Raw genomic sequence first — 72089 nt, forward strand, 5'->3', positions numbered from 1 at the left:
TTCTCAGTGTTGTCGACAGTGGGGTTTGAATCACAGCAGGAGTCATGGAGTTTTCAAATTTAGTTGAAAGCCCCTATTTTTGTACTTACATTTTAGAGGATTCCAAATAACTTGTACAAACTGGGAATTGTATGACCCTACGGGCTTCCATGATCCTTCTATTTAATCACACTTGCTTCTTCGATGAATTTTCTGCGTACAGGATGTACAGTGTAAGGCAGTGATTGGAGTTCTCAAACTCGCTGAGAGACAGGCTGAGCAGCTCAGGCGGTAGAGCGCTGGCCTTCTGAGCGCATCTTGGCTCAGTCCGATGGTATTTGAAGGTGCTCAAATATACGTCAGCCTCGTGTCGGTAGTTTTACTGGCACGTAACAGAACTCCTACGGGAAAACTGTCGGCATCTCGGCTTCTCCGAAAACCATAAAAATGTAGTTAGTGGGACGTAACGCTAACAGCATGATGATGATAATGGTGATGATTATTATTTTTAATCGTTTATTTAAGTTATTTATTTATTTATTATTTACATCGATACAGGCAGCTATATACTACGGTTGCACAAACTACCTGCCTCTCTTTCTCAGGCTTAAACCTTTTTTGTTTACACTGTAACCAAAGGTTTTTCAACCTCACGCTCCTGTTCCGCCGAGATGTTCCGCAGTTTAGCAGGTTCTTTCCCTTGATCATCCCACAACCCCGCAACTTCCTGAAGATGGTCCTCTCCATTATACCCTCTGGTCTTATATCATTTACCCGCATGTCTTTCTGCACCTCCTTCAGTCAGCGGGGATGAGATTTCCATTTTTTTCTGCAAAATGAACAATTTTCTGCGCCAATCTCTCCGCGTGCATTCTCTTCAGGTCACCGTAAAAGGTTAACCTTCGTTTCTTCATAACGGTGCTGATGTTTTCGACTCTCGCATACAGTCCTTTGATTGACATCAGGTGGAATTATTATTATTATTATTATTATTATTATTATTATTATTATTATTATTATTATTATTATTATTATTATTATTATTATTATTATTATTATTATTATTATTATTTTGCTAGTTGCTTTACGTCGCACCGACACAGAAAGTTCTTATGGCGACGATGGGACAGGAAAGGGCTAGGAGTGGGAAGGAAGCGGCCGTGGCCTTAATTAAGGTACAGCCCCAGCATTTGCCTGATGTGAAAATGGGAAACCACGGAAAACCATTTTCAGGGCTGCCGACGGTGGGGTTCGAACCCACTATCTCCCGAATACTGGATACTGGCCGCACTTAAGCGACTGCAGCTATCGAGCTCGGTATTATTATTATTATTATTATTATTATTATTATTATTATTATTATTATTATTATTATTATTATTACTACTATTTGTTCGTATTGATCTTTGCCCAGTGCTCCCTCATTCGTTACCGGCTTTGCTCTTTTCTTTCCTCCGTCCACGTCTTTCCCGTCTTCAACTTTGGCCTTTCTTGAAAATCCTGGTGGACTTTGAGTTTCCTTTTGAGTGGATTGTGTTCTTGTATATCTTCATAAGTAATCCCTATCTCCTGTAGGTCCCTTTCCACCTCCTTCTTATCTTTAAAATAGGTAAAGATCTGGTTCGATAATCGTGTGGGTTTCAATCTTAGCAAATGGCCATAAAATGCAATTCTCCTTCTCCTCATGACATCAGAGATCTTTTGGACCAGAGTATACAGCTCATAGTTATGCCGACGACTATATTCTCTTTTTCTTTAATTGGGCCAAGAAGAAAGAAAGAAATGGCGTATGGCTTTTAGTGCTGGGAGTGTCCGATGACAAGTTCGGCTCGTCAGATGCAGGTTTTTTGATTTGACACCCGTAGGCGACCTGCGCGTCGTGATGGGGATGAAATGATGATGAAGATGACACACACACCCAGCCCCTGTGCTAGCGAAATTAACCAATTAAGGTTAAAATTCCCGACCCTGCCGGGAATCGAACCCGCGACCCCTGTGACCAAAGGCCAGCACGCTAACCATTTAGCCATGGAGCCGGACATTGCGCCAATAATTTTCCAGTACAATAATTAAGGCCACGGCCGCTTCCTTCCCACTCCTAGCCATTTCCCGTCGCATCGTCGCCATAAGACCTATCTGTGTCGGTACGACGTAAAGCAACTAGTAAAAAAAAAAAAAATCAATTTTATTTATGCGTAACGCGAAAGCTACTTTTTCCTATATGTTTGGTTCTATTATTATTATTATTATTATTATTATTATTATTATTATTATTATTATTATTATTATTATTATTATTATTATTAAGCCACCGGAGAGTCACGTGTTGCCAATGAAACTAATCACTTCGAATGGCGTAAATGTTCCAGAGCCCTTTTTCAACTTCCACCCTACGTGCAATAATTTCCTTATTAAAATTATTCACTGATATGTGAAATGTATGTAGTTCATAACATGGAATGTACAATTTAAAGCCCCCTTCCTCGAATTAACTTGCACCTTACTCCAGTAGCACGAATAACGGGTGGTGTTTTGTTCGAAGCCATCCACTCAGCTAGTTTTCAGACTTAACCTCGATCTTGTTGTACATCCCCAGGTTAATACGAGGGCTGTTTTTTTCAACCTCCGATCATGCATGTAAGTAAATAGGAGATATGTGCATCATGCAATCACGGAACATCCCCTCCGCAGCCTCTGCCATTGTCGGCTTCAATGCGCCAGTCTAGCCAAGCTACGGGCAATTGAACATGGCCGCTAAGATTGATACTCCCGTCAAGGGTGAGCTGCGAACTGTGATGTGTTTTCTCCAAGAAGAAGGATGTAGCATTGCCGAAATCCATCACAGATTGAGTGTAGTGTTATGGTATGGTGAAAACTGTATGAGTGGTGGTGCACGGGAATGGTGTCGGAAAGTTAAAGAAGGGCGAACAGACATCCATGACGAAGGTGGGCAAGGACGCAATATTCAAACATAACATGAACTTCTTACAGACGTAAACGACCACTTTGTTTCGTCCATGGCACAAATAAAGCCAATACGTAGAACATAATAGTGGATACAGTAACATCGTCTCTATCCAATGCGGTACAAGGGAACACAATACAGTACAGTAGGTAGGCTACACTGGATTGCCCATTATGCTACGAACAATAATTCCATAGTGTACTTGTGACGTCCAGTCTTATCTTCACAGAGCCGATACGTACACTTACGAGCAACGTTCACTTCACAGCAGATGCTCAAAGCGACCACCTTGCATTTGCAAACACTTCGCCACTCGCTGGAGCATACTTTACCCGAACCTACGCAACACACCTGCATCCACCACTGCCGATGCAGCATGCTCGCGAGCTACTAGGTCTTGTACATCCATGGGTGTAGTACTATAAACATGTTCCTTTAAGTGTCCCCACAAACAAAAATCTAGTGGATTAAGGTCCGGGGAACGTGGAGGCCAGAACATTCGACCTCCACGACCAATCCATTTCCCTGGAAACGCTTCACTTAACCAGTTACGCACAGTCATTCCTGTGTGTGGCGGTGCACCATCATGCTGAAATCATAGCTGTCACCGAACACCAAGTGGAACGTTTTCTAAAGCGTCAGGCAAAGTATTGCCCAGAAACGTACGATAGCGGGGCGCATTCAACTTATCCGGCAATAGGTAAGGGCCTAAAAGCACTCCTCCCACGATTCCAGCCCACAGACTTATGCCAAAGCGTGCCTGAAAGCCACGTTCATGGGTCACATGTGGGTTGTGGTCAGACCAATTATGGATGTAGTGATGGTTGAAAATACCTTCCCCAGTGAAGGTACATTCGTCACTCCATATCACATTCTTTATAAAATGTTCGTTATTTTCAACTTGTTGCAAAAGCCATTCATATAACTGTACTCGTTGAATGCGATTTTCTGGCCGCTGGTGTTGAGTTAATGTGTAATGATATGGATGCAGTTTTTCGTCGTGCAACACGTCAACAACCACTGTTTGAGATACCTGGAACTGCCTTGCAATATCACGGGTACTTCGCCGAGGTGATTGGTGAACGGCTTCAAGAATGTCGTCCTCTGTTTGTGGAGTACGTCTAGTCCTTGGACGACCTCTGTCCACTACTTGTGGACGAAGATTAGCGGTTTCCCACACGCGTTGCTCAAGGCGACGAAAAACATTCTTATCGGGATGGCGCCTTTGAGAGTACCGTGCTGCATACTCAAGAGCAGCAACAGAAGCTTGGTTATCGGACGCGCCCAACACTAAAAGCATATCGACGTATTCGCCGTTTGTATACTCCATCTGGAAGCCGCCCTACATGCACTTGACAGGACCAGTTATGGTTGTGCACTGCGTGGTTAGTCGACTCATGCATTCAGTTGAATGAATCACACTGTCATGTGTTCGACTATTGTCATGTGCTGACAACAGGATGTCATGCTTACAAACGCAGTTAAACGATGGGAACTAGGGACCTGACGTCACACACACAAAAGAAAAAAACAACCATTCGTAGATTCGAGCCGTAGCCCCGTGGTGCATGTGGGTTTGACAACATAGCAGTCTAGCTGCGACGGCGGGTATGGTAGAGCGGGATGATGCACGTTTCTCTATTACATTCCGATGCGCTGCAGGATGTGACAGTGTTGCCAGCTTCTCGTTTTCGACTTGTTTTCCAACAGCACCAAATCCGATTTGGCTATAGAAACTCTTGTCGTGCAATGGGATGAGGAATCACATGCCGACCTCCAAGTGCGGCATTTTTTGTGCACCCTGTGTAGTCACTAGTAGAAAAGAAGGTGCATAGACATTTACTGATAAGCTGAATTTGTGTAGCACAGAACTGGAAAATATATATACCGGGCGAGTTGGCCGTGCGCGTAGAGGCGCGCGGCTGTGAGCTTGCATCCGGGAGATAGTAGGTTCGAATCCCACTATCGGCAGCCCTGAAAATGGTTTTCCGTGGTTTCCCATTTTCACACCAGGCAAATGCTGGGGCTGTACCTTAATTAAGGCCACGGCCGCTTCCTTCCAACTCCTAGGCCTTTCCTATCCCATCGTCGCCATAAGACCTATCTGTGTCGGTGCGACGTAAAGCCCTTAGCAAAAATATATATATATATATATAGATTACAGCGCTCTTCATGGAAATTTACAATTTGTTTTACGTCACACCGACACGGATAGGTTTTGTGGTGACGATGGGATAGGCCTAGGAGTGCGAAGGAAGCGGCCAATGCCATTATTAAGGTACACTCCTGCATTTGTCTGCTGTGAAAATGGGAAACCATGGAAATCCATCTTCAGGCCTGCTGATAGTGGTGTTCGAACCCACTCTCTCCCGGATGCAAGATCACAGCTGCACCCCCCTTCCCGCACGGCCAACTCGTCCGGTCACAGAATTTATTGTGGACTTTCGGTAACATGATTGCATAACTGCAAACCCATATTATATACATACATCTTCGTCATGAACAGTTACACTTTTCAGCGTTTGGTTCTGCAATTCTCTGCGAATCAACTGACCATCTCCACAATCCTACAAAGTGCGACCAGCTCTGTTGCCTCTTAAATTTGAATACCAAATTTGGAGAAATTCCTTTGAACCATTTTCCTTGATGTAACAACATATATGCACACAGACAAAATCAGGACAAAATAATTTTCTACTCTTCTGTCCGTAATCCGAGAAAAAGAAACGAGATGACAGGCACAAATTTAAAGTGTACAGCTGAGGTTATATTTTATTTGTAAAGATAATAACACTAATTGCGCTTATTTTCTCAGGAATCAGTAAAAATATAATTTCAACCCTCGGTCAATGATATCTTGTGGAAACTGGAGAGAGGTGAGAAGGTGGGTGGTAGAGGAATGGCTTCAAAGGGACACGACCCTACTGAAGCCCATTTACTGGCGCCGCCGGTGAGGTTCACTAATTCATTCCTTCTTTGCGCTGTCTTACAAAAGCCCTCTGCAGCCATAAGTCACATAAATGAAGAGCGAAGAGAATTGAAAAAATTCGTATGTGTGCGGGCGATTTGTTCTTCAGAACGATTATAGGTGATAAATTAAACCTTTTAAACAGATGCTATTTTCTATTTACTTTACGTTAAATAACAGTGAACATAATTATTTTAAAATGTTAAGGATTTACCATTCGAGAGATGGACAATGCTGAGCATAATCCTACACTACAAAGCATACCTCTCCCAACTATATTTGTACCCACATAATTCTTCTTTATCTGTTTACCCTCCAGAGTCGGTTTATCCCTCTGACTCAGCGAGGGATCCCACCTCTACCGCCTCAAGGGCAGTGTCCTGGAGCTTCAGACTCTGGGTCGGAAGATACAACTGGGGAGGATGATCAGAACCTCGCCTAGGCGGTCTCACCTGGCATGCTGAACAGGGACCTTGCGGGGGCATAGAAGGATTGGAAGGGTTAAACAAGGAAGAGGGAAGGAAGCGGCCGTGACCATAAGTTAGGTACCATCCCAGCATTTGCCTGGAGGAGAGGTGGGAAACCACGGAAAACCATTTCCAGGATGGCTGAGGTGGGAATCGAACCCACCTCTACTCAGTTGACCTCCCGAGGCTGAGTGGACCCCGTTCCAGCTCTCGTACCACTTTTCAAATTTCATGGCAGAGCCGGGAGTCGAACCCGGGCCTCCCGGGTGGCAGCTAATCACACTAAACACTACACCACAGAGACGGACCCATTCCTCAGTCCTGAATTAAAATATTTGAACTGGACGGTAATAGAACATGGAACCTCCGGTTTACAGGCAGGCATACTCCCCGAATGCCACGGGCCTGACATATGATCTTAGAACTTACGTATCTATTCAGAGTCCGATTCCTCAACTGAGTGGTCAGTGTTGTGGTTTTCGGTTCAGAGAGTACTGAGTTCGACTTCCTGGTAGACTGGCGATTTTAGCTGAGTCTGATTAATTCCTTTCGCTTGGAAACTTGGTGTTTGGCTTAATACACATCTCTTCATTTTCACAAAACATACTACAGGAACGCCTACCATAATAGTTGGATATATTCTTTCACCTAGGGTTCACGTCAGGAAGGGCAGCCGGCATAAAACTCAGCCATGTCTATATGTGTGACACCTGCTGCTCCCGCGAAGGTGTTGTCAAAATGTCAGAAGGATACATTTGTATTTTGTAAAGATACAATTTTTAAAACCGAACCAGTAGACCAATATTTGCTTGTCATTCTCTGTTTTCAGGTCGATGATGTACGGAAGTGAAAGCTTAGTTTCCGCACGTATAATATGAGGCCAACAGACATGGAGGTTGTGGGAATGATTTATGCCATGCGCAGGTAGTATCGACGGCAGATGGTTCTTCGTAATGAGATTAAAAAAGACTGAGGGCTGAACACGCTGCATAAAGCTGTTTGTTATCTTTTTAGCAATTAAAATGACCACATTTTTCAGTTGTCCGCCAGATCTATGTGTGAAGTCATCTTGTTAAAGAACACACACGTAGAACTTCCACTCGTTCAGCAAGTTAAGTCTTAAATGTGAGAGGCCAGATCCTATATAGCCTATTTGCTGATTTAAACGGAATATCCACGGTCTGTAATTCAGTTGAACTAGTCTCTATAGGGCCTATGCACCACGAGATAAACTACACGAGAGAAAAAATTTGACTGATAATTTGAAAGCAAGGTAGCTTTCGTGGTGAAAAGATGAAATGTTCGTGAAGTGTTCGCTGTGAAATGAGATTCAATGATCTTCAAGGTTGCAAATGTGGTGAAGTTCGTATTAAATTACACAATTCAGTCATGTACCGTAATGAATGTAATAATACTGTGTCTGGCTGTTTAGCTGAAAGGTCAGCATTGAGGCCTTCTGTTCAGACGACCCTGGCGGGGTTGGGGTTTTAATTGCGTCTGGTTTATTCTTCGGCCTCAGGGACTGGGTATTTGTGTTTGTCCCTTTACCATCAGTCGTATGGCTTTTAGTGCCGGGTGCCAGGAACAGGTCCTTCTATTTGACACCCGTAGGTGACCTGCGTGTCGTGATGAGGATGAAATGATGATGAGGACAGCTCATACACCCAGCCCCCGTGCCAGTTTCCCTTGTTCACGTTACTTTTCGGTGACTAAGCTTTTTCGATTTTCTAAATTTTTTACCTTGCACTTCAGTTAGTAAATTTCTTTCCCATCTTAGTCACCAACGTAGTATGTCTTATCCTCTGTGTTACAGGGTCTTCTGCCTCATTAGGTTTTTATGGCAAGCCATGCTTCGGGTTTGCTTGACTTGGTTCAGCATCCCATTCTATTTTGTTTTCGGCCTTTTCTATTTACTTTTATTCATGCCATCTCTATGATCTATAAGATGTGTTGTTGCTACCCTCTGAATTAAGGGCAGCGAGTATCACGAGATGTAAAAGCTGATAAGCTTTTAGTGTACTAAGAGGTACCTGAAAATGAATTCTAGGCCCCTTCACCCACTGTAGGTTGAAGTTGACGGTTCGATATCTCTCTGTATGTTAACTTTTTTTAACTCAAGCTTCTTGAATGTATAAAATACCAAAAACTCTTTTACCAAATATGTGCAAAGACTAGCAAGTCTTGTGAAATGCCAGCTCCTTCTCCCCTCTTATTTGTTAAGGTCTGGAGTTTATTACTGTAATATTTCCTTCTAATGTTTATTCTGGTTGTTAGTCCTTGTTATTCATCAGAATTTTTTGTGTTATCATTGAAAAGAAGCAGAAAAGAAAGAAAAGATCATTTAGGAAATATATTCAAAAAGTAATATTTTGGTGTGATCATTTTTCCAGTAGCCTAGTCTCTGCCGTTCTTTCCACTTTACTGCCCTTGTATCTCATAACAGCGGCGTTTAATTGTGTTCCTATCTTAGCTTGTCCTATGCAGACCGGAAATACGACCCTTGGGAAATCACGGAAGGAATAGTTCTAATTCTGCTTCCTGGTTTAGCTGCTAAACGAGGTAACATGGTTAAAACTTTATGAACAGTACTAAAGCAAATTATATTGTAACATATGCAAGCTATTGAAATTATTAAATGAATAAATGGTGACTAAAGTAAGTATAAATAACAGGAATGGGCGCCACCTGCAAAATAATTGCAGGAATAATTAATTCTGTAGAGCCATGAGCAACTCCCTCTCCCAAGGCGACGGTCATCAGGCTGACGAAGCTCCAGACTTACTTTACAACCTTACCTGTTGCTGTTTACCCCTGAAATTAAATTTGGGTAGCATGCCAGGTTCATCCTCACTCCACCAATAAAATATTTACCATGAGTTTCACTACAACAGTTTACTCCCAAAACAACATTAAAGCAAAACATAAACCAACAGTTCTCATCACGTGATGAAACCAGTATAAACCTATACAAACTACACCACAACTGTACATAATTCTGAAGGCCAAGCTTCAAACTGATTATCCTACTGGTGTGAAGATTGTCCCTTCCTAACCTTAAATATTAGTACAACGGCATCATCAACGTGGACTCTTACCACATGTTATAACTGTACAAAATAACAAACCCAGCCACCTCACTATACTCTGTTACCAAGCCATAAACATCCACAATGTAAAATGTCTGCTGCGGGATTAATAAATAACGACAAGCATGTCGTATTATTCAAGGAATGAGCATTAAACACTTCGACTATCTCGTAATTAGTTCTGTGCACAACATATTGCCGCTAAATTACACATATAACAGCCTGCGCACAATGTGCATTTCCTCGGCAAGGAATCCATAGCCTTTCTCACAAAAGAACACCATGTAGCATCTTCCACCAACCGCTCACCGGGAATGTGAATTAACGAGTACTGCACTCGTCATGACTCGGTAATAGTGCAGTATTGTCCGACTCGTTGGCTGAATGGTCAGCGTACTGGCCTTCGGTTCAGAGGGTCCCGTGTTCGATTCCCGGCCGGGTCGGGGATTTTAACCTTAATTGGTTAATTCCAATGGCACGGGGGCTGAGTGTATCATCATTTCATCCTCATCACGACGCGCAGGTCGGCTACGGGAGTCAAATAGAAAGACCTGCACCTGACGAGCTGAACCCGTCCTGGGATATCCCGGCACTAAAAACCATACGACATTTCATTTCAGTGCAGTATTGCACCCGTGAAGAACTCGCACAGCAAAGACTTCGCCGTGGCAATCGTCTTCAACTGTAACCTCAGTATCAGTGATCAATAACCTCAAACTCGTGCACATTAAACAATAAACTCGTAGCACGCACGCACAATATGTTTCGTTCATCATTCCATTACAAGCAAGCTCTGAGAAACTCGTTGCACGCGCACTCATACATAGGCTCGTTCCATGTGGCGTAGCGTCTACTAAAATCCACAGGGAACAACACTACCACTGCCACATCTTCAAGCGTCTCTTGGTCAATGCAACCTCGTTCGAAATCGGAGCTTTCAGATTGGTTACCAAGTTGCCGATCCGCAAATGGCGAACTTGCACGTTTGTCCACATTGATGAATTTGCATCTTCAGCATCCACTTCCCGGCCTAAGCTCGGGTTTCTAAACCACATGTTGTAACACTTCTAACTGACTTCAACCGTCTTTCCCGATATAGTCACTGTTTTCCGTGTTGCACAATTCTTGAGCTACCTACACTGCCATGCCATGTGCAGACACTTACACAAATTAAAAGTTAAACAAATACAAAATTCCCTACTACAAATTCTTCTTATAATAATATGTTTTTACATACAAATGAACAAAATTACATGATTTTCATGACTTCAATATTACGAATTATCTCAGGAAAATTTCTTAACCTAAAATTGTGGGGATCGTACATTCGTACGGTTACAATATATATATATATATATATATATATCAGAATCATTTATAACTAACAATTACTTAAAGTATAACAAAAATTAAACAAAGCTACTGTATCTGGAGCGTGTATGTGGATGTAAACTAACTTTGTTTTGCAGGTTTTCCTTTTTGTTTACATTTACGCATTGCTTTTTCTAAAAGATAAAATAGATGCCGATGCACACCATGAAGATGTTACTACAGCAACTTCCATACTTTTCATATATTCTCCAATATATCCTCGTCGTTTCTGGTAGCAACTGGAGAATGACGACCTTGGAGCAGCCATGAATCCATACATCTGCTAGTGTTGAAGTGAATGAGAGGAGGTCCTGCTATCGTGATCAACATCAGTGCAGAAGTTGTCCGCACAATTACAGATGACCGAATGAAGTTATCGTAAGGTTCACTTGACTTGGCAGGTTCAATCCTGGCTCAGTCCGGTGGTATTTGAACGTGCTCAAATACGTCAGACTCCTGTCGGTAGATTTACTGGCCAGTAAAATAACCACTGCGGGACCAAATTCACGCACCTCAGCGTCTCCGAAAACCGTCAAAATGTATTAGTGGGACGTATATACAACATTTAATCATTTTTAAGGAAGATTCGTTTGAGAGAAATCCCTTTCACAATCACTGGAAGATATTGCAAATGTTCCGAAAGTGTGATTTAGAGGAGGAAAGGATATAGAACTGCAAAACATACAACCTGTGTCTGAAAAGTTCGTTGAATGGTCTCATGAAATAAAAACAACTCAAGTTACACACAAAACTCCTTTACTGACCTTCAAAGTAATCTCCGTTAGCTACAACACACTTTTGACATCAACTGTAAAGCTACTTAAACCTGGCAGCAAACGCTTTTTTTTTTTTGCAATCTTCCGGAGAACCCTTATCACGCATTGTTGGTTACCTGCTACACTGTCGAGCCCGTGGCATTTCAGGTCTAATTTAAGACGGGGGAACAAAAAAATCTGCCGGCGCCAACACCAGAGAATACGGAGGGTGTGGACGAACAGTCACCTGGCGTTCAGCGAGAAACTGGATCACGCGGATCGTGGTGTGTGGACGGGCATTATCGTGGAGCAGCTTCCACTGTCCACTCCGGTACAGTTCAGCCCGAACCCGTCTGATGCGTTGCAGTAGCCGTTTCAAAATTCCCTCGTCGAATTCCGCGTTGACATGTGTACCCTGGGGTACAAATTCATGATGAATGACTCCATTGCTGTCGGAAAAGGCGATCAGCATTGTCTTAATCTTGAACTTTGTGCGCCGACTTTTCTTGGGAGGCAGAGAAGACGCTGAACACCACGCCATTGACTGTCTCTTGGTCTCGGGATAATACTGGTAGTACCACGACTCGTCTCCTGTAATGATGGTTTTCAACATCTCCGGATTTTGGTCACAAACGTCAATGAAATCTCCCGACGTTTCCATCCGAGTCTGCTTCTGCTCGTCTGTCTGGTTGTGCGGTACAAACCGGGTACAAATCCTCCGCTTTTTCAAATGCTCGTGAACAATGGTCCTTACACTGTCCTTGCCTACACCCACTTCATCAGCTATCATTCGTAAGGACAGTCGCCGATCATTCGCAAGTATCTGTCGCACTCGTTCGATGTTGTCTGGAGATGTGCTTGTGGTTTTTAATGATTTTACAGTAAAGGAAGAATTTGTCAAGCTATTGCCACTTCATGGACGTACTAAAGAGAGTAACTTACCACTTACCACTGTCAAAGCTTGTCGCTATAACAACAGATGGGGCACCGTCTATGACTGATAGAAATAATGGATTTCTTTCTCTTTGCGCTAAGGATGAATCATTTCCAAAATTTCTTTCTTAGTATTTTATTATTCACCAAGAAGCTTCGTGCGCAAAGGTTTTAAAGTTCGATCATGTCAGAAAAATTGTGACTCATGTCATGAATTATATAAGATCGTCATCTACTCGTCATCGATTGTTCAGAAATATTTTAAGTATGTCAGATTCGGAGTATGGTGACGTCATCCTTCATGCAGACGTAAGGTGGGAAAACACTCAAACGGTTTTTCTGCCTGTTGGATGAGATACGAGACATATGAAATCATCTCCTGGGAAATATTATCACGAACTTGATGATATATCTTAGCTAATCGAATTAGCATTCTTGGCAGACATCACCTCAAAATTAAATGAGTTCAATCTCGAATTGCAAGGAAAATAATATTTCAGGTATGATAAGTATTGTAAATGCATTTGAAAAGAAATGCCCTTTTACATTTTCCAAATTTAAAATCTATGGCAGATACAGTAAATGGCGGCAAGCGTGATTATTCATCTCTTGCTAAACATCTTGAAACTCTTGGGTCCGAATTTGGTAGCAGATTTAGCCAGTTTTCAATGCTTGAACCAGTGATCATGTTTGTCTATAATCCCTTCGTTCTGTTGAAGTTTGTGAGCTTGGATGGAGGGTGTGTGAAATATTCGAAAATTAAAATCCTGAAGAATTAGAAATGGCAATTCTAAGCCTTCAGTCAGACATTTCTTTGAAATCCTCCTACGCAACATGTGGCAATTTCTGGACTCTGGTGAATGGTAAAAATTATCCCATTACCCGCAGTGTTGCTCTGAAGATGCAATCTTGTTTTGGTTCAACTTATCTTTGTGAAGTCGCGTTTTTTACTATGAACATAATGAAAAACAAATACCGATCCTGCCTGACAAACTCACACCTGGATGACGCGTTAAGAGCAGCCTGTTCCAGTTACATACCAGACTTTCCTCAACTTGCAGCGAGCATGCAGTGCCACATTTCACATTATGTGAGTAAATATATTTTCACATAATTTTTTAATTCTAGATTTATTATTATTATTATTATTATTATTATTATTATTATTATTATTATTATTATTATTATTATTATATAGTCGTTGTAGTGCCGATAAAAGTAGTCGAATTAGTGGAATCGTATCTGGCGCCCGCATACCCTTAGTTATCATGTGAATGTGCTCGCGTAGAAACGAACGTTGGACAGCCCTGGTTTACACCATATTATGTGCTCAACTGTAGACTAAATATATTTAAATGTGCAATTTAGAAAGTAAAGAAGGTAGGTTTGACAAATATCATTGCCTACAGAACGTGCAAAGACATCTACTTCCTATCATTTGGCATCGTAATACAAAAAAAATGTACAATTACTGCAAAATAAAATAAAACACAAACAATGTTAAAATTAATGATCGTATTTCTAACATTGATAAGATAACTGGGGAAAATAACGGACTAGGGATACCTGCCTTTAAGTTTTAAAGTTCCCCTTAGTTTTTTTTTCCCTCTAATATTTGAACCCCTGGTGTGGGATGATTTGAGCACACTACATGAACTGAAGCCTTACATTTTTGGGTCAGAGAGCTTTGTTCTCAGCCGAGGCTTCGCAGGTTTCATTGAGAACATTTTCGCGTGCGAGAGTTAAGGCAACAAACAAGCTTGAGTGCAGGACAGTAGACAACTACTAGCGAGTTGAGTGGTGGGGACGTGAGCTCGGATCAGCAGGGAACAGCATCAACAAACTCTTTTTCTCCCCAAGCCACGATTTTTACATCTCTACCCTGCAGCAATATAATGCACCCTGTCACACCGCACACGTATATCGAAAACAGCAACATTTCACAGCCTTATTCATGCCACCAAATTCACCGGACCTTAACCCGGTTGGCCATTAAGTTAAATTGAAATCCCGAGTTGATTCTCACCTGTATCATCGTAACAGACAACAATAGTGGCCCAAAATCTTCGTAGATTCACTAAGAAATTGAAGTTCACGACTGTTGGGCTGAGAAAGTTTCTAACTCCATGTTATGGATGAACACTGTTTGAAGAAAGTAGAGTTAATGTTTGATTGATCAGTGTGTATACAAGCACAAATTCTTGAAACGACAATATTCTCAACGAACAGTCATTAATTAAATCATGCGAATTTCTGTATGTGGTCACACTGAAACTAACCTTCATGCCTGACCCCAACGTGGACAGTGACAAACACAAATGTTTTCGATATCTTGTGCCGGAAGTCCGTTTCTGACAACATCCTTCCTGGTAGTTAGTAGTGTTCCAAAGTAACTATTTTTATATACGAAAAGTGGAGAACAGAGCGATTTTGGCCGCACGGTTAGGGATGTGTAGCTGCAAGCTTGCATTCTGGAAGTAGTGGGATCGAATCTCCCTGTCAACTGCCCTGAAGATGGTTTTTCGTATTTTCCCATTTTCGCATCAAAATTTAGGCCACGGCCGGTACCTTCCAAATGCTAGACCTTTCTCAAACTTGGCTGCCAAAAACATTCGACGTGTCAGTGCGACGCTAAACCACTAGCAAAATAATAATAATAATAATAATAATAAGAAGAAGAAGAAGAAGAAATGGTGTATGGCTTTTAGTGCCGGGAGTGTCCGAGGACAAGTTCGCCTCGCCAGCTGCAGGTCTCTTGATTTGACGCTGTAACGGACTCGTCACTTCACCGGCATCTACTGCAACGAAATTCCCCATGTAGTTCTAATATGGACTCACCTTCATTTGATAACACGCCGTAATTCATTCTGCACCTGGGACTTAAATACTTCAGTGAACATTTATTTGGACATCACACACTCTGCACGGACTTCAGCTCTATCCATCTCTACTTCTGCTATCAACTGACTACCTTCTTGCCTGCCGACGTCATACGACACTCTTTGGTTTGTTGCGCATGCTCCCGTAACATCTGGAATCTTCCAGACGTATTTCTCCTCATTATTTCCCCTCTACTCTACCGTGTATAAACCTGGCCTTTCTCCGGATTATTTGAGATGGACTTTAGCCTGTGTGGAGGGTGGAATACCAAACGTCGTCTCCGTCCTTGGGGAATAGTGCCCATGAGTGTCCTTTTTGTGGCAGTACTACGAATATCAAGATGAGGTATGATAAACTATTAATTTATTTTCTGTAAAATTTCGAGCTTCACCAGGAACTATTTTCCTTTCAAATTTTAATAGGGAGCATGACATTTCCAGACCAAGATTCCATCCACTTTCAAACTATTTAATGTTTTCATTGAAGAACTTAGTTGCAATTCTCTTTCGAGCTGTGCGTGTGCGGTATCTGGAACTCCGCGAGTCCTATACGTGCTCATGCGTCAACAGTGCTTCGCCATTCATGTTTACTGTTGGTTAGCTGTGAATGTGACTGTCTTGGAACAGCTTTATCGAATAATATTGTGATTTCGGCCTGCATAATAAGTTGTGCGGTGACTGACTGGTAAGTGATGGTAACTGATGCAGTTCTGATTTATATATTTGGACTTTACTTCGAAGATTTTTTGCTGTAGTATCCTGATCTTGTAATTGTGTATATCTTTTTCTTTATATTTCTTGTTACTCCTGGTTTGTCAACAGATAGGCGTATTTTTCCTTTTTCCGGCTTGTTCCTTTCTGTTCCTGCTTTGTTCTTCCTCATTTGCTCTCTTTCCTTTTGGTAGATTTTACTTTGTATAAAAATCCGAATTTTACTATTACTGTTTGGGATAGTACCACATTTGTACATTTTTCTCCTTTTTGTGAAAATTTGTTAGAGGTTTGGTTTATTTGTTTCAACACATCTGTCTCCAAAGTTTATTATGCTTTCTTTTCTATTCTTCACCCGTCATGTTCCCAATTTCACTTGGTTTTTTTCTAATGCTCTTACGCAAGGTTTCCACTGCGCTATTTGTTAGTTCGTCGTGAATACAATTATCTTGGTACTAGAAAATCATCATTATTACCACTGCCTCTATTTTCAATCCGGTATATTGGATGGTTTGAATACTATCACCTACCGATTCGGAAACTACTCGGTGTTGTCGATATATTGGGATCTTGCCTTAGCACAATTATTATTATTATTATTATTATTATTATTATTATTATCATTTTGTATGTATGTATACCCCATTCTGTTACAACGCCCCTAGGTGACCTGCACGTCCTGATGAAGATGAAATGATGATGAAGAGGACACATACACCCAGCACCCTTGCTAGCGCAATTAGCCAATTATGTTTAAAATTCCTGACCCTGCCTGGAATCGAACCCGGGATCCCTGTGACCAAAGGCCAGCACGCTAACCATTTAGCCATGGAGCCCGACATACTACCACTACTACTACTACTACTACTAATAATAATAATAATAATAATAATAATAATAATAATAATAATAATAATAATAATAATAATAATAATAATTGTACCGGGAGGTACACCCCACCACCGCGCATTCAAATTCAGCGCCTAAATGGACTCCTCTATTGGTAAAACAGTGAAACTGAAACTACACCAACTTAGAACTTTACTCAGAAGATGTCACCACAGAAATATGATGTAATTTTGTTATTGTGCTGTTTCCTAACCTGAGTGAATTTCTCCTTGTTTTGTTTGCCATTCATCAAGAAGTTTGGACATTTTTCCACAGATGACACCACCAAAAAAAACTATGATCATGCACCCTGGTGCAAAGTGAAAGAAGTTATAATTTAAAGAAGTTTTGTATTTCTAGGTTTTTCTAACTGATTGATGTTAATTTATTTTTGGGTTGGCAATATTTCCTTTTTCTTTCCGCTAGTTTTAAATCTAACCAATCAATAATTTCCGTAATTAATTTTCCACCTATCACAGGCTTCTTGTTCAATTTTGAGTGTTACTTTTGAATTTAACCAATAAAATTGAGAGGGTGTGGCTGGTTTAGTCTTGAATGATCTCGAACCTTCCCTGAGGGTTTATAAACTGTGGCTTTTCTCGTTTCTTGGACAATTGATCGTCATCTTACTGAGTGTGTGTGTCAAAGCAGGAGGCGGGCGGCCTCTTTCATAGGTCAACAGAACATCTACAAGGTAATGGCCCCATAACTTCTTTCTTTCTTGCTACCTCCGCAGTTTAACCCGAGGGAAAGGTCCGACTCTTTTTTTATGTGACAAACGTTTCTAAAATGTAACTTTCTTCCGACTAATGTAAAACCTTCATAAATCTTTAACTGTAAATCGGTGATAGAGAGTGAATTACCCTCTCGAGCTCCCCATCATCTTGGTTTGAGGTGATTACGTTGTAACTGTTTTTTCTTCCGTAATGTGTTCAGGTAAATCCTATACGAGTCACCTCAGTAGTTTGGGAATAGCCCCTGTTTCATCGGCCTAGAGCCCTTCAGGTTGTTTTTTGAGTTTATTATCTTGGAGTGCAGTTTACGCCTCCATTCCTTTCATGTTTGAGCCAGTTATTTAACCTGTTCTTTTCCATTAAGGTCCCGTAAGTTGGATATTAAATACCCCTGTATAAATTATTTTTCAAATTGTAAGTGGTGCCTTGAGAGGCCAGTAATTGTAAGTTGATGTTGCCTTGAGTAGGCTTGGAGAACTGAGAGCCTGTTAGCTCTTTTTCAAGTGTTGTAATAGTAAGAGTGCCTCTGGAAGGCTAGATTTTTGTATTTTGGAGAGCAAGTGCTCTTGAATTAGGGGATTTCTGCCCTCGAGTAATTTGTGCTCTTTTTGTAAATTTGAGCTAGGAGCTCAGGAAATGTAAAGCGAGGGGCTTGAAGCCCAGGATTTGTTAAGACCACTAATCTTGTCTTTTTCTAGACTTGTTTTATGATTATCACTGTACCTGATGTTTCATTACTATGATGAACATTGTTAAGTTTAAACTTCTGAAAATATAACATACATTTAAAAAAAAAATTTGATATTGTAGTTAGACCCATTCAAGCCCGCACCTTCTTTCATCACCTCTGCGTTCCACAGATACCCCGGAACAATAATAATAACAACAATAATGTTGAAAATTCCTTAACATAAAACATTGGGGTAACTGTGTTTCCTCTGTGATATAAGCCTGGTGTTTTCTTGCGAAATGTACAAAAAAAAAAAACTCCCAGTCCCAAGAAGCTGTGAGCATAACTGCTATCCCTCCTAATTCTTCTGTTTCTGACTAGCTCCGTAGTTACTCGCCTCTATGTTCAAGGTTGCAGAATAGAATCCCGAAGAAGGCGGTTGACATTAAGGGATCTTAAAAAAGAAAGACCTTGTGCCTGTACATTTACTAGCAAGTTAAGGAACTCCTTCCCAGATAAACTTTCAGCACCTCAGCATTTTCGTAAACCTGTAGCAATTCAGAGGATTTTAATAATTCAAATTTTCTTTCTTTTATTTTTCTTCCTATTCTTCTCCTCTATTTATTCTTTGTCACACATCCAATCCTTGGACATCGGTGATCTGACCACAGTCAATACCTATGTGGAGGGGCCGATGGCCTCGACGCTTGGCTCCATAGGTGAACAGTTATCATCATCATCATCATCATCATCATCATCATCATCATCATCATCATCATCATCATCATCAACAACAACAATTTCCAGTAACCTGTATAGTAAATTGGAATTTTCTCGGCATAAATAGCACATAACAGCAGTAAGTAGAATAGTTGCTTTGGTTGGAAAAATCGGCTAACAGGATAAGATTTTAGCAGCGCATGTTCGCGGTAACACTTGTATTAACGATCTACTTTTGAACTACAGCTTACACGCGTAAGAATGAAGACGATGAAGCTAGCAAGCTTGTAGTTTTAAGTGAATGTCGACACTGGAATCATTTACGTGGAATTCGAAACTGAGAATAAGATTTTTCCATTTCAAAATTCTCTCGTGCGTTGGTTGGTTTAAGCACTACGACCGCTTTAGTGAGAAACTCTTGATAATGTTGCTTTGAGCAACACGCCGCTCGTGCTAAGATGAATAGACTCTGGTAGGAATGTCACGGGTTCGTACCGAATGGGATTCTATTTCATAATGAATGGCACCGTTGATACTGTATGCCGGGTGTGAACACATTTCGTGACCTATCTAATCCATACGTCATTGATTAGACAGAACTGAGATGAAAAAGCAGTATTATAGAATTAATCACACCACTAGTGCCCATCCACGCGCCATTGAGACAAAGAGTGTGGGTTTGTGATTGCAGTCATCTTTTCAACACTGCTTGATGAATTCATACTCTGAAACTCGCCTCAACGATTTTCATAAGGCACGCAGCCTTTTCTTCTTCTTCTTCTTCTTCTTCTTCTTCTTCTTCTTCTTCTTCTTCTTCTTCTTCTTCTCCTCCTCCTCCTCCTTCTTGACCTCTTCTTAGTTATTTGAGGTAGGTACTACATGTGAATCTGGCCCACTTTTAGTGTCGGATGCCCTGCCTGACGTCAACCCTATGTGGAGGGATGTATTTACTATTGCGTGTTCATCATAGTGTGTGATGTGTTGTGTGTATATGAGTGGTGTGACCTGAGACGAACACAAACAGATACTGCTAAAATCACAGATATGGCCGGGAATCGAACCCGACGCCTTCTGAACCATAGGCCGCTACGCTGATAACTCAGTTAAATGAGTTGGCATTTCTTACTGAACCCTTGGTGGTAAAGTCATGGGTTCAGTATGTCAATAAGTGCTATTATAATAAGTGTACAGTTAATGTCATTAGCTGTAATATTAATTTTAAACTATAGTATTCTTCTTCTCCTTCTCTTCTTGTTAAAAAAGTATCCGAACATACATTTAAACTACGTAATAAAGCAAGGTTTGTTGAGCATTTTAAACTCTACTGTCCCAATCATGAATTGGATAAGTGCATTGGTGAAATGATTCTGTAATCGTCTATAAAACCGAAATTAACTGTATCTGCCTAAGCGGTATATCTCATATAGCTTTAAGCTTTCATTCACGAGATTATTGGGATCGAACCCCACCATCGGCAGGACTGAAGGTGGTTTTTCATGGTTAACCACTTTAACATCAGACAAATGCCAGTGCTCTATCTTAATTAAAGCCAAGGCTGTTTCTTCCCAGTCTTAGTTCTTTCCCATCCCAGTGTCACCGAAGACCTATATACGTTAGTGTAGCGTTAAACTACTAATAAAATATAACTACTTCTAGGTTCCTTTCATCTATCCCCTACATGGCTCGGAACTTTATTTCCTACTGATAGTGTAGAGTAGATTTTTATCCATCGTCAAAGTTATGGGATAAATCCTGGTGCAGCCGTTTGTACTGAAGAGTGCTCACATGTGGAAGAGACCCTTGTCAATGGTATGTTCATGAGTTCCTTTCAGAGCAAAAATCTGGCAATCCAGCATTTTTAACAATGCATAGCAATGGAAGAGACGTTGCTGAATCAGTAGCTGCTATTATACGTAGGTTTACCAGAACAATTGAAACGTAAGCCTATACACTACGAGATCCCGCAAGTGACACCTTCACACCATCTGTTATAGGGCATGGAGTTACTTTGCTATTTTGTAGGGGGCTTGATTAACTTGATTGATTTCATCTCAAAAACTACGTTGCGTCGGGAAGGGAATCCGGTGTTAAAAACCAAAAGTCAAAACAAAAATGATCCTGGATGGGTCTAGCGACCCCAGAAATAACTGGGATAAGCCGAATAAATTTTTTATGGGGTTACTTTCTAATTGTCAAAACCAAAGATGAGACTGAGACAGAAAATATGCCCAGTAAACTTTTTGTAATCCAAACCAGAAATTGAAATCAAATAGAGATGCGTCTAACCACAAATACACCCTAAAAATCTGTAGGTATACTAAAATGGTCTTTATTTTTCATGTACGTATTAACTATACAACTTTGCTACAGTAGAAAACATGTTGGGTTAAAATTGCATTACAATTGTAGAACATATGGTAGGGAAGAGATCTGAGAAAGACGATGGCCAGATATTTAGTACAAGCTGGTGCAGGTGGATCATTCGAAGTTACCTGGACCGTGCTTTCTACAAGGGCAGTATAATTAGAGATATAGAATCATATAGCTATGTGTTTCGGTGTTTCCATGGACTATCCCTACGCTGTTAGGTAATCAGGCATAATTTTCTGCACAGAAATTGAAGCTAGTTAGTTGGATTTCGGACATCTCATTCATGAACTGTCAATAACAGGTATGAAAATGCCGCAAATGATTCCCGATACGAATAAGACGAAACATAGCTATACATACCAAGCGAAATGGCCGTGCGGTGATAGTCGTGTAGCTGGGACCTTGCATTCAGGGGATGGTGGGTTCAAATCCCACCACCGGCAGCCCTGAAGATGATTTTCCGTGGTTTCCAATTTTCACACCAGGGAAGTGATGGGGTTGTACCTTAATTACGGCCACGGCTGCTACCTTCCCAATCCTAGCCCTTTCCCATCTTCGCGTCGCCGATAACCTTCGATGTGTCAGTGCGATGTTAATCCACTAGCAAAAATCTTAAAGCTAACAGATGTAAAATATGATGAAACCGCAATAGCAGACATTAATAAATACTGGAGCTTGTAGGTACACAGTTCGTTCCCTAATGTTTGCAGACTAACTGGTAATAATAACTGACTGCTATAGAAGGATTTGACAAAGTAGGCTACAGACATATGCCATTTTTCAGTAACACTGCTTGTAATATTTCACTCTTTATTGATACAATTTTTATTTTCTATAACTTAATCCTGGAGTGCAATGAACACGCTTCTCTGAAGTAGCAGCGGTTAGAGAGGTCTACGAACTACAAAGTTTTAACTCTGGGTTTGTTGATCGCACGTTATTACCCTATTGTGTTGGATAACAAATTTTAGACTTGCAAATACGGTCAGTAATGAATACATGTTAGAAGTTTTATAATTTGCCGACCTCAAAGGAGCAGTCGGTTAGTCATTGACCTCCGTTCCCAATATAGCGGGTATATCAGGGTATTTAAATGGAATATCAACGTGTCGTTGGCTTCTGGCACATTAAAGAACTCCTAGGCCTATAGGAAAAAAGTCAGGTATGTTCATACCATTATTTTGAATGGATGTTTAATTTATAGCGTTTCTAAATTATTATTATTATTATTATTATTATTATTATTATTATTATTATTATTATTATTATTATTATTATTATTATTATTATTATTATATCATCGGGTGGTGATTGGCCGGTCCCGGTTTGGAAGATATAAGTTCGATCTCCAGCTCTGCTACAAAATGAAGACTGGATTGATTGTCTTCAACGGGATAAATTCAATGCCGTAAGGACAGTTGCGAAACTGTGTGGTTGGCCTGAAGAACTGAAATTAGCACATGTGTATATCCAGTATACGACCAATGACATAATCCACAATCCCACCCTAAGCAGGTCTGGTTAATAATGTTTTTACAGTTGTTCGGTACTTCAGTAATTAGCGTCACCTTCTTTCGGTTGTTGTTTGCTCCTGTGTAGGTTTTTACTGTTTGTTATATGGACGGACCCAATCATTTCGGGCTGAATTTTAGCATTGTTATTATGCATTATTATACATTATAATGAATGTGAGGTCTTTCCATTCGTAATTGAATTCTGAATCGCTTATCCCAATATTTTCAAATTTGTTGACGTATTAATTGGTGTACCTAATATAATAGTAAAATACTATTATTATTATTATTATTATTATTATTATTATTATTATTATTATTATTATTATTATTATTATTATTATTATTATTATTATGTGTGGATATTTCTAGCTTGGTGCAGCCCTTGTTAGGTAGACCCTCCGACGAGGGTGGACGGCATCTGCCATGTATGGGAATCTTCGTTCTATATGGTGGATGATAGTGCGCGAGTTGCAGTGATGTAAGGGACAGAACAATCATTCCTCTCCGAGCCAAGAGAATCAACCATTTAAAGTTAAAATCTCCGACCAGACCAAAAATCAAACCCAGGGCCCTCTGAACTGAAGAACACAACGCTGACAATTCAGCCAAGGAGCCGGACAAACTCGTGTCCTCGTCCCGAGATACTGCAGCTGTATCCAGGCACAGCTCGAATGGAGCTGCACGTATCACTTCAACAACATACCAACCCTCCTGCCATTCTTGAATCTCTGACAGTACGAGGAATTGAACCCAGGCCTCCGAGGATGGCAGTTAATAGCACTAGCCATTACGGTACGAAGGCGGATTGTTATCAGAGTAATGCATACCGTACATTAAGCTTAACAGTAAGAAGCAATAAAGAAACAAGAAACAACTTCGAAAAGAGAAATTTCTTAAGGGGTCATGGAAGAATGCGGAGGACGTGATATTACACGTAAGCAGCTTAGAGAAAAGGAATTTTTAGTTTTCCCCAAGGTGTAAACAAATCATGCATAACATAGCAATGTTACTGGTGTCCTATTTAACCAAAATCATGGGTTTGTCCATTTAACACTAAGAAGTAATATAGGCCTAGGCATCCGCCTCTGTGGTGTAGTGGTTAGTGTGATTAGCTGCCACACCCGGAGGCCGAGGTTCGATTCCCGGCTCTGCCAAGGAATTTGAAAAGTGGTACGAGGCCTGGAACGGTTTCCACTCAGCCTCGGGAGGTCAGCTGAGTAAAGGTGGGTTTGATTCCCACCTCAGCCATCCTGGAAGTGGTTTTCCGTGGTTTACCAGTTCTCCTCCAGGCAAATGGCGGACTGGTACCTAACTTACGGCCATGGCCGCTTCCTTCCCTCTTCCTTGTATATCCCTTCCAATATTCCCATCTCCCACCAAGGACCCTGTTCAGCATAGCAGGTGAGGCTGCCTGGGCGAGGTACTGGTCATCCTCCCCAGTTGCACCCCCGACCCAATGTCTCACGCTCCAGGACACTGCCCTTGAGGCGGTAGAGGTGAGATCCCTCGCTGAGTCCGAGGGAAGAACCAACCCTGGAGGGTAAACATATTAAGAAGAAGAAATAATATAGGCAGTACACGACTAAGAAAGACTACGCTAATGACCAGACCTACGAAGTGTAATATTTTTTAAAATAGAATTTGTTTTACTCGCACCGACACGGACAGGTCTTTTGGAGACGATGGGATTGGAAGAAAGCAGCCGTGGCGTTATTTAAGGTACAACCCCCTGCCTGGTGTGAAAATGGGGCAAACCATATTCAGGCCTGCCGACAATGGGGTTCGAACCCACTATCGCCCGAATGCAAGCTGACAGCTACGTGACTCAAACCACGCAGTCACTCGCAACCACAGTCCTAAACCTGTTAATGTGGGAGGGAAAATATTGATACAGTGCTTCGGAGCCAGTTCGGATGTTACCCAGCTGCCACTTCAGAAGAGAATTGCTTTCCTTAGGAGCCAATTAGAAAGAAAATTGGGAGCCACAGTGGATTCAGTGAGTAGAACACGGAATCTTGAAATCTGTTCTGTTATGATTTTTGTCCGTTAGTATCTATAAATGAACTTGTATTTTTTTAAATATATGTTTTCAGTTTAGATAAATGAGCTATTCGTTGCTTTTGTAACCTGAGAACCTCCCAGCCAAGTCTTCGTGTAAAGTTAACGAGTAGAATGTTTTCGAATTTCCATAAAATTTCGTGTGGCTATTTCTAGCCGAGTGCAGCCCTTGTTAGGCAGACCCTCCAGTGAGGGTGGGCGGCATCTGCCATGTATAGGTAACTGCGTGTTAGTGTGGTGGAGGATAGTGTTGCGTGTGGTGTGTGAGTTGCAGGGATGTTGGGGACAGTACAAACACCCAGCCCCCGGGCCATTGGAATTAACCAATGAAGGTTAAAATTCCCGACCCGGCCGGGAATCGAACCCGGGACCCTCTGAACCGAAGGCCAGTATGCTGACGATTCAGCCAACGAGTCGGACTTCGAATTTCCATGATGTTGAACTACACGCTCCTCTCGTACTGTACACGAAACAGCAATACCTTCATCAGCTCGATCTTTCTGCGGCTGAGAAGGCGACAGGCACTTATGTCTGTGCTTCTTTGCTGTCCAAAGACGGGAAGGACCTCTTTCTGAACAGAGTATTCACCTACAATGAAAAGTGGATTCTTCGTTTTCCTCCGCGGTACTGTCATCGTTGGTTATGAACCCGTTCCAAACAACCAAAACCACCACTGCATCGGAAGAGAGCAGTCTTGGTTTGGTGAACTGCTCGGATTACTGCGCATCGCAACCAACTGTCAGTTGAAAAGAAAGCCAAAGCGGCTGTGTACTCGCAGAAACAGCAACGGGTTCAAGAAAATCTGAAAACCATCTAGCTAGTACTTGCAAATTTGAAAAATGAAAACCTACAACCTGTTTTCCAGTCATTGACCGGTGTCAGGGATGGAAAGAATGAAGCCCCAACTTGCGGCGAGGGTAGGAGGTGTGCCGGCTTCCGAAGCCTGTCGCACTCCTCTGGGGCAATGATTAATGACCGACAGATGGAATGAAATGATAGTGGAGAGTGTTGCTGGAGTGAAAGATGACAGGGATAAACCGGAGTACCCGGAAAAAAACTTGTCCCGCCTCCGCTTTGTCCAGCACAAATCTCACATGGAGTGACCGGGATTTGAACCACGGAACCCAGCAGTGAGAGGCCGACGCGCTGCCGCCTGACTCACGGAGGCTTTAACACTTGTGAACTTCGCAGGTGTAAATCTATTACGCGTGACTTTGGTCACTTGAGGCCACTATCCACCTTGTTTGGTAAATTCTAATGCATCTGGCATAGAACGCTGGCATTACTCCTGATTAATACCTGTTCCGCTGAGTAGACAACCTTCTTAGAGGTGACAGACGGACTGGACAACTTCCTTGGTTCCTTTTCTAAACTGTGCTACTGTCGGATGTTTTGATAGAGGACATTCATGCTGATGGGGACTAACATTATCTGCAAGGCACGTTTTACTTCATATTACATTGTCTCTATTTGTATTCAGCAAAGTGTAAAATGTCATTTCCTGACTTTTAGACATATTCATGGAAGTCTGAAACGTACTCAAGCCATGTGTTTACCTTTTAGCCTCGATACCCTTCAGTCAGGGAATATTAAGGTAGGTCAGTAAGACAGCTCTGTCCAACACAGGAAGAGATGAGTCCTCAACGTGAGGGGAACTGTAACTAAACTACAGTTTAAGGACTGTCAGCAGTTATGCAAGGCGTGTTTAGGAAGAACGGTTGCCTCTTAAAGTACTGTTAGTGGGGTAACAAGTTGAAAGGTTCTGAGAACAAACACACTGGGTTATGTTGATAATGTCCCTAGCATTTTTCATTGTTTAACTTCCGGTTGATAAAAAGAGCGCAGAGAAAGCACTCGTGATTTAACGTCCCTGGCATCTGCCAGTAGGGCACGTGGGCACTGCTCCAGGTGACAGTAATTGCAGGCGTCGCCGTCCTGCCCCCTCCGTATGAGGCGGAGCAGACAGATGTTAAGGGTGCTACAGTACCTCCCATATGACAACAGCTTCCTTCATCCTCGCCAGCGCTGCCCAACCTCTTCCGCCCAGGACGTATTGTGGGGCTCGTCTCCCCGCGGGGAGCTTGCTTCCGGAAATGAAAGGGTTTCCTCAGAAACGAGCCACAGTTTAAAGAAATGAAAGAAAGTAGTTCAACTCCGCCCTCCGATTACAGGGTTCTCCAGAACGGTGTCAATGTGTCACTAACTGTCGCCATTCAACGTTCAAGTTTCATGTTAGTAAATGATTACTTAGTGAATCAACACACAATTGATGTAGATCAGTGTACTCGCTAGGAATTCTTCCAGAGCCACTCTCGGATCAAAAGAGGTACAGAAGGCCAGTAACCCTGCTGAGTTAAGTATAGTTACGTTACTTAGTATACGGTGTGTGCTCAGTGTAACTGGTCACTCTATACCGGAGGGGTTACCCAGTCCATGAATCCCTCCCGATGCGCCTGTGATGATGAAGTTCGATACAATGTAAAAACAGGTATTTTCTTAATTCTCTATGTTCAGTGCCAACAATTATGAGGAAGAAATAAATTGACACCCACCTCCACCTCATGTAATCTTTGGTATCTACTGTATCATGGTTCTCGTAAACTCTCTTTCCTTATTTCCAAGTTCATGAAAGGAAGACGTTGTTTCCAAGAGCCAGTAGGGAACTACTATCGAGTACTCCCCCACTTGCGTCATTCACTTCTGAATATTTCTTATTATTGGTTCTTTTCAGAGGTTTGAAGCATAAGTGGCTACAAAACAATTTTTGTCCAACTTCAATGAATTGAAACAGTCATACAATATATGTGAAATGTCTGCGGTACGGCCTGTACCTGTAATTACCTGTGATTTCAATTTTCATACATGTATCTGGACTAGAAACACAATGTTACCTCGGAATTTGTTTACATAATGGAAAAGAAATAAGGGGAAAATTACTTTCACTAAAGCGTTGCCAACACTGGAATTCGAACTGCAGGTCTCTGAACTTGTAGTTTCGCGGTCATACGTGCATTAAGTCACACACCTACAAAGATGTGTAAATGAAACGTTTCCGAGAATTGAAAAGTAATATATAATGCGTAAGGATAGCATTTATTTACGCAAATCATCATGCAGATTTCCCACACACTATGTATATTAAGCTGTTGACTGCGATAACCTAAGCCTCACGAATGAAGAAAGAACAAATAAGAAGTAAATCTCACTCTGTACTTGCAATAATTGAACATTATTACACTCACAGTGTAAGTACGATACCTGTACATATTTCCCATGAACTTACAATGTTAATGTTTAAATACCTTAGTACTTAGGAAATTACTTTAAAACTAGATACGTGCTAGGTAATGAAAATACAGCAACGTTGCAATAGACTAAACAAGTAGAGTGACTAGAGTATTGTTTATCTTCGAACAGTTTTGAAACAATGATTGCTACGTTGACTGAGTTTGGAGACAGTAATATCATAAAGCATCTAATGGATTGTAAATATACAAATTTACTAATTATTTAAGGACGAATGTGGTGTGTATAACATAGCTGCTTGTAACTTATACAATGCACACCACACAATTTCATCGCAAGTTAACGTGTTAGGAAATACAAGTCTTTAGCGGCAGTACTGGTAAACTGTTAACATTATCAAAAATTATCAGTCACCGTATATTCCCTCTGCTCTCTTTCTGTCACAACTACTGTACATCCCCAGGAATCTCGAGATTTAACTAGAAATATGAAGGGACATAAACCCGGCATATGTAGTCGAATTTTGTGAGGGACGGTATAAAATTCACTCCACGCCGTAAAACATATAGGCCTACTACACAGAACCCTAAAAATGACTTTATATATATATACTAAAGCATTCAGAGAATGGTTGCGCCAATTTTCTTACAATTATGATCAATTCAAACAAACAACTCTTTATGTTATATTCATTTTGTACAACAATACATTCACTTCAGAAATCATGATGTATTACACTTCACCACGATTTTAGACTTGGCTAAAGACCGTTCACATCATAGAAATAATGTTTTACTTTTTGTCGCTCACTGTTGTTGAATGGTAATAATAATAATAATAATAATAATAATAATAATAATAATAATAATAATAATAATATAGTATATGATAATAAATATTATATTATATTATATTATATTATATTATATTATATTATATTATATTATATTATATTATATTATATTATATTATATTATATTATATTATATTATATTATATTATATTATTACTGTTACCATGGTTGGTGGATCAGCAGAGGTGAAAGAAGGTGCCGGGATGAATGGGTCTAACTACGGAGTCAAAGTTAATTTAAAATTTTAACAAAGGTTATTTTTTCTTTTGTAAAAATTTCAAGTAACAAAATCACAGGTTCTAGTAGCAAAGGACAAGTCTAGTTAAGACAAGATTGTTGGTATAAACAGAAATTGTGCTTTAAGTCCTCATTTAACAATTCCTGAGCTTCGCACTAATTTTTTACAAAGATCACCACATTATGTAAGGGCAGAACACCCCTCAATACATGGAGCACTAGCTCCGTAATTTGCAATGTCAAGCCTCCTAGTGGCACTTTTACAATACTTGAAAAGAGCAGACACGCTCTCAGTTTTTCAAGCCTAGTGAAGGCAACACCAAAAATATCTTACACTTTCTGGCCTTCCATGGCCCAGCTTACAAATTGAAACAGGGGTATCTCGTACCCAACTTACAGGGCCTTCGAGTAAAAGAAATAACCGTTAAATAAATGGCCCAAACAAAAAAGGAAGGTGGCGAATACTTGCACTCCTCTATGTAGCTTCCTAAAACCTAACGGGCACAAGGCCGATGAAACAGGGGCTATTCCTAAACTATGGAGGTGACCCGTATAAGAAAGAAATTTTAAAACATTAAGGAAGAGAAGAAAAAAGTTACCAAAACGTAGTCACCTCAAACCAAAATGAAGGGGAGCTCAAGAGGGTAAATCACTCTCTATCCCCGAATTACAGTTACAGATTTTATGAAGTTTTTACATAAACCGGCAGAGAATTACATGTTTAGAAGAGAAGGTTACATTGTAAAGGTTTCGGACCTTTCCCGCGGGTTAAACTGCTGAGCTAGCAAGAAATAAAGATGTTAAAAAGCCATTACCTTGCTGAAGACCTGCTGCCTGATTAAAGAGGCGCCTCCCGCCTCGTGCTTTACATTCACACACTTAGTTAGATGTTGATCAAGTGGCCAAGAGACGTGAACATCAGCAGTTTATAAACCTTCGGGGAAGATTCGAGACCTTTCATGAATAAAACAGCCACACCCTCTCAATTTTATTGGCTAGCTAAAAGTTACACACCAAATCGAAGAAGAAGCCTGTGATTGGTAGGAAATTAATTACAGAAATTCTGGATTGGCTAAATTCAAAACTGGCGGAAAGAAAAGGTCAATATTGCCAACCCAAAAAATGAATGAACATAATTTAGTAAAGGACAAACTAATGACTATAAAATTTCTTCAAAAAAGTTTCTTCACTTCGCACCAGGGTGCATGATCATAGTTTTTTAGTAGAGACATCTATGAGAGAATGTCTACACTTCTTGAAGAACGGAAAATAAAACAAGTTGAAATTCACACAGTACTGACAACTTCATAATCACCAAATTAAGGTAGTGACATCCTCTGAGCAAAAGTTTAAGGGGTCTAGTTTTAAGTTCAGTGTTTCTCCTATAGAGGAGGTCTTATTGGCGCAAGATTTAAATGTGCGGCGTAGAGATGTACCTCCCGGGACAATTACTATACATCGCAACTAGTACATATCCCGGTGGCAACGATCACTTAGCCTTAGTAAAGTTAAAACAGAATTACCCACCAACAACAACAAAACAACTACAAGAAGAGTACAACAATCAATTCCATGGAAATAAAATTTCACAAGAAATAGGCCTAGTACTAGTTTAACATTCTAAATGCATCATCATATAGATATGCAAATTCACACCCGACACACGACTTGAGTATTTCCTACCCTACCCTACCCTACGGCTTTCAATACTGTAGGTTCAGCTTAACATTATAACACCGTCATATTAAATTCTGCAGTTGATTGTTGTCTAAGAGATTCCACATTCTTTACCCATGACAAATTGACGTAAACAGAGCGTAAAATTCATTTCTATTGCATAAAAACGAACTTTGGTGTCGCACATACCGGTCACATTTTCAAAAATTCTCAACGTATGGGTGGGTTCGAACTCCACTGTCGGCAGCCCTGAAGATGGTTTTTCGTTGTTTACTATTTTCAAGCCAGGCAAATATTGCGACTGTACGTTAATTAAGGCCATGGCCGCTTCCTTTCCACTCATAGCCCTTTCCTATCCCTTCATCGCCATAAAACCTATCTGTGTAAGAGTGACGTAAAGCAACTTGTATCTATCATCTATGAACACGGTATTAGTGAGTTCAGACCATCGAGCAGCAGAAACAATACAATGTAAGCCATGCGCTTACAAATGAATTCGCTCATTCTTCATCACGAGGACCAGACCAAGAGCGGAAGAGATCAGTCCTAAACGAGGGGAACTATAACTAAACTGCAGTTTAAGCACTGTCAACAGTTATGCAAGGCGTGCTTGGTGAAATATTCCTCTCTGTTCACTTGTTGAGCTAATCCAATGCTATCTCCCAACTGCTAACGCCTAACACAATATTTTGAAAATGCCACAGAGTTAGCCGGACTGAGTGGCTCAGACGGTTGAGGCGCTGCTGGCCTTCTGACCCCAACTTGGCAGGTTCGATCCAGGCTGGCACGTGAAAGAATTCCTGCGAGACAAAATTCCAGCACCTCTGCGTCTCCGAAAACCGAAAACGTAGTTATTGGAACGTAAAGCAAATAACATTATTATTGTCATAGACTTAAATTAAAATAATGAAGGAAAATCATGGTATGCTTGTAAAAGAGCAGCATTGGACTAGGAAGGATGAAGGAATGACGAAGACAACCTAGGCTCCCCTTCACATCTAAAAGTGATAATACCTCATAGGTTCCTGCAGAGATTGACAGATAATGTGAGTGAAGCTAAGGAAATTACTCGATATCGTCTGTCTCTAGGAGTGCTTCGAATAGAGCAGTTCCATCTTGAATTATGAAGATGAATGTTCTGAGCACTGGATATTGTGACAAAATGACAGGGCACTGGTTCATGTACTTGGGTTTTAGATCCGACAGGTTCAACTTTTTTTAAATCTTTCTCTCTGGATGTAACTCAAAAATATTCCCAGTTCTCTTAACGTCACGGTGACATCACGCTTCACTTAGTCCCTTTAAATGCTATATTTTTTAAGAGTTGAGGTGTCAGAATTTCGCTCCTTAGGAGTGTTTTTAACGTGCCAGAAATCGACGAGACGAATTGTGGCATTTAAATACCGTGAAATGCCAACGACCTTACACAGGTAGTAAGTGGTATGAAAGTGTATCTTGTAGGGTCAGTTGGTCCCGTCATTTCAGTGACCTTGGCTCATTTACATATAATATAATCTACTGACCCGATGACGAAAGCGACGGAAAATATCCCACTTTTTTTTTTGCTATTTGCTTTACGTCGTACCGACACAGATAACTTAGGTCTTATGACGACGATGGGACAGGAAAGGCCTAGGAATGGGGAGGAAGCGGCCGTGGCCTTAATTTAAGGTACAGGCCCAGCATTTACCTGGTGTGAAAATGGGAAACCACGGGAAACCATCTTCAGGGCTGCCGACAGTGGGGTTCGAACCCACTATCTCCCGGATGCGAGCTCACAGCTGCGCGTTCCTAACCACACGCCCGGTATCCCACTTTTCGTTTTTCACAGACAATGTCTCTTCAGTAATGTCAATGCTATCTTCTGTACTACAGTTGATGGTTGAACAGCTGAGATTCCATTTAAACGTAATTCCTGTCTTACATTTTACGAAAAGGCACTTCCAGGTTGCCTAACTACTGGGAAGAGTAACCTACCTTTTACTTTTAATTTCAATAATTCGAGATAAATAGGGTTCCGAAACAAACTACTTCACAGACGTTACTTTTATCTCACTGCGCCCATAATTACTAAGTTTAATAACATTTAGAAACAGGAAAGTCGTGGGTTTCCCCCACAAAAAACTGCATAGAGTAGGCCAATATATCTTCAGAATAAAAGTTGTGAAATGAAATCTACATCAGGTTACTCGAAATGGGACCATGAAATAAATTAGAAAGATTGAAAAGTCCGGTCTATAATTGACTACATCTACAATTAACAGAAGATGCATGCCCGAAGGACTCAAGTCAAGGGACCAGTAAATTACATAAGCTACATCGCTACTAAACCAAAAGAGGATCAATTTGGCCTTCAAGGAGGAAGAATACTGATCACTTCATCCAAGAATAGACAAGATGAAGATAATGATGATGGTGATGATGATGGTGATGGTGATCTCTTCATAATACTCAAATTAAAATGAAAATTACTCCAAACGCACTGCATTACGCCGCTAAAAACCGAAGAATTCGTGGGTTTAATCATCACTAACTTAAGTGTAGTGCTTCAAACACTTAAAGGACGTTAGCCTGCCAAGACGACAGTAGCCTCGCCAGATGGCCTACGGAAAAGGTGTGCGCGCGATCAACGTAACGACATTCTCAGCCTATTTCTTGGCTTCCAAGACCGGGCCCACTGCCTGTCTTATCATTCAGTTTACGGGCTTAGTGAACTCCGCCTCAGGCGTCAGTCCAAAATTAACATCACTGGATGGAACCCGGGGCCTATGGCATGCTGGCTACCCCATAAGAAGGGCTGGTAAATAGCAGTTTCATTCTGATCCCAATGTTGATGGGAAACGGTGTGAACAGATTACCTTGCAATTTACAAATTTTACCTTGTTAGCCTGTGCGGTATTTTAATAATGTTAACTAATGAAGGTACGAAATGCGATCCAAACAACGTTCTCACGTTTCATTGTATACCTTGAATATAGGTATATAATTTTCATTAATAGGCTCCCAATTCTCCTCCCCAAATACAGAAGACGTTGACCTATAATAAAGGAGGGTTGTACAGTATCCAATTTTTTATGTCTGGGGTGCCCAGATGTCCCCCTCCGTCTGCCGACAAGCCTGATGTACCGCGTCGCGAAGAAAACATTCGAGTGGCGCCTTAGTTGCTGACTGAACCCTAAGGCCATCACAATTTTACTTAATTGAAAGTGTAATTTAATGTCACACATTCTTCGTTAATGCTGTTTGCGGCAAGTAATTTTTAAAATCCCTTCAACTACTGCAGGTCTTCGATGTTCCGTTCCTTCAGCGACTTGTACTTGTTCCTGTTATGTCAAATAGGAGTAATATATTTCTAGGCTATCTAACCCACACATTTAAGTGTGTCCGTGTGAAACTCGTAGCTATGTATGAATGCATGTATATTATTTTTTACGTTGAACCTTTAGCCCCAAGGCTGGTGAGATCCCCAACAGGTGTTATAGATAACCTTAAGAGGCATACTTGGAAAATGAAGTGAAGTAGTTTCCCGTTGCTTTCATCAGTGAGTCAAAATTCTTTATTACGTACCAGTCTGATAAGCCCACTGAGATGTACTGTACATGCCAACCGACCCTACGAGTGACACTTTCACACCATTCGTAACAGGGACTGGGTGAAACATGAGGATCATAACACGCATAAATGGAAGTAATTCATATTGCACGGGATGGCATTAAAATAAATTTTAATGGTCGTCAAAATTTTGAATTTCATATTTTAGTGTTGTGACACCCAGAACAAACAAGTCTGAAAGTTCTAAGCACCAATTCTTCTATATTATTATACGGGAACTACCTCATCGCGATTGTGCTAAGGTGTTGGTTCCAAGTATAATAAAAATTAATTAATCAAATACAACCGTATAATAATAATAATAATTTTTGAAGAGCTGAGTGTAAAAAGATTTGTTTATATTAGATTAGCTTTTGTAATTGGAGCAGTAGTCTAATGCCCTCTAGCGGAGACGAATGTCAGCACAAGAAACAAAGCACACCTCAGCGAATAGTAATTATTTAGTGAAACGTTGTCCGGCTCTACGGTCTCAGGGGTCCCGGGTTCGATTCCCGACAGGGTCTGGAATTTTAACCATCATTGGTTAATTCCGCTGGCACGGGAGCTGGGTGTATGTGTCGTCTTCGTCATCATTTCATCGTCATCACGACGCGCAGGTCGCCCATGGAAGTCAAATCAAAAGACCTGCACCTGGCGAGCCGAACATGTCCTCGCATACTCCCGGCACTAAAAGCCACACGCCATTTCATTTCAGTGAAACGTCATTGTTGATAAGTCTGGGGCGCTGTAGACTACGAAATGGTTGTTTTTCGGTTAGGTGATATTGCAGCATTTTCGAGACGTGGATTTTCAAACCCCTCCCCTCCGTTTATGCCTTACAATTCCGTTTTTTCCCTCATTCTACCATTGATCGTTCCTTTAAGCTTTTCTTTTCAATTCGAAAGTCATGTTTATCTTCCTAATAAATAACGGATATCGACCACCCAGTTCTGCATCATTGAAGATATCACGATAACAACAACAACCGCTACCTTAGCTAGTTAGTTCGTATTAATGACGATTGGACAATATTTCCAGGTCAGCTATACCCGCCGTTTTATGATACAGAAATAAAAAAAATCGTGGAAATTATGATAGCCCATACGGTAAAAACGTACTTATCAGATATTAAAAACTGAAAATGAATTTTCTATTACGTTTTAATGTATCTACACTTTCTAGAGGTAAATAATATTTCCGGGGATATTTGGAAGTTTTCGAAAAAGCATAATAACTGCAGTTATGGCCTGTATTATTCCTGACGCGGTAAAAATGAAGAAAACACAAAATGTGCATAGAAAAGTTTATTTCACACTACTTTCATCATGGACAGTTTTTCGATACAGTCAATCTCACATTTCCTGATATGCTCTCCCTTAAAATTGCTACAACACTGTGTACTAACGAAATATACACTGTGGTCCATCAGCTACTTAGTTCTTTGCAACCCATAGTTTATAGACAACCTAAAAATAACCTGCCCCACTTCCTATACAGGATCAGCAGTCCTACAGTGATACGTTTGGGTTTGAACTGGACAATGGAGAATGGTTAGCGCTAGTGGAAATTCAGTGACATAAACTAATTAATTCATGAAACGATCACGGCTGCGAATACCACTTACGCTGGGACAAGAAGATTACGTTAAGCCTATGAACATATACCTTTTTGCTAGTGGCTTTACGTCGCACGGTCACAGATAGATCTTATGGCGACGATGGGATAGGAAAGTCCTAGGAGTCGGAAGGAAGCGGCCGTGGCCTTAATTAAGGTACAGCCCCAGCATGTTCCTGGTGTGAAAATAGGAAACCACGGAAAACCATCTTCAGGGCTGCCCACAGTGGGATTCGAAGCCACTATCTCCCGGAGCACGCTCAGAGCCGCGCGCCCCTAACGGCACGGCCAACTCACCCGGTGAACATAAACCATATTGACTGCGAACGTTCTACGAAGTCCCAGACATCCTAGCCAAGGCGGAAAAATCACGCACCACTAGAGCTGCGAAACCTGGTCGTACAGAGACAGATTCCAATCCCATGCAGTATCTTTTCTGTTTCGCCTATTACTGTGGTTATAGAATGGGCTCGTACGTACTCATGTGTAAATAATGTATTTTTATTAGTCCCTGAACAGGTCCGTTTGTTTGGATGTTACATAGCGTCACTGTTATGAAGTCTTAATTCTTGATAATTGCTTCTACAATTGTCTTACTCTTACTCTGAAATTCAGACTGATTAATATTCAGCACCATATTTGAATACTTGTGATGGTTTAACATTTTATCATTGTTCAAATATTATTTTAAATGTATTTCGAATGTTATCCTATTTTTCAGGGACTGTTGATACTACTGATTTATAAGGCTGCATCGGTTGGCCGTTTTGTTTAGTGTCTACTGATAACATGCTCCCCGAGCGTCGATGTCAGGTCGTGGAACTTCTCATATAATTGTCGATGAATTTATTGTTAAGTAATATTGAAGACACAGATGACAGACTGACGCTGGTCCATAGTAAAAGTGCCCGTGCACCACCATGAGAGACATACCCGACAGCGTCTAAGACAACCTCTTCACTATGACCACGTGTTAAAGGAGCATCTGCAATAGGAGGTTTCCATACAAGTGGTATATTTGCTTTCAAACTTCGGACAAGGCTCTGGAACATTTTGGATGTCAGTTTTCTTCTCTCAGAAAATCGCTTGTCGTGAGGCGTTGAGAATGTCTTTTCTTAAATAATTGCAAAGAATTAGGAAATTTGTTGATCATCTCCCTTTATAAATTATTCTAATCCCTAGCTCCTCTTCCTATAAACGAATATATGCCCCAATTTGTCCTCTTGAATTTCAACTTTATCTTCTTATCGTGATCCTTCCTACTTTAAAAACACCACTCAAACTCATTCGTCAACGAATTTTATTCCACGCCATCTCTCCACTGACAGATCGGAACATATCACTAAGTCGAGCAGCTCGTCCCCTTTCTCAGAAGTTTTCCCAGCGCTAACACTTTCGGAAACTGAGAAACCGAGAGAAAAAAAAAGCGGCTCGAATTTTCCTGGGTGATTTCTGACAAAAGAGTTGAGTAACGTCCACTTCTGTGGTGTAGTGATTAGCGTGATTAGCTCCCACCCCAAGAGGCCCGGGTTCGATTCCCGGCTCTGCCACGGAATTTGAAAAGTCGTACGAGAGCTGGAACGGGGTCCATCTGAGTAGGGGAGGGTTCGATTCCCACCTCAGCCATCCTCGAAGTGGTTTTCCGTGGTTTGCCACTTCTCCTCCAGGCAAATGCCGGGTTGGTACCTAACTTAAGGCCACGGCCGTTTCGTTCCCTCGTCCTTGTCTCTCCCTTCCATTCTTCGCATCCCCAACAAGGCCCCTGTTCAGCATAGAAGGTGATACCGCCTGGGCGAGTTTCCGGTCCTCCTTCCCAGTTGTATAACCTGACCGAAAGTCTCACGCTCCAGGACACTGCCCTTGAGACGGTAGAGGTGGGATACCTCACTGTGTCCAAGGAAAAATCCAACTCTAGAGGGTAAAGGGATTAAGAAAGAAAGAAAGAAAGAAAGAAAGAAAGAAAGAAAGAAAGAAAGAAGTGTTGAGTAATATATGAACGTACTTGTCACTAGAATACATCGCAAGTGTAGGTTAGTAATAACAATATTATGCCCAATTCTACCAGATGAGTGAATGAATGAGTTGTGTTTTGTGATCCCGAGTTCAGGCAGCATAGGCCTACAAGCTTAAAAAAACACTGTATTATCGTTCCAAAGAAAATGCTTTGCCCTTCATACAGCAAGGTTCAAAGCGCCCACCAATTTTCATGTGTTAAGCTTAACTGGTTTCATATCGGTTCATCCACAGTGACAATACAGTGTCCGCTTGTAGAAATGCCCCCATTACAAATGTCCTATCCACCACGACACTCAGTTTCAATGTCATTCCTCTTATTCATGTTTTACAGCGTTCGCGTACCATTCTCCCATACAATGGATCATTTCATACAACCTATTAAGTAGCGGTACATGTATCACAAGAGCTCTTAGGGTGAGCATAACAGGCAGTCGGTTTTCCTGTGGAAGTACGCCTCGGTTTATATTGGTGACATATCAGTAGCAAGCAGTGCAATATCGTCCTTAAGTACTATCAATGTTAGTGGGTTGCTTATCTTTATGAATCACAAGGGCCTGGTGGACTTTTCCGTATGTCCCAGGGCACAACTCGGCTATCCTTAAGTACCGAGATTCGTGAAACTGCTTTAAGCCACCTTTAAGCTACAAACCGACTTTTGTATACCTAATCCGAGATAATAATAAAAAAGAAGTAGGCCTATGCGGCGAAGCTTTTAAGTGTACAGACCAAATCATATTTTCTTACACGTTGCTTTACGTCGCACCCACACAAATAAGTCTTACGGCGGAGACGGGATAGGAAAGAGCTAGCAGTGGGAAGGAAATGACCGCGGCCTTAATTAAGGTGAAAACGGGAAGCCACAGAAATCCATCTTCAGGGCTGCCGACAGTGGGGACCGAACCCACTATCTCTCTTATGCAACCTCACAGCTGCGTGCCCCTAACCGCACGACCAACTCGCCCGGTTTTATTTATGTAGTTGGAACTCCGTTTCCGCTATATTTATTTCTCCCAAGTTTGTGTTTTACTAAGAACGTGAATGTTTCAAGATTTATGGATATTTTGTACCATTTTATGCATTCATCTCTTTGGATTCACTTCGCTGTGTTGTGATGTCAATTCATAGTTGTTACATTGCAGAGGAAGTGAATAAAGGAAACTGTTTTCATGACATGTTAAAAATGGCCTTATGACTGCAAACTACAGTAAGGATGCGGACTTGTAACTACCTCGTCAGAAAAAAAGAAATTACAGTAAATTTTCCCATAACTGTCTTAAGATACGGCAATGCAATGTGCTTAAATATGTGTGTTCCAGTAAATATAGGCCTACATTGCATGTGGAGGTTCCTTTCTACGTTAATATTCCTGGAAATAAGTACGTCGCCATACAGCTTGCCAAACAAAGCGTAAATGGTCAATGTCCTTTAAATAACAGGAAGAAGAAGAAAAACAAAGTTAAATAATTTATCATCGTCTTGGATGGAAACGCACGTGACAAAATCAGCGTCCTTCGTCTAGTGTAAAGGTTATAGTTTAAGCACGTTGTAGGTTGTTCTACGACAATATTCCTTGTTCTTTAAACGTTAACTTCATGAATTATCCTTCATATGCATTTTATTCTACATTGTCTTATACTTATCCATACGAGGACAAAGTCTGCGGTACCCTCCAAACCTGTAATAAACCATTATTCTTATTACGGTCTATGGTAACCTTGATAATTACCAATAATGACTCAATTCTTTAGAGCAAGGAACACAGCACATTATAATAGGAACTTCAACCTTATGTTAAACGGAAAGCATGTTATTGCTCCCTCCAAGGACTAGGATTAAAAAAACTGTAGCTCTTGCGAGGAGCAAATGAAAAGGTAATATTCTTCCAGGGAATAATTATGGACAAGCTCAGGAATGGAAGTGTCTGCTTACTAGCAGTCTTTAAAAGGCAGCACTTCCACATTGTCATTGGAATATGGCTACAATGTTGATACTAGTGGTCGAATGATAAATGTGGTGTTAGAGATGCGATAAATATGATAGAGTGTGGCACATGCTCGAAGCGTACACCACGTAACGAATATTTGCATCTTGTTTGTAACTCGGTTTTCTTTTATATGACTGATTTCCTTTGTCCTAAAATGAAGGAAAACTAGTGACATAATGGTCCTGATTTGCTTTTACAGCCAGGGAGTTACATTTTTTAATGCTTTCGTTCGTTTCCCCACTGTTTTTAACCCAAGGTTTGCTCCCGACGACCAATTCAAGTTCTTTCTAACCTAGGAGGCTCAAGGGAGTGTACCCCTACACTTGAAAAGGCATAGAAGAACCGTAGCGGAGCTAAAGACACTCTTTTATAGCATTTATAAACAAACATTTTGGTAACATTTTTGTACGTTTTCCTTGAAACAAATAATTTTAGTTTGAATTAAAACGCGAATAGATAGGTAAACTGAATTTTAATTGGCAACTACTAACATATTTTAAATAGCAGATTTTGGAGGCTCAATGGCTAAATGGTTAGCGTTTTTTCCTTTGGTCACAGGGGCCCCAGGTTTGATTCACGGAAAGGTCGGAAATATTAACCATGATTGGTTAATTCCTCTGGCACGCAGGTCACATACGGGCGTCAAATCAAAGGACTGGATATGGCGAGCCGAACTTGTTCTCGGACACTCCCGGCACTAAAAGACATAACTTACGCCATTTCATTTCAGGGAATATTGGCAGTTACAAATAATGAACCAGAGTAATATTTCTCCTTACAGTGCGTACTGTACATCTCCTTTATCATTAGAACTTATACTGCACAAGTATTTTAAGAAACAGATTTAATAACAACTTTTAACAAAATTAGACATATACAGTATGAACTTGAAGTACATGAGGATGCATACAAATAAGGTAGGAGTGAAAAGATAAAGAACAGAAGAATAACAAATTAAGAAAAATCATTAAACAGATAATAAATGCCACCATAGGTTTAATAGTAAACATATTTACTCGGTTTAGACTTTCAATTGTATTCTATTGGACGTTCGTGAAGAAATTTCCACCATGCTCTTTGGTTGTTTTTATCTTCTTTTTTTTTTCAAGAATACAGTTATAAACATTTCTTTCTTCCCCCAAAGACGGTTCTACCCTGCTTTTTCTAGTGTACTGGTACTCCCACAGGCCCGCTATGCTCGAAGGAACTTTTTATTTATCATCCAGATCCAACTTTGGATAAAATGTCGGAAACAGCATGTAAGTATTCCCTATACATGTCAATGCCCTGACCACAAAAACAAATCAAGACCATTATACCATTGATTTTTCTTCATTTTAGGACAGAAGTAACCGATCATACATAGGCCGAACCGAGTCAGAAAAATCGTGCTGACCGGTGTAATAATTTAACCTTGTCGTCTCCATATGAACTATCTGTATCGGTCCGCTGTGAAGCAGATTGAAAAAAACTTGTCCTTTTGTTGGGGAACACCGTTATTAAGTGGATAGTTCCGGGCATGCGTTTAAAATATTACTTTACGAAGCAATTGTGGTTATGTTGTAATACATTTTTTCTTGCTATTTTGCTTTACGTCATACCGACACACATAGGTCTTATGGCGACGATGGGACAGGAAAGGCCTAGGAATGGGAAGGAAGTGGCCGTGGCCTTAATTAAGGTACAGCCCCAGCATTTGCTTGGTGTGCAAATGGGAAACCACGGAAAAGCATCTTCAGGGCTGCCGACAGTGGGATTCGAACCCACTATCTCCCAGATGCAAAATCACAGCTGCGTGCTCCTGACCACACGGCCAACTCGCCCGGTAATACATATTTTTAAGAACAGTAATGCTGTACGATTGTTTCATGTGTTCTGTATATTTTTGTTAAAGCTTTGAATACTGAATGTTAAAAAAACAGTCCTGCTTTTCGTAAAATGTATTCCTAATTATATACAATGTATTATTATTATTTCTTTATTTACATGGCGTGTCTCAGACTATAAAGCTTGCTACTCTGCCAAACCCTGTCTTATAATGTACATAGGCCCACAGTTTAACATAGGTTATATTACACATAACTTATCACACATACGCGCACACACACACGCGCGCGCGCGCGCGCGCGCGAACACTATAATAGTAAACTAAATTACTAATTACTAAACTACCATAAGACCTATCTGTGTCGGTGCGACGTAAGGCCACTAGCAAAAAAAGTACTAAACTTTACACATAGTTACAAATTCACATTAAATGTAGGAAAGCAGAAACGTATATAAAATAACCCAGAATAAAGATAATTGTCTTAATGCATCAATAATAACAAATTCAGTACAACTTAGTGACTCAGGTATTAGGCTTACTTTGTAACTTTCTGAATATACAGTACATTAAGCAGTGATATATGTATGTATTAAGTCATATGCCTGGAGGCTGCTTGGATCCGTCAGTAGCAGTGCTGAAGGTTATGAATCATAGATAAATAGGAAAATCCGATAGCGGCACCATAACGAATAGTACTAGGCACGATGAGTGAGGCAGTTCTCCATTCTCTTCCTCAATGAACTAGAAAGTATTATTGCAGCATAAGTGACTCTCTGCGTAACACTTTCCGTTGTATCTACATGCACAACTCGTGTTCTGAATGTCATTACCCAGCTCCACTCGTACCTGAGCAACTTCCATACTGGCACAGTCATAGATTAAAACTTCAGTGGAAGCTACATTTTTATATTACCTGCATCAGCCAAGAGTTGGATGAAAAATATGCTACATCGATCAAGAAAAAACAATAAGCATAAAGAGAAAAATATCAATCACGTAGAAATAACTCTGAAATGTCTAAGTCAATTTGCATATATACAGAATGTATCCTTGATGATGTCACAAAACTTTCAGGGATGATGGAGGTCGGCAAATGGATCAGTCCGAGATAAGGAACCATATTCCGGAAACGATCGAGTCAAAAGTTAAGAAAATATCTACTCATTTAAGTCCGTTTACCTGCACAAGTTTCGCAAGCTGTTCCATTTGCAATAAATGTTCGAAATGTCGTAACATCATTACGGATACGCCCTGTATAATGGCAAATGTATAATATTAAGATAATTACAAGGATAAATTAAATAAGGAAAACAATTAAATGTACGAAATACAATTAAATAATATTAAAAAAGAGAACATTCATATACATTTAAGAAGTTATATTCAGTAATATATATAGGTACACAATTCCATTCTCTTCCTCAATGAACTGGAAAGTACTATTGCAGCGCAACTGACTTACTGAGTAACACTTTCCATAGTATCCACATGCACAACTCGTGCTCTGAATGTCATTACTCAGCTCCACTCGTACCTCAGCAACTTCCATACTGGCACAGTCACAGATTAAAACTTCAGTGGAAGCTACATTTATTTATTACCTGCACCAGCCAAGAGAAGGACGAAACATATGCTACATCGATCATAGGTACACACTTGTAACTAACTGCCTTTAACAATCCACGTCCCTTGTCGTCTGTTTAATGAACATCACTGGTTTTAGAATAGATAATCATAATTTTACGCTGTATCCTCACCATTAGTGAAGACAGAAGAGGCCAAGGCAACCGATATTCTCTCCGTTCTAAAGATATATCTGGCCGTCAGAGGTAAATGCAAAAACGACGATTTTGAGGTTTCTATCATATATGATTTGTTTTTGTCGTATATTCTTATAGGTACACCTTTTTGTGAGTATGTTTCGCAGGAATGAAGATAAGGTATGTGATACTATCAATATGCAAGGAGATCCCAGCCATAAACAATGGTAAGTGATCATAACTTACATCAGTTCAAACTTATGCCGTCCGTCGCACTCCTTATCGTAGGCCTATTGGCTTTTACGATAGTTTATCATGGTGAAAAAATTAAATGGCGTATGGCTTTTAGTGCCGGGAGTGTCCGAGGACAAGTTCGGCTCGCCAGATGCAGGTCTTTTGATTTGACACCCGTAGGTAACCTGCGCGTCGTGATGAGGATGAAATGATGATGAAGAAGACACATAGGCCTACACGCAGTGCCCGTGCCAGGGAAATTAACCAATTAAGGTTAAAATTCCCGACCCTGCCGGGAATCGAACCCGGGACCCCTGTGGCCAAAGGCCAGCACGCTAACCATTGGATCCGGACTTTATCATGGTCAGAACTGTCGATTCTACCTGCCTTAAAGGTAGAAAAATATGGGCCTCAACAGCTTCTTTATGCTTTTCTGTAAAGTTAGTGAAATGTCACTTACGATAGTTTACCTCTAACGTTCAGATAGAATACATCTAGCTATGGTTTGTCTGGTGTGGGCTAGGCCCGATGTAAACATACAGTAACTACAATATTCTTCCGTTGAGAAAACTGCGCGATTGATTAGAAATATCTCGCTACGTAGAGAGCTGTACAGTGAATTTATATTCAAAATAATCCATCTAATAAACTAAAACTTCGCTGTTTGAAACGTAGCCTACGGAATGTGGGAAGAATGATAATCACTCGACGGTGATGTTCGTCCGCTTGCAAAATGAAAATGAAAATGATATACCTTCTTAAAAGCAACAATTACGTCGAGATTTCATCTGACAATATTATGTTAAAAGAAAGAAATTGCGCTGAACCAGGCAACTGGACTCCTATTGTCAATGCAAATCAGAATAATTAACATAATAATAACAACACAAGAATGGACTGAAATGCCATAGATTAGATTTCAACAATTCATGGAGCATTGATATTCTACAAATCAACAAATCAAAATCCTAATTTACCGAAGTAGCACTTCTTTCAAAGAGGGTTTTATTAGTCTATTAAAAAAATCGAGTACCTTGCGTCGTAGCCTACTATGGATTTCACGTGGTCGTTGTACTGTAAATACCGATAACAGGCCTTTTTGACACTGCGCTTCTAGGTGCAAGGTGCAGGTTTCATTTACTGTACAAGGAGCTTGTTGAACATTACTAACTGAAATTCCGTTTAATTTGATTTCTCTCACCACAAGGGTCTGATGCTTTTCACAAGTTTTGATTAACGCATTTAAAACTGTTTTCCACCACTTTTCAGAAGCTTGCCTGAGCGATAATTCATAACTTTCGCCATTTTTTCACAACGAACCTTTTCTCTTTACCTAGGTTTTCAAGGCCCCATTAACGCAGGTAGGTTTTCGGGGACGAGAGGATAGGAAAAGGCTAGGACTGGGAAGGAAGCGGCCATGGCCTTAATTAAGGTACACCATAGCGTGAAAATTGGAAACCACTGATAATTATCTTCAGGGGCACCGGCGATAGGGTTCAACCCACCATCTGCCGAATACGAGTTTACAGATACATAGCCCGTACCGCGCAGCTTACTCCCTCGGCACTATTTGTAATTAAATATGATTGACCACTCATTTAGCCTTGTTGCGTTATTTGTCACAAGAAGCAATTTATCCCACAAAATTACAAATTAATGTTACATAACCATAATAATATTCTAGAATGCATTTATAAAATAGTAAATATTGGTTGAGCAAAGTCGAAGAGCAGGCATCCAGTCACAATACGTACTTTCCTCGAGTAGGGATGAGACAATACATCCTTTATCTTTCCCCAATTACAAGGGCTATGTAGTTTCTAAAAATCGGTGAGTTATTTCAATAACAGCTGCAAGTTAGAATGATAGGCGTACATTCGTTTCTGACGGAGCTACAGTAGTCCTATTCTAACAATGTAATGGTGACTCGTAGATCAACGCTTTTTTTTGTGTATGTTTCGTGCGTATGATAATGGCTTAGTAGTTCACTCGGAAGGATGAGAATTCGATACCCGTCAGCGTGTCGAGAAGTTTTGAAACGATTTTTTCACTTCTTGAGAAGCCTAGTTTCAGTTTACAACTGAAATTTGTACCAATTTGCGGCAAAGGTGCCAGGCATAAAATTTCTACATACCATTTAATGAAGCGGGTACGAACAGTGGAATAAATGAAGCTGTGTTCCTCCAGTTAGAAAGACGCCTTAACATTTTTCCGTAGCGTACGTTTACAAAGAAATGAAATTCAGTGTTCTTTTACTAATTTTCTCTCCAGGTTACTTGTAGATGTTAGAAAAAATTAATTTGAAATGAATACTTAGCAAAACGAGATTTCAGAGAAATAATTTGGTCTTTTTCCGTGGTTTGGAAGTAGTAGTTCCCTCGATAGGTTATTTAACGTAAATTCTAAACATTGCACAAGGTTGTGAGATCGCAGTTGGCTTGTATTTAAGAGTGCTGAGATGTGAGAACCACGAGTCAGTAAATGCATAGACACGTTCCAGAAAACCATTTCAGGAAATAAATTCCTGCACTCAGGCATTTAGTGAGACAGAGGAAATGGTAACTCTCACATCTATATATCTTAATCTGTTTACCCTCCAGGGTTGGCTTTTCCCTCGGACTCAGCGAGGGATCCCACCTCTACCGCCTCAAGGGTAGTGTCCTGGAGCTTCAGACTTTGGGTCGGGGGATACAACCGGGGAGAATGACCAGTACTTCGCCCAGGCGGCCTCACCTGCTATGCTGAACAGGGGCCTTGTGGAGGGATGGAAAGATTGGAAGGGATAGACAAGGAAGAGGGAAGGAAGCGGCCGTGGCCTTAAGTGAGGTACCATCCCGGCATTTGCCTGGAGGAGAATTGGGAAACCACGGAAAACCACTTCCAGGATGGCTGAGGTGGGAATAGAGCCCACTTCTACTCAGTTGACCTCCCGAGGCTGAGTGGACCCCGTTCCAGCCCTCGTACCACTTTTCAAATTTCGTGGCAGAGCCGGGAATCGAACCCGGAACTCCGGGGGTGGCACCTAATCACGCTAACACTACACCACAGAGGCGGACAACTCTCACATTATTATTATTATTATTATTATTATTATTATTATTATTATTATTATTATTATTATTATTATTATTATTATTATTATTATTATTATTATTATTATTATTATGCCTATGCTGGCGGGACCTAGTGTTTACAGTGCACTAAGTCTTCTGGTATGGGCTAGAGCAATTATGTTACTTTCATTGATCTGTCTCTGTCTTATCCTTGGCTTTGACAAAATGAGAGTGACTGAGGTATGAGCGATGCTAGTAATGCCATTCCTTACGCAGCCAGTCCCTGCTATGAATGGTGTGAAAATATTGGTCATAGGGTCGGTTGGTGCATGCATTTCAGTGGGCTTGGCAGACTGATATGTAATAGCAACTTCTGGCTCGGTGAGGAAAGCAACGGGGAACTACCTCACTCCTCATTTCCCTAGTACGCCTCTTCAGTGATGCCTAGGCCATCTATGACAGCTCATGGCGGAACTGTTGAGGATCCAACCAGCCTTCGGGCTGATGACTAAACATACATTATTATTATTATTATTATTATTATTATTATTATTATTATTATTATTATTATTATTATTTCTCCTAAAAAGCCCAGTTACTTATAGGAAAATGAATTACGAGTATATTCGTGAATCAAGTAACGAGAGATAATATGCTACTTGTAGGCCTACCTGTGGAAGTTGTCATGGTTCTTCGCATAGGTAGTTTCCCATATTGGTAGCAATTGTTAACACATGTTTAGTGACAAAACATCTGCGGTAATTGGAGGTCAGGTTCAACGTTATTCAATTGGGAACATGCATCATTTTCAAAAATATTTGTTTTGAAAAGTACACCAATGAAATAGTACGTAAACGTATTGCATTGTGGTATATTGCCTTGTTTTCTACCATTAAAAAAATATTTAATAGTGCCTTTCCGCAAGGCGAGTGAAACGGCCTCTGACGTAAGCGGCGCGCTGTGACGTCACGATCCAGTACCGCATGGAGCTCTACCAGCCGTTGTGCATCAGCCGTTGCTAAAAGCCGATTGTTTATTATTCATGATCGCGAATAACTTCGAAATGACAGAAGAAAGGTTCAAAACAGCACAGTCAGACAATCTACCATGTGTAGATGTCATCATTCTTGAAAAATGTGACTTTTGTGGCCGCAGAAATTCGCGGATAACAAGCAAGTTTGTAAGTGGCGTCTTTTATGTACGTGCAATGTACTGTAACCCATAGTATTAGGATAACAACAAACCTGGATAGAAATAACATCACTTTCAAAATTTCCTTCTAGACTGATTCCCATATTAAAGAATAACATTACATTTTCGGGCTTTCAGCATTAGTAAAGTAAGAAATCGGATTTCAGCACTAACATAAACATATAGGTAGCATTATAGTACTAGTCCGCTTCTGTGGTGTAGTGGTTAATGTGTGCCACTCCCGGAGGCCCGGTTTCGATTCCCGGCTCTGCCATGAAAGTTGAAAACAAATAGTACGAAGGCTGGAACGGGGTCTACTCAGCCTCGGGAGGTCAACTGAGTAGAAGGGTTTCGAATCCCACCTCAGCCATCCTCGAAGTGGTTTTTCGTATTTTCCTACTTCTCCTCCAGGCACCTAAGGCCACGGCCGTTTCCTTCCCTCTTCCTTGTCTATCCCTTCCGATCCTCCCATCCTCCAACAAGGCCCCTGTTGAGCATAACAGGTGAGGCCGCCTGGGCGAGGTAATGGCCCTCCTCACCAGTTTCATCACCATACTCAAAGTCTCACGTTCCAGGACACTGCCCTTGAAGTGGTAGAGGTGAAATCCCTCGCTGAGTCCGAGAGAAAACCAACCCTGAAGGATAAACTGATTAAGAAAGAAAGAAAGAAGGAAAGAAAGAAAGATCATAGTACTATAGGGCTATAATCTATTATTCCCCAAAAAATATATATTTATGGTTGGGACAACTGGCCTACCCACTTCCGGGGCCCATGAAAGAGAATTAAATATCTTTGTAGAGGGAAAAAGTTAAACATGATAAAGATAAATATGACTTCATCTAGTTTTCACAAGTCGGGCTGAGTGGTTCAGACTGTTGAGGTGCTGGCCTTCTGACCCCAACTTGGCAGGTTCGATCCTGCTTCAGTCCAGTGGTAGTTGAAGGTGCTCAAATACGTCAGCCTCGTGTCGGTAGATTTACTGGCACGTAAAAGAACTCCTGCAGGACTAAATTCCTGCACATCGGCGTCTCCGAAAATCGTAGAAGTAGTTAGCGGGGCGTGAAACCAATAACATTAATTACATTTGGCTTTTAACAAGCTGCGCATATCAAGAAAGAAAAGTGTTCTGGTGACATTTTAGTCGCTCAATACAGGAATGTCTTTGGGTGCTGTGACTTTTTCTTTATTTTTTTATATTTTTTTATTTTTTGCTGTTTGCTTTACGTCACACCGTCACATATAGGTCTTATGGCGACGATGGGACAGGAAAGGCCTAGGAATGGGAACAAAGCGGCCGTGGCCTTAGGTACAGCCTCAGTATTTGCCTGGTGTAAAAATGGGAAACCACGGAAAACCATCTTCAGGCCGGCAGTGGGGTTCAAAACCCACTATCTTCCGGATGCGAGCTCACAGCTGCGCGCTCCTAACCGCACGGCCAACTCGCGCAGTATTTTTACCCTTCGGTTTATTGACTTGGCTTGTATAACCTAAAACTTAGGCGAAGTTGGATAATATTTTAAACACCTACATCACTATTTTCACCTGTGTGCAATTATGTTATTTATTTCATTAATATTATGGTAATTATTATAATTGAGCATTGTTAACTTATAAGACCCCAACAGACAAGCATTGGTTTTGTGGAGAGTTATGCATTTGTTAAATTCACGTTGTTTCCTTTCATAATGTACACGCCTATTCTTTGTTACATTATAGAGTATTTAGATATAGCCTAAATTTCTTTACCAATTAAGCTCTTCAATAAAGACATACATAACTGTCCCATGCCAAGATATATTGGTAGAATTAGAGCTGTCAAAATGGTTCATAACCCCTTTGATTTATTATCTTGACATGGATCACCTAAAACATAGGTTAGGTTTGGAGAATACTTTAATAATCAGCATTATTTAATGCACTGTTTATTACTTTCATATTCCAAGATGTAATTGAAGCATTTAAATAAAGCATCATACATTAAAATTTAAAGTTTTACCACTAGAACATCTGACATGGAAAAGTGATTTGAAAATTCAAACATATTCATCTTACGTTAAAATCTTCAAAAAAAAAATTAACTGTAGACTTTTCCGATATATCACCCGCATTTCTCCGGCTCGCCAAAATCCATTTCTCCCTAGTTTGATCGTCTTTGGAACATTTATAAACAATTTATTTGGTACGATATGCGATGTGCTATTGCACATCGGAACTCTACACCATTTATAAGTTTTCTGCCTCACTGTCTGTGCAGGATTCATTTTAAGTCTAAAATATACCACTCAGATTATTATCCAATGTATAGACCTCGAATTTAACCATACTAGACACTAATGTAAAGTAGAAATACGCGAAGTGTATCCTGCTTCTCACAGCACACTATGTGTTATTTCGTCTGCTAATTCAGTCAACCTGTACGATGACGTCAGACCAATGAGATCGCGTACTTGCGTGACGTGACATTTTCGTAGATTTTTATCATGTTTGGAGTTATTATTTGTACATTCTGATCACATTTTTGAATTCTGCATGAAATTTTGAATTAGATTAGCATATTTTTAATTAAAACCCCGGATCATGCATGTTCCCTATTGTTGGTATTACTTTATTTTAGAGGCTCGGGTCATTGTGGTATACAGTCCCGGTAGACTTACAGTGTTCAGATCATGTGACTCCCTGCCTGAATAAGGTATTTGTTCTATATGTGGGTCTTCGTAGTAAATTTTGGTTAGATTAGTGAAAGAATAGGCAGTGACATATTCTGTTGTACCTGCATGTTGTTCACTTGGATTTACGAGTAAGATGGGAAAACGGGGGAAAATAGGCTACTTTTTAAGATAGCCGAGTACTGTACCTGAACACTTTTCCGACTCTTCTCCGATATTCTTATGAGCTGAATGCAAATCTCGTATTAGGATTATGAGGCTTTTGGACGTCCCATAGCTAAACTTTACCTACATTTCCTTCCTTTATCCATTAGTTTTTTTAAAAAAAAAGGTGTATAGTTTTCACGTTACTCTTCCATGTTTTCTTCTTCTACATTTAGACAATGTTTTTGTAGAAATGAATATATTGTATATTAGATTATTATTATTATTATTATTATTATTATTATTATTATTATTATTATTATTATTATTATTATTATTCCATAACATTCTATTATTCTAACAAGAAAGTTATTATGACATGAAGGGCATTTCTCCTAATAACACCGCAGATCAATACTAGCGTTTTATACACGAAGGGCCTGGCAAGGCATAGTACTTTTCATTGGAAATGGCTATCGAAGAGAGAAAAGGCCTACTGTATATCTTCGACGAGTGAGCTGGAAAATATGAATATGAGTCTAAACACCAGTGTGCTCCGTCAAATGTATTTTAGAAACTAAATGAAATTTTCTAGAGGTTAGCTTCTATTGAAATGGTAATTAGTTAGGATGTAGGATCCTTAGATAATACTTATCATGTTTACGTGAAGTACGTGTGTGTAGTTAGTAGCATTTCTAATGCGGATTTCAAAACGCGTGTCGAAATCTAGCGATTGTTTTTCCGGTAATGGAGAGTGGGGAGGGGGATGTATTTCAAAGCATTTCTTGAAAACATGGATAACATATTTAACCATTAACTACGGCACAATCATGTAGGCTACATGAGTTTTACATACTTAAAAATAATCCAGTGATATCTCCACCCACTTTCAGAGGCGAGCACGCTATGTCGTGTTATGCGGTAGCACCAGTCTTCCACGATTTTCGACAGCTGTTCAGAGTATGCATTTCCAAAAGTCTTCCAGTATTCACTCTGGGGAAAATACTAATTAATATAATTTTAGAACGAATGTATAGAAGTTTGCACAGTGACAATTCCGCACGCTGCGTTGTTGGCGGTAAAATAATTCTGTACGCATCAAGGTTTAATCTCTACGATCCATACTTTAAAAGTGCAAAATCCCTTCTCGCAGTCAGATTTTTGGAGAAAAGAGATAAGCTAACTTATAATCTTACCAAGAATTTTACTGAAAATTTTGCGATAAAACCAACCTTAAGCACATATGAACTACTGCGAGTAACTTTGACTACGTAGGATTGCACAATATTGTGAGATATTCATGGAAGCTCATAACAAGGCATATTCCTACGTGAGATTCCTTGTACATTGGGCCTATACAGATATCCTTTGAGAGACAAAATAACAAGATCAATATTGTCGTTCTCTATATATTAATAATAATAATAATAATAATAATAATAATAATAATAATAATAATAATAATCATAATCATAATCATAATCATAATAATAATAATAATAACTTAACAGTATGATATCAGCTACCGAGTTGAAGACCTTCTGAAGTGATGCTATCTAGACAGCCTATGAGTTTTGGCGTTACAATTGTGATGCTGTCCAGCAAAAAAACGAAATTATTCTGCGTAAGTACTGTGGCCAAGTTAATTTAATTTAGTTGGGTGACTTGGCTGCACCATCAGACAATCGCAGTGATAATGTCAATGATAAGAAGTGTCAGGATTTTTGACTCTTCTTAAAAAATCGACCTAAGTCGGGCTCGAATCTTGATATGGGATCATGAGTCGGCCACTGTATAACTCATCCACCAAGGCAGCTATCCTCTTACCTAAATGGTCATTACTCAAATGTCTATTCGCTATAAAATGCCGAATTTCGTCGTGAAAGAGCCGCGTAAAATTTTTTGTTATTTTCGATTTTACTGAAGACATTTCCGTTACTGCAATGGGATGTCGATATTATGCACTAAATGTGAAAAACATTTCCTCTGAAATATCCTTTAAATGGACAACTGGACGCGTACTTTTTTTTGTGCTAGTGATTTAACGTCGCACTAACACATCGAAGGTCGAAGATTTTCGGCGACGGATGGATCGTAAAGGCTAGGTTTGGAAAGACGAAGCGCAGCCATGACTTTAATTCTATTTTTACAAGTTGCTTTACGTCGCACCGACACAGGTCTTATGGCTACGACGGGACATGAAGGGGCTAGGAGTGGGAAGGAAGTAGCGTAGCCTTAATTGATGTACAGTCCCAGCATTTGCCTGGTGTGAAAATTGGAAACCAAGGAAAACCACCTTCAGGGCTGCCGACAGTGGGGTTCGAACCCACTATCTCCCGAATACTGGATATTGGCCGCAAATAAGCGACTACAGCTATCGAGCTCGGTGGCTTTAATTATCTAAGGTACAGCCCAAGCACTTACCTGGTGTGAAAATAGGAAGCCACGGAGAAACATCTTCAAGGCTGTTGACGGTGGAATTCGAACTCACCATTTCCTGAATACAAGTTGACGGCTGCGCGACCATAACCGAACGGTCATCTTGCTCGGTGTGTACGGTACTAAACCTGTCATGTGCTTCCTATAGACCTACATGTAATATTTTGACATCGAGAACTCTGTACATAAATGGGATTGCCACCAACGGCATATTGCACGCAACGCATCTCGGCGTTTTTTGGCAGGTTTGCGAACACGCATACAGTTCCCCTGTGTACCCCATCCCACAGCTCCCCAGACTGCAACATCGCAAGTTCTCTTTGAATAATCCTATATTAGGATTTGCTTTAAATACTGTACCGTACTTCTAAAGTATTTCCTTTGTCGATGTCTGTGCAAATAACATGTAAGTGAATTGACTTTGAATACGCTCGGAAACGAATACCGTAAAGCAAAATCTACCTCTGTAGTGTAACGTTTAGCTTTATTAGCTGTGAACCTCTGAGGCCCAGGTTCGATTCCCAGTAAATCCAGAAATTAAAAATTGGCAGCAGGGTTGGTGTGCGATTAAGAACTGAACCATCCTGTTCATGGGACAATTGTATTAATTTTAGTATTGGATATTGGAATCACACAAGGCCACCCACGAAGCCAGTGTCTTACAGTATATGTCATAAAGGAGTCCAGAAGAAGCGTTCTTGTGTGAAGTGAGCGCGAGCGTCATTATGAGAAATCTCCAGAAACTCATTAAAAGGAGTTATGTCCCAAGCCAAGCCTCTTGATGAAGATTGGGGACGCTTCCCAGATCCCGGCAAAACTTATATTAGGTGGGAAGTAAGAATTAAATTAATATCTTTGGTTACGGAAGAGTTGCATTGGATTTGAAACAAGAATTGCAACCTGTATAATTTCTGCTTTATTTTGATACGCATTAGGGCTGCATTCATAAATGCATTCGTTAATTAGAGCTCATGATATACTTTATGCGGGAAAAACTTCGCGGGCGCGCGCAGATTGCACGCGATCAAGCGGCTTGATGACGCTATACGGGATTATAAAATAAGGCCGCCTGGCATATCAGAGTCATTCTTGGACCAGAAGGCCGCTTGAACGAGTCGTCATACTGCGTGTTGGTACTGAGAACAACGCTTTGTCTTCGAGCTGCACAGACTACGAGTACTGCAATATCTGCGAGGAAGTAAGTAATCAACTTGAATATTCAGCTGAATTTAAGATTTTACCTGTGAGAATATGCTATGGGGAGATGAGGTACTGCTTATAAGAGACTAATGAACTAGTAGCTTCATATTTCTATGAGGTCAAGTTATGACTGACGAACTGCTAGAATTAAGATTGGCTCAGGATAGGAATTCAGAAACGACATGTTGTCCGAGTGAAGGGATGAAATAACAATGACCTAAAGTAGGGAAGAAACTGTGTACCAGGTTTTAAAACTCTGAACGAGACTTGGTCAATGTGACGTGTGAGACACGATAGTAGTGGAAACAGGCATCGAGTTTGGACAGTCTGTAATATATGAATTTATTTTCAGTAACCCCAGCATCAAGTCAGAACGAGTGTTTGACATCATCATTGCAAGGAAGCCACAACCAGGAGCTGAAGCCAACACGACAACGGGCATCGATCCAGGAACGTTGGGAGCACCTGATCAGCGCGACGTCGAAGGGGACACCTTCCAACTACAGAGGGAGCTGTACGAAGGCGCCACACAAGAAAGAATGTCTCCAAGTGGTCAACAGTATCTGATGCCAGCGCCGCAGTCTATCATGATGTGGTAGATTCAGTGGTCCACAGGGAGGGCCGCTCTGTTATGTCATCGATAACATAAGGTCAGAGCTTTCCAATTCTGTTTCAAGCATGTCATTTAAATTTAGATAGGAATATGGGGGCCGTCAGTCAACAGATTAGTTATGGTAGGAATTTTCCTTGTAATTTAGAGCTAGGCCTCAAGCTCGAACCCCGTACATTAAGGTAGATGATATTTTGTAGATTCCTTGTTAGCGTGTGTATTTCATTTCGAGTATATTATTTTAACGTACGTGTGATTTTTAAGGGTCTGATCGAACTCCTTTTGTCATAGGAGGTTAGTCTAACAGCTAGGCACTTTTTAGATCGCATTTAGGCATTTGTTTCTGCAGACGTAGATTCGTATAGTTGAGACCAGAATGAACCCGTAATTCACCAAGCTTCACTGAGAGAGCGAGCGAGTCCGTATATTTAAGAGATATGAGCCCATGATAGGCAGAAGTAAGATTTGCGATTGATATGAGAGAGCCCAGCACAATTGAGAGTATATTGGATGTATTTGGAGATGCCCAGTATGGCCATGTGACTATCGCTTAATGATTAGTGTTTTGTAGCACCAAGATTGAGCCCATGAGAGGCGGAAGTAAGATTTGCGATACTGCTGGTGATATTGAGACGAGGGCAGATAGCCCAGGTGTATTTAAAAGAGGGCTTTTAGCAGCAGATTACGTGAGGTGTTTCTTTTGAAAGGCGAGATTTTTTGCCTGCCGCACAGATGAGCTCATAAATTAGGGGGACTGTAGCTAGTGAAGTGGTGAGGGTGAAGGTCGTTGAGCTTGACGTCACAGGCTTGAGAATTTGGTTTTTGCCGTCTGTAGCTTGTCAAGTCTGCGAAGGGAAAGGAGGACCTTGATGTTTTGAGAGCAGGGAGAGATCTTTGTTATGTCCTATTTGTTTTACGTAAAGTTTTAACACTGGCCCGTTTGATACTGACACCCGTGTATATGTTGATTGTGTCGTTTTTATATTGTTTGCAGATGTATCTTATACGCCTTACTCGTCATGGGACTAGGGTTCGTGACCGAGTCAGGTCATTGTACATTTTGTGGTGATATTTGTTTGCACCGGGGTTCGACGGTTCGAGGCATAGTAAATTTTATGGGAGTCATTCAATAATGTATATTTCAGCAGATATCCGTTTTGCTAGAGTTCGTTACTTACACTATTGTAACATGCTTGTTACAGAACAGCTGTTTTCGTGAAGGCAGTGAACTGGTTGTCATCGGCTCAGCGTTAATTTACCCTATCATAATGAAAAGCTCTTTCATTTGTAAATAATTCAATTTTGTGTAATAAATCCCTATTTGTTAAACTTTGAATGCAGCGATGTTTTCTGTTAGATATTTTATTTTATTTTATTTAGCCGACTCTTACCTGATTTGTCACATATCCTCGTGTTTATCTTTTGTTGCCCCGTTATACCCATGTAATCCCTGAGAAGAACGCTTATCCGGCTGAGTGAAGAGGATTATGTTCAGGTAAGACTATGTGCACCAGCTCACGTCTGTGAGAGTTCTTTCACTACTGTACTCTGGGTTCGAGACCGGCTTTCGCCTGGCCGGAACTTCAGGCAGTAGGGCACAGAAAGTACTGTACATGAACCTCGCCTTCATTGGAGGTGTTGGCTATCTGAAAAAAATGCTGCACCACCTCAGGATGAGGACAAGAATTCACGTTATTTTAACGTTAAAAATTGCATTTGTCCACCTCTGTGATTATCTGCCATTCCCGGAGGTCCGGGTTCGACTCCCGGCTCTGACGCGAAATTCGAAAAGTGGTACGAGGACTGGAACGGGGTCCACTCAGCCTCAGGAGCTGAACTGATTAGAGGGTGGTTTGATTCCCACCTCAGCTATCCTCGAAGAGGTTTTCTGTGGTTTCTCACATCTCCTCCAGGTAAATGGCGGGATGGTACCTAACTTAAGGCCACGGCAGCTTCCTTCCCTCTTCCATGTCTATCCATTCCAATCTTCCCATCCCTCGCAAGGCCCCTGTTCAGCATAGTAGGTGGGGTAACCTGGGCGAGGTACTTGTCCTCCTCCCACATTGTATCCCTGACCCAAAATCACACACTCCATGACACTGCCCATGGGGTGGTTGAGGCGAGCTCCCTCGCTGGGTCAGAGGGAAAAACAACCCTGGACGATAAGCGGATTAAGAGAGTAAAGAAAGAGATATTGAATTAAAATATAATTACTGGTTCTAAACACTAAAGTAGTAAGGTCCTGTTAGGGACACTCCTGTGTCTTTCACTTGGTTGACGTAAACAGCAAAAGAAAAGTAAACATCCACAACCTGCATGTCAAAAAAGAAAGAAACGTCTATTACTCATCTCGATAATAGCAACACTGGTGATTTCGTAAATGAATCCTGTATTATTCTCAGGAAATCTTCATACCTAATGTATGGAGTTATTAATGGATAATCGAGGCACCTACTTTACAGAAATTGTATACCTTGACTTATTTATGATTGTATTTTACTTTTTCCGATCCAAACGTTTACTACAATCGTTCTTTCATCAGGTGAGTGAAACGGTCACTCCGTAAGATATTAAGAAGTAACCCTTTCCTAGGTATAGGGAATGGTCACTGTGCCCTACTGTCACTTCAGGATATTTCGTGGGCTTACAAGGAAACGGTACAAAGTCCAGACTCATGGAACTGAGATAAACGAAGTGTAAAATTTGAATGACTGCAAGGAAAAAAAGGGGTGGGGTTCAATTGAAACACTTTTGCTTATTTTTATTAATGAATACAAGTAATAGTCTACATCGTCATTGCTCTTCGGGAATGCTATCTAAAACACAAAGTAGAAGAACATTCTTCTTTGCTGTGCTAATAAACAATGGATGTCTATATGTTTTTGATAGTTCCTTTTGGCGAGCGGGTGGTCTTCAATTTCCAAGAACACTGATTGAGCGACACCGATCAGAGTGCCCATACTTGTGTGGCAGAACCCATGAATTCTCCTTTGTATACTTGAAAGACCTCACGTTCAGCCAGTTGACAACATCACCATTGTCATCTTTGGACATATGCTTCATTAGCTAATTTATCATTTGGTGAAGGTAAAATAAATCAGAATACTTCAGTTCCTTTAATTCCTTCGTTATTTAGAAGCCACTTCGATCGAGCAATTAGGAATATTGTCAGCCATTCCTGTATACTTTACACCGGAGAAATGTATTTACATTTTCTATGGTACTGTGCATTAAGTCTACCTTCCATGTCGTACATCCATAATGTTAAGCAAAAGCCCAAACCACTGCCATATGGAAAACACATTCTTGATACTACAAATTCACTTATGGACTTAATTAAATCTGCCTGTACTTAATATACCAAAAAATGAATGTCAAATTGCACATGCAAAAGGTATTAAATGCACTTAATGCATTGTTGTGACTGAATTTTGTGTGTAGTGGACTTAAATATATTTCTAAACGGTTCATTGCTAAGGAAATGTAATATAGATATAAATTAGTTCGCTTTCCCTGTGTTTACAGGGTAATATGTTGTACTTAACACCATTAATATCTCATTTTTCGTATTTTTCGACGTAATACCTTTTCCTTGTAAGCCCACGATTTATTCCGTCCCTGGGTGATAACATGGTGATATATTCTCTACTGCGCTTAATACTGTGAATCACGGTCATCAGCTAGGATCCACAAACTAGGATGTGAATAAGGATATTTGTAGCCATCATGGTTAGTCGATAGCAAAATAGCGATGTATTTCGTCTTGAAACTGGGCCCTTCGCACATTGACCTATGAGGCAACACCGGTGTTCCACAGTCGTAAGTAGGCTATATCCAGAGACTGATAAGATGATATTTGTCAGTTGAACACTTGCTGTCTTCACTGCTGTAAAACCATGAGTGTTTCTACACCAGTCCGCAGTACGTTATTTGTTACTGATCAAAACACTTGGGTTACAAATGAGCAGTTCTTATCAACTAAACTTCCCGATCAGTCGCTTACCACAGATTACCCCTTTATTTATGTTGCGAACTTTTTTGAAGGATGTATCGCATAGTCAACATCAGTATTGTTGTTTTCCTGACAGTGAAAAAGAAACACACAGTAACTTGGATGTTATTGTGTGTTTTTGTCCCTTATTCTCTCGCCTCTTACCGAAACTTTTCTCTCTTATTTCTCATTGTTGTGTTGTAGTTTCCTTTCTTTCTTACTTTGTTTGTTTCTTTGAAAATAATGTGAAATTAAATGTTCCCATTACTAACTGTTATGTTCCATCCTTATTATTTCAGCCATTATTGCTCTATGGAAGTGAAAATCGAGTAGATGTGGAAAATACCATACTGTTTATAAGCTCAGATATTAGACATGATAACAGGGAAAATAGTAGTCGTAGTTCTCGATATAAACACATGGAAACAGGATACAGCAATGAAGAAATAAGGGTTAACTTAGGGATGAACATGCGGTGTTTACGAATCGAATTAATTGATAGGACCATGTGAGGCGAATAGAGATGACATGTTACGTAGAAGAAGAATGTATATTCAACCAGGGAAGAGTAAGACTTCTGGGAGATCTAGAAGGCGACCGATCATCTGGGTTAAATAGCATATGTCGTGTAGTTGTAAACTTGCATTCAGGAGGTGATGGGTTCGATCCACAATGTCGGCAGCCCCAAGGTTGGATTAACGTGGCTTCCATATTTCACACCGGGAAATGTCAGGGTTGTGCCTTGACTAAAACCTAGGCCGCTATATTACAAGGAATATGATAACAATTTGTAATAATAGTATGAATATTAATAAAATAATGTAACCTAATGATATTAACAATGGAAACGTATCATATGTACAGTATAAGAATACTAAACTGGATTAACAACATACAATAAATGATAGTAAGACAAAATTGCATGAATTAATTGAAGAAAATGTTGTTATTAATGGAATATTAAAATACCAACTCCAAGAAAATACAAAATATCAACTTCGATATACTTGTATAGATGAATAAGGAGAAGGAAAATTAGGAAGTTGAGGATATAAAGGAGGCATAAAATGGAGAGGGAAATAAAGATTAGCAAGAAGGAGGAAGAGCTTTAAAGTGACAAAAAATGATTCATTCTTTTATTCCTGATATTTATATACTGGCATGTTTAGAATTTGAGCATTGTATCAATCAATCAATCAATCAATCAATCAATCAATCAATCAATCAATCAATCAATCATTGATCTGCATTTAGGACTGTCGACCACTTGGTAGATTCCCTATCAATTTCTTACGTAGCGTTTTCTTAAATGGTTTAAAAGAACTTGGAAATTTTCGAACATTTCCTTTGATAAATAACTCCATTACCCAATTCCTCTTCACAAAAATGAATATTTGTCCCAGTTTGTCCTCTTTAATTCCAGATTTATCTCCATAATTTATGTTACTACCTTTAAAAGATCCACTCAAGGTTATTAATCTGATAATGCCATTCCATGCCATCTCTCCACCGACAGCTCGGAACATACCGGTTAGTCGAGCAGCTCGTCTCCTTACTCCCAGGTCTTCCCAGACCAAAGTTTGCAATATGTTCTTAACACTACTAATTGGTCGGAAACCACCCAGAACAAATCGTGCTGATTTCCTGTGGATCTTTTACAGTTCTCGTATCAAATAATCCTGGAACCACACTCTAATTAGTGTCTTACCGGATACTTACACGCCCTCTCCTTTAACATCCTTACCCAACCCCTGTATACCCCCATAACCACATGAAACGGTTCTTAACCTTTTTTTACAAGCTATTAGCGTGATTACCTCAATCAAGAACTTTTCTTATATTAACACCTAAGTACTTACAGCGTACTCCGTAAAGGACTTTCACCCCATAAACATAGTAACTAAAATTGAGAGGACTTCTCCTCTTGGTGAAACTTACAATCTGACTTTTTAAAATCCTGTTTACCATCATTCCATTGGCTCTTATCCATCTCACAACGTTCTGGAGGTCTTTTTTACAATCGCTTGCAATATTATATCTGTATCATAAAACACCAAGAGCCTTATCTGTGATTCCAGTTCTTTATTTATTTATTCATTTATTTATTTATTCATTTATTTATTTATTTATTTATTTATTTATTTGTGTCATTATTAAGTGGCGAAGTTAGGGCTCTTGGCCCTCTCTTAAACTTAACCACTAATTTTTATTTCTATTTTTACAGTATTAATTTAAAATATCATTGTAATCAATTACAATTATTCAGATATAAGTAAGTCAGATATGGAGTAACAATAATACAAATAATTAAGATCACTATTGATAAAAAATTATGGGATAAATAGAGAGTGGATAATAAGAAAAAGATATCAACTTAATCCCCAAAGAATATATCTGCTAACTAGCTTAAAGGAAAACTTATTCAAATATAAGGCTAAAATAAACTGACTGAATATTACTATGTTACAACCTGAGTATACTAAAATCGGTGCTACTATGTAATCTCTTTCTAGGAACAGTACATAACCTTAAATGACAGGAGTGAGAACGTAAATGGGATAGCCTAAGATACTTAAATCTAGTACCGGTACATAATTTTTGGTTTCATTCACACGTCATTCACTCTTACATTCATTCGAGTCAACTATATGCACTCTGGAGGAATTTACGGCAGGCTGTTTTAAATGTCCTAGACGAGCAAGACTTCTTAATATCTTCCGGGATCGTATTCCATAACCTCGAAACAGAGACCAGGAATGAATGGCTGTAGGTATTTGTTCGATGCGGTGCTATTTCAAGCAGTGACCCGGAACTCATATCATTCATATACATGAAGAATCATAAAGGATAAATAATACTCCCCTGCGGGGAACCCTTCCCCCCACCCCCCACCCACCCAGGTCCCGTTAATCATTACAGGGTCAGATAAATGCTTCATCTACTATAATTCTCTGAGTTCCGTTTTCTAGAAATGTAGCCACCCACTCAACCACTCTTTCATATAGTACAATAGCCCCCATTTTCGTGAGTAGTCTTCTCCAACAATCTACCCTATCAGAAGCGTTTGATTGGTTAAGTCCTTACGTTCAGTTCAAACTGTAGGCTATATAAAACTGAAAACAATATGATTGTTCGCATTTGAATAGATTTCATATAATGAGATTGTGAAGAAACTGTGATAATAAACATCCTTATTGCATAAATGATTTTCCCCTCAAAATAATAGATAATTTTAATATTCTGGTGGAAATAGAGGTGGATAGGGAAGAACCTGTGAATAAAGATACACGTATAATAACTGAAATTATATTGATCAGACACCAATTTCGTGAATAACTTTTTACGTGCGTTCAAGAGAAATCATTTTGTAAAATTTCCCGTAATACGAATAAGTTTAACTGTATTACTGAATGGCTTTCAGAAATCGTAAATGAAGAAGAGTTTCCTTTTATTCGGAGTTAAGGAATAGAAAAGGTAAGTAAACTGATATTAATAAGTAGACTATTTTTTAAATTTTGTGTGGCTATTTCTAGCCGAGTGCAGCCCTTGTAAGGCAGACCCTCCGATGAGGGTGGGCGGCATCTGCCATGTGTAGGTAACTGCGTATTATTGTGGTGGAGGATAGTGTTAGGTGTGGTGTGTGAGTTGCAGGGATGTTAAGGACAGAACAAACACCCAGCCCCCGGGCCATTGGAATTAACCAATGAAGATTAAAATCCCCGACCCGGCCGGGAATCGAACCAGGGCCCCTCTGAACCGAAGGCCAGTACGCTGACCATTCAGCCAACGGGTCGGACAGTAGGCTCTATAGAATTTAATAAATAACAGAATAAATAAATAAAATTAAGGAAACGAAACTAACCTTTACCTTGTAGGCTACGTACATTGTTTCAGTCATTATGGCTCGACAATTCCTCGAGTATTTGTTTTTATATTGACTTAAACACAGAGCTCACAACGCGTGACGAACGTATCAAACTTTTACTGTTTTGTTCGGGTTAAGGAGAGCTGCCGATCATCCAGCCACAGTAGAACAGTCTAGCCATGGCTGCCACGGCTATCACCTGTGTCACCTCTGGTTCAGTTTATGGTGGCAGTTTCAGAAATAAATAAAAAATATCATAAATGACTTGTAGCCTTCTTTTTTTTTTTTTTTACAAACGATTTCGCAGAGTGAATAGTACTTCGTATTTTGGTAATATTATCATCACTGAAACACAGTTTCAAAATATCTTTCTCTCAACAGTTTTCATTGACACACCCAATATGGGAACGTCCATGTCTTTTAAAACAAACAGAATACGAGCCGATATACGGTTAACATCGTCAGTTAAGTTCCAGAACTCACTTCCGAATATTTGTAAACACAATGTATTGGAATCTCTAATACAATCACCACAATAGTACCACGTGTACGTGGAGCTGATGACCCTGTAGTAAACTCATAACACGTATTTATTAGCTCAGCTGCAACAGGACTTAATTTTAAGTTAGCTTCAAGAACGCTTTTACTGGCCCCGGGGTATAGAGGGTAGCTAGCATGCCTCTTAACCGAAGAAACTGGGTTCAATTTACAGCCAGGTCAGCAATTTTTACCTGTATCTGAGGGCTGGTTCGAGGTCCACTCATCGTAAGTGATGTTATTGAAGAGCTAACTGTTTGTGAGATAGCGGACCTGGGTTTAGAAAGCCAAGAATAACGGCCGAGAGGATTCGTCGTGCTGAAGGTCCATCAGGCACTTATGTCATATGCCCATGGGGTTTGGTTTATTATTAGGATATTTATTGTATAGTTCTTCATGTTTATCATTTAAATTTTAATCCCTGTTTTCATGGTTGTTTGGCGTAAATCGCATGGTATAATAGGACTAGCAAGTTAACGTTAAGTGTTTCGATCTGACACACAAAGTAGCTTCCTTTTGTGCAGCTTTCGAGGTATACTCTAGGTTTATTAGGCTATTTATTTCAAACACCGTCTAACATTTTAACCTCAGTTACTTACAAATAGCTCATATGGATCAGTGATAGAATTATAGTAGGTCACCCAGTGGAGCTCCGGTTTCTCTGACGCCTGGTAGAGAAAACTGAACCTGGAAATTAACTCGCAGCCCAGATGATGGAAAGTCAAAGTTATTCCTGCACGCGGTAGTTGATGTCTTCTTTTTTTGCCAGTGGCTTTACGTCGCACCGACACAGACAGGTCTTATGGCGACGATAGGATAGGAAAGGGCTAGAAGTGGGAAGGAAGTGGTAGTGGCCTTAATTATGGCACAGTACCAGCATCATTTTTATTATCATTAAGTTATATATTGTTTGTGGCTACTTCTACCCTTCCTTGTAAGGTAGGGTGTAGAGCTCCTGCTATTTAGGAGACACAGTATGTTATTATGATAAAGGGTAGTGTTGTGTTTGATGTGTGAGTTACAGGAATGCACAAACACCCAGTCCCCGAGCCAAGGGAATTAACCGTTTAAGATTAAAATTCCCCAACCCGGCTAGGTTCGAACTCCTGTCCCCTAACATGGAAGGACAAGACGTTGGCCACTCAGCCACGAATCCCGACATTATTATTATTATTATTATTATTATTATTATTATTATTATTATTATTATTATAGATGAAACTGTAAGTTAGAAATTATGTGCAGCAATTAATGCACAGGTCTGATGACCATATTTCCCTCTTCAATAAATAAAACCTGGAAATTGCTGATACGGAAGATTAAATGTTTTACACCGATGAGGTTAGTTATTTGTGATTTTCACCTCATTCGTAGGCTACCTACCCTTCCACTTCGGCTACATTCTTTGAGAGATATAAGATATTAATACTAGATTTACGATCAACAACAACGGCCATAATTACAGTTCCACACAACCCAGTTCGAGGTTTACATCCGGAAAGGATTCTAAAATGAGGAGAACTTTTTTCTTATGGATTCCATTTTGACTGTAGGTAAGTGGTTTAAATGAGTTATCATTGCCCATCGGGAATACTTGAAATTCGAATATTCAAATCCATTTTACTTAAAAGGAATAATGGGTACGATTAAAACGTAATTCCATGAGTTGTAATGTTTCATTGCCTTCAGGGAAAGTTGCTTCTGAAATCCGAGAAGCATATGGACAAGCTAGTATGTTAATGTAGCAGTACGTATGATTCGTGCCACGGGTTATAATACTGATAAAAAAGTTTTTACAGCCACGCCTATCTCTACTTGTGATTGGCTGAGAGCTGAATGTAGTGCCGCCCATTTCCTGTGGTTAGGAGACAGGTGGGGCATACAAGTCTCTGGGCACGCTACCGTGCTTTTAATGCTCCTTTGCAGTAGTGGGACGGACATGTTCAAGCTAATGATTTTAATGAATTAGTACTTGATCCTTTCTCCCTCCACACACACACACACACATACACACACAGACACAGAGAGAGAAAGAGAGACAAAAGAAACGGAGACCTATATTTCCTAACGCCCTGAACGTAGCCATGAGTAGTGTACCTTCGTCCTCAATAATAATAATAATAATAATAATAATAATAATAATAATAATAATAATAATAATAATAATAATAATAATAATAATGAAGTCGTGATAGCTCGGTGACAGTGTAGCTAGTTTCTCAACACGATTCAAATCCCGACTTATTCATGTGGGAATGTTAAAGTAGAAATCACGTCATTGTGATGTCTCCAAACGCTGATAGGCTACCATATTCATGGCTCAGTAACTCAAGTCAAAATACCTAAACATTTCTTGGATAATATTGTACCCAAGACACCAAATTATACAGGGGTAAGTAGGGCTGAAAGAACGTATTAGATTCATTTGGATTATGTTTACAAGCGTGCTGTAAGTTTATCTATCGTACTAATTCATGATACATGTTCTTACTAGTAGCAGGCTGTTCTAACATTTCAAAAACCAAAGATATCGTAATAATGCACATCACAATAAATATTCATTGAAATGGCCAATAATGGGCTACAATAGCGTCCTAAGCGTCCTCTATTAAAGTTACGCTGGAAGCAGTAGACTACCAGACCTGTAATAATAATAATAATAATAATAATAATAATAATAATAATAATAATAATAATAATAATAATAATACCGGTAATAATAATAATAATAATAATAATAATAATAATAATAATAATAATAATAATAATAATAACTACAACCTTGCACCACATACATCTAAAAGGGGATCACACGTCTCTTCTTCAGTGCCTTGCAATGGACATATGTTTTGGACCACCCTGTAATTTTTTGTGTCAATTAGCCATTCAGTGCTATAATGGCTGGGAAATTGAATTCCTTTCTTTCTCCCTCAAAAAACCTTCACTCATTCTAGAATGAATAAAACTGAAAACTGGTAGTCCTAATCTGTGGATATTCTTCCTTACGTCCAATGTTAACATTTTAATTACAATGCACACTCCAGTACGTTCGCTACCCTGTGACCAATGAGCGTTTTTGTCACCGTTGATACTGTATACACATAGCCTACATATACGAAGTAGGGCTGCCATTCGGCCGGTATTTTAGCGACAGGGGTGGAAATATTAATACAACTTTTTTAAAGGCCGGTGGCCTATACAGATTTAATTAACTTAATTACGAATTTCTGAGACGCCGAGGTGACTAAATTTTGTCCCACACGACTTTTTTAACTTGCCATTAAATCTACTGACACGAAGCTGACATGTTTGAGCACCTCAAATACCACCAGACTGAGCAAGGATGGAAGATGCCGAGCTGGACTCAGAAGGCCAGCGCTCTACCATCTGAGCTACTCAGCCGGGCCAGTACAAATTTCTTGGTTGGTTGGTTGGTTGGTTGGTTGGTTGGTTGGTTGGTTGGTTGGTTGGTTGGTTGACTGTGTTTAGGCATTGTTGGTAATTGGTGTTGTTAGATGTTGGTGTCCTTTCGTGAACATGTCTGGTTTTTAATTATTCTTCTAAAGCCAGTCAAGGGAAATTACTTCCACGTAGCCTAATATACCACAGAAATGTCTTTGTAAAGACATATTGCCCTTATGCTTGGACTTCAAATTGACAAAGATGAGGAAATACAACTCTTACGTGAAGACATGCCAGTATACATACGGGTGTTGAAAAGTGGTTGAAATATTTCATGAAAAATGTGCATCAGACAATCCACTTCAAGTAAATGGAATAGTCGTAAATACCAGTTTGCTACTCCAGTTAGTAATATCTTTCTTTGATTGTGTCTTCAGAGTCGTAAACAAGTGATGGACTGATGAACAAAATGGTGTGAGTGTGTGTGTCATTACTCATTAGTCAAAGCCGAACTGTGTTCGAGAGAAACTATAAAAAGTAATTCTATGGAATTTTACAGACTTTTTGGGAATGAAAAAGGAATTCTGAAAGCATTTTTCTCCAGTTCAAACTATAAATTTAAAAAGCAACCTTCATATCTGAAATTAACTTTTGTTCGCGTTCTAATAAATTTCAAAAATTGAAACTTAATTTTTCTTCATCTATTTTGAGATGTTTTAAGGAGTTATTTAACTACTGAAAATATTTTAAGGAGTTATTTAACTACTGAAAATATTTTAAATAGCATAATGGACAGTGAGTAGCCTACTTCCTCATTTCTTTCACCATGTAGCTCTACTTATTTTAATCATTCGTGAAGTTACATTTTTTCATGAACTTCAAATATTGTGCCCCAACTACCCAAAGGGCAAACTGAGGACGCTTATATCATAGGATTTTTTCCTTTGAATTATGCCCTGAGTTTATTTTATTTAAATGACGTGTTTTGAAAACGTTTTTTAAAATGCTATTTATTTTGGGTTTCGACCTAAGAAGGCTTTTGGCACCTACTTTGCACCTTATGCTGGGAACCTGCGCGTATTTGGAAATGGCGGAAGTGTAAAGTGTTGAATGTGAGGAAAGGAACATTAAGGACGACACAAACACCCAGTCCCCAGGCCAGGGATAGCCTATTAATCGTTTACAATTAAAAGCACCTGACTCGACCGGAAATCGAACCCGGGGCCACTGGGTGTTTGTAACCGGTAATGGTGGGGTCAATTATATCGCTGAATGAATAAGAAATTTGACGACTTATTATTGTGCGTTTGCTGGCGAGTTGTAGTGTTTACAGTGCATTAAGTCTTCTGGTGTGGGTTAGAATAATTTTTTTTTTACTTTCATTGACCTGTCTCAGCCTCATCCTTGGCTTTGACAATACGGAAGTGACCGAGGTATGAGCGATACTAGTAATACCATTCGTTAAGCAGCCAGTCCCTGCCATGAATGGTATAAAAATATCGCTCATAGTGTCGGATGGTGCATGCATTTCAGTGGGCTCGGCAGACCGATATTAATAGCAACTTCTGGCTTAGTGAGGAAAGCAACGGGAAACTACATTACTCCTCATTTCTCTAGCATGCCTCTTCAGTAACACCTAGGCTATCTATGATAGCTGTTGGCGGAGCAGTGGAGAATCAAACCAGCCTTCGGGCAGAATACCCAGCATACACATACGACTTATTTTAGTGCCGAGTCTGATATCGATGAAAATGACAGCAGTATGTTAGAGAATGAGAATGACTTTGTCGTCGGCAAACACTTGTAAAATTTCGGACAGTGGCACTGGAAATCTTTGTGTCTTTTGCTGAATACGGTTATTATGACCAAATGTATTGCAACAGTGGCGGCGATTGCCAATTAGAATTGGCGTGGGGGAGTAAAGACAGCAAAGTACCCGGGTTTGTGGGATATAGCGAACAAGGGGGGGGGGGGGGGGGTATATACCTCAAAACTGAAAAACAATATTTTTTTCTATTTTGCTTTACGTCGCACCGACACAGATAGGTCTTATGGCGACAATGGGACGGGAAAATCCTAGGAATGGGTAGGAAGCGGCCGTGGCCTTAATTAAGGTGCGTGCCTGGTGTGAAAATGGGAAACCACGGAAAACCATCTTCAGGGCTGTCGACAGTGGGATTCGAACCCACTATCTCCCGGATGTGAGCTCACAGCTGTTATAAAATGTTAAGTTTTCTTATACTCTCTGAGCGAAATTCGACAGAGAGGTGAAGGTTGACAATTTACCAATTTAAGTGCGGTAATAATAGTTTTTTGGTATTATGATTCAATACTATACAATAAAACTTTCACCAAAGGAACAATATTACACATGCATTACAATTAAACAGAAGTACGGCGTGATTATACCAATTAAAAATCGTTTAATATTTGACTACACACTGAGAAAATAGGAGACACTAAAGGGACTGCCAGACTGATAAATGCGCGTGGTAAGCGGGTGAATCATACCTCTAGTGCCCATGACCTTTGCAAAAAATACACCCTTGCTACCCTTCGTCACAGAACATGCAAAGTCTCCACTACTTGCTGTGGCGCTATACACATCGGTTAGTCGCCAAGAACGACATTTTGTGCTTATTACTGCTACATTTTTGGTAGTAGTTAACGACAATAAAGGAAAGAATTCGCTGATAAGAAACAGAGCTTGTACAAATTACTTTTTTAATAATTCCTATAATTCCCAGTTTCCGCCGGCTAAAATGGAATAAAAATATATTTTCTCCATAACGTGAGGGGGGGGGGGGAGGCGACTGACCTCTCCCGGCTCCTCTCCCTAATCACCGCTACTGTATTGCAAGATGTTTAGACATGTCTAGTCCTTAACGGGTTAAAATAAAATGAAGAGGCTTGACTTCTCTTAAGACCTTTGTGTGTAACAAGACGTTCTAATCAATTTCCTTTGCACTGCTCTTGTATAAAATTCTACCCTCGCCGTTTATGTCTCTTCGTTTTATCAGAGGCGATATACGACAGTAAATACAGTATAAAGCTCTATGTTAGGGTATAATATATAAAACATTTTATATTTATATGAGATATGTATTGCTCCCTCCATTTGGGAGATAGTGGGATCAAACACCACGGTCAGTAGCACTGCAGATAGTTTTTTAAGGTAATCAGTTTTAACACCTGCCTGTTCCTGGGGTTGTACCTTAATCAAAGCCACAGTCGCTATCTTCACAAACCTAGATCTGTAAGTGTTGCCGTAACACTAACAGAAATGTAACCTTAGTGACTGCTATTGAAAGGAGAGGGAACCTATCCTATTCTGTTATATTTTATTCCATTGTAAAGTACTCTATTCTACGTACCAACTTTTCCAGCCCAGCAGCCAAGGCCGCTCCGTCAAATTACGATTCCCGGTAGTGATAGCTGCTACCACGAATGTGGATTTTCCACAACTTGATGAAAATCCCACAATAGTATGTGATTTCAAGTCCTCGATCATCTATCACTATCCAAGATAAAAAGTCACAATTAAGCGCCCCACAACAACCCTAGTTGTAAAACAGTCTCCAAACACAAATGTTCAAAGCCTGATTACCGACATGAACGCACAAGAAGAAAACCTTCTCCTCTATACAAAGCTAAGGACTATTTTATCCAACAGAGTAGAACTGTAATACTGTAAGAGTAAAACCACAGCCAATATTATCAAGAGGACCAAGTGCGTCAGAAAGTAATAAATCCAGTTTCGCAGAGGAACACTGCTGAAATAAAATCTGAAATTTTTCACCGGAGTTAGTTTCTTGTATCCCTGAACTGTAATGTTTCACACACAATTTAGTTAATGAATTAAAACGTTGCGCTTTTTCCCATTTTTAAAATGTTTCCTATTTCTAAATGTCATATAAGAAGAAAAATGACAGAGAAATATAGTTTCTTTCCAGGGTCAGCCCGATAACAATTAATGAAGTAGATTTCCTAGTATACGTGAGTTCGTTTTACTATGCAGACTACTATGTTTTCATTGCTGAGATGATGTAATTTGATGCCGAGGAGTTATTTAATGTGTCGGATCCCAACGACACTGAATTGTTACATTTCACTTTCCAATGCCCGAATTTTTATTTACCTTCCACTCCCGAGTGATAAAAATTAGTTATAGAATTATTTTGCTGTCTAATATTGGTATTTTGTATTATTTCCATTACACCTGAACAGTTAGCTGGACTGAAGCAGTCACACGGATTTATGGAAATGTCATAGACATAATGGAATAAAATATTATTAATTTTATTATAGGCTAATAAATGAAATGTTCAAACTATTTCAGATATTATATAAATGACAACAGAAGTAGAAGTTAAAAATGTATGTTGATTACATGGACTTAATCAAATGGGCACACTTTCTTCGAATATTTTCCACAGTCCATTTGTTTTCCTTAGACGGAGGCACAAAATCATCTTCTGAATTGTTAGCCAAAAATAATTTTCCATCAGAATCCTCTACAATAACTTCCTGGACCTCATATAGGTAGCTTAGGCCTATCTTCAAGTAAATATCTAGAAAACATTGACCAACCACACACAAGTTGAGGATACTTCCACTGCTACTAGAATGTTTCAAAGTCAGATTGCATTCACTGTTACATCATTCCAACTACTACCATTGTTGCTTCAACACCAGGGGCTCACTGTCAGTTTAAATTAAAAGTTGCATTATTCCATATTGCTAATACAGTCATTTTTAAAGAAATGACAGCACGTGATAAGTATAAAGAGTGTCAGTAAAATACAGTACAAAATCTCATGAACTGCTTGGACGTCTGAAAAACAAAAAACAAAAAAAAAAAACATTTGTTACGCATCCC

Source organism: Anabrus simplex, chromosome 2, assembly GCF_040414725.1.
Source record: "Anabrus simplex isolate iqAnaSimp1 chromosome 2, ASM4041472v1, whole genome shotgun sequence".
Taxonomy (NCBI): Eukaryota; Metazoa; Arthropoda; class Insecta; order Orthoptera; family Tettigoniidae; genus Anabrus; species Anabrus simplex.